A 72,089-nucleotide genomic window follows, 5' to 3' on the forward strand; every position below is an offset into this window, starting at 1 on the left:
ACAAGGAGTGGCCCTGAATGCACCACCTGGTACAGACTCAGGATCAGTTTGTTCGTGACTCGAGGTCAGGATGGAAGCCTCTGTCTGGAATGAAGGACCCAGTCTATGAAAGATGACTCAGATCTGCTGCCTTTATCATCTTTAACTGCATATGTGCCGTCCAAAAGCAGAACGGTTGTGGCTACATCCACACTAGAACGTTTTTATTTTAAAATTTTAACTTTTTAGAAATAATCAATCAGCTGAGGTCTAAGAAAAACAAAAACAATCACTGATATTTTTGATTTTGAAGTCACCTTTGGGGGCTTTTGAACTGAAAATCTCACAAAAACTATTTTTGTTTTTCAAATGCAGTTGCAAGATGACAAAAGATGTAATTTTAATTAAATATACATGTTTCGCATTCCGTTTTAAACATAAAATCTAGCATTTAGCATTAGCCAACGAAAGGAAAGGAAGCGTGCATATATTTTTTAATATACGATATTTATATTTGTGCCTTTCAGAGCTGCTACAAATAGAAATGAAACATTTAAAGTGTGACACAGTCTCTCTTCTTCCAGGTTATCAGCCGGTGTTGGGTTTTCTCTGCACAGTGGAGGAAGGAGAGGAGCGCTGGCTTCCTGCATGATACTGGACCCTCATACCTTCCTCCTGCCATGTCAGACCAGCACATCCTAGTGGACAGTTGATGAACTGCGCCCCCCAGCAAGGGCCACACACAGGGACCCCCGGGGGAAGGTGTCTGCAGTCATAACGGATGTCCTCCTGAACATTTGACTTTGGGGGGGTTTGTTACCCTTCTGTTCTTCCTTCCAGATACTTTCTACCACGTTGAACTCTCAACAGCGTTACGTCTTCAGATCCTGAATGTAGGTTTCAAGCGAGAACTAAACTTTTACAGCTTTCTTGTGGAACAACTCGATAGAGATTCCTGAATGACAAACCCTGTTTACACATCTCCTTGTTCCAGGAGTTCTCACGTATTGCTTTATTGTAAATAACGATATTTAAACGAATGTCAGGCCATCTGCTCTGCTATAGAGTAGCGCAATAACAAAAACTAGAGAAGAAATTGCAGATTGCTGGCAGCTGAAAATCTGAGTCAGTGAACCGCTTTGCTTCATGTAGCAGGAAGCTGAAAAGCATTGAAAAGGGCTAAATAGAGTGAGACAGGAACATTATCTGAGGTCTAAGCCCTGGAAATAGTTGAGTTGTGCATGTTTAAATAGAGGTCACTGAGATTTTTTTTTATTTTGAAAAGCTTTAGCGCTCAGGAGGCTTGTCACCTTTGGGGGCTTTTATATTGAAATTCTCACAGCCAACTCTTGCGTCCATCTGGGACTTTTATTTTGAAAAGTCCTGCATTCTTAAGAGTCCCTGAACCGACGTCCTCGTTCAGGTCTGTGACTTGTGCTTCAAATTTAGTTAAAAATCCACCAAGAGGTGAGAGATGCAGCCTAATTAAAAATGTCCATCAGCTGTGTGTGTCCCCACTGGCGATTAAAGGTTGCCATGGCGACAGCACCAGCTGAGCATTTTGGCATCACCTGTAGAAACAGGAAGAGTTCTCGCTTCCCTTTGTAGTCCATCGCTGAACATTTTGGAGGTTTGAATGAATTTGAAGAGATGTTGACGAAGAAGAAGAAGAAGAAGATGAAGAAGAAGAATCTCACTTTAAAAGCCACTTAGAGAAGTAGTCTAGAAAAGGCTGCGGCTTAAATGGGAAACGCTTTTCCATTTGATCTTAATTCATAACTGCAGTAATAAACATTATTTAATGTTCAGATATTTGACTTGACTACCTGTGTCTTTATTCAGCATTTTTAACAAGATTAGCTTGGTACATGGGAACGACCCTGCTGAGATGTCTGGTTATTTATATAGAGATATAATAAAAAAGAAGAGATAATAGAAGAAATCTATAGATACACAAAATGCTAATATTACTGTCCAAGAAGTTTCCTTTAAAAAAATACAATAATTCCAATTAATTCCTGTTATAGGGAGTATTTTAAGCACATAACCTCCTTAATAATTATCTAAAAAAAAAAATCCAGGTAAACAACTCAACAAAAATAGTGAATAAAGTGACCAACAATACATAGATAGTGAATATTTACTTTGATTTTAGGAGAAACCATTTCCCCCTATAATTAGTTCTTCCAGGAAACGTCTTGAAATTATAATTACATAAAACAATTTGATGGAAATGATTGACTTTAAATGAAAACCAGCATGTTACCAATAAAATGATTTGATGATTTCAGTGTCAAAATGTTTACTGCTTTCTGTTTAGTCACACAGCAGAATTATTTTAGACTTTTATATTCATACAGTATACATAATTTAATTTGACTATATTTCTGTGCACTATGTTGCTGAGACAAAAGAATATTACTGTTACAAATATTAAAATCAGCTTAAAGCAACCGAGTGAGGGTTTATGATTATTGAGCGTAAGCTCCTCCTCCAATGCTATAATTCCCAAATTCCCCAAAATGAACCTCGGTGTCCTCGTGAGCCGAGCCAGTAATTCTCTTTCCCGCCACCAGAGAGAGTCAGAGTGCTTAGCTTCACCTCAGCAGCAGCAGCAGCAGCAGCAGGACACTTCCACATAGATTTATTGTCAAACTCCATAATATCACAACAAAGTCACTACGTTGGCCAAATTGTAAATAAAGTAACACAAACTGAACATTTAAAAAAAGAGAATTGAGGGGATTCAGTGATGTTGAACGTCCTCGGACTCGACCAAGTCCTGGTCCTGGTCCGGGTATGAAATAAGCTGTGTTGCACATCTCTGCACTTTAATACCCAAACACATGTGTTTACACAACATCCATCGCTATCTGCTCGCTTTCAACATGCAAATAATCGGCGATTAGAGAGCCGGGGGGCCCAGCCTGGATTACTTCTGGGCGGCGGCCTTTCGCACACAAAAAACTCCATTTTGATTATTAAAAGCTGGGGGACAGAGGAGGCAAACTATGTTTTTGTGTTTCCTATTTCCTCCTCCTCTTTAAGAGGATTACCCCCGACACACGCGCAGGAGTTACGTAAGGCTGTCGGAGGGATAACATCTGACATTTCCTCATATCCGGCGTGTTCGCAGCTCGGTGTCGGTTGAACGGTAGCTAGAAAATACAAAAAGGGGACATGTGGACTCACTGGAACCTGATTGTATCTCGACAGTATCACAAATGATCAGCTGCATGTCGTCGGGTATTGAGATATCTTAAAGCACAAGTTGTATAATCTGTGAGCTAAATCTTTGTTCCTTCTGTGTTTTGTAGGTGATGATGATGAGATGTTGATGAAGCACTCCTCGCCGTTTCCCATCAGTGGGCAGTCATGTGAGACGGATGTGAATCTGGAAACAAACAAACTTGCCAGCTTCGACTTGCTGATGCTCTGTGATGAATAAACCAACGACGTATGACCTCATTTAATTTGAAGATTGAAATCTGAGAGCTGTGAGAGAGCCGATGTGTGAAGGTGGAATGGACGGAGTTATTACTCTCGACAGAAGACCGTCTCGACCTGCCGACCTCTCACTCCGATCGGCGGTCGCACATGGACGTTTTGTCCTCAGTGGATATTACTTTGCAAACAGCCGAGCCGCTCGAACAAACTTGATTTGATTCGTCCATCAACGTGGCCTCAGAGTGACCGGCCTTTATCGGCTGCCGCTGGAATCTCTTTAATGGACAAATGTATTTTCACCTGCACAAAGGAAACACTGTTGCACTTCGATTTACTTTTATTTGTCCTCAGTCGTACGTCGTACGTGGTTGTTTTGTAAAGTGAACCGTTTAGAGCCTTGAAATCAAACAAACACAAATACGATTCCGGTTCCCTCTTTAAATCTCCAATATTTGCAATCCACCGTTGGCGTAAACAAAACAGACAGAAAGCTAAAGCGTCCCTTTAAATATCAACGATCGGGCCGTCTGGCTGATTGTTTGCACTCGCAGTCATTAGAGAGCGAGGCCTCGGATCATCGCTGCACATGCCAGAAAAACAAAGAAAGAAAAAAAAAAGGCAATCAAACACTCCTGCCGTTTCCTGGCTGTGGTTGTCAAGGTGACGAGTCCATCTGTATTTCCTCTCTTCTTTCTTTGTTACAGTCGTACTGCGACAATGACAAGATCTGGAACATTTCTATCACCTCTCAACAGCTCTCATCTTGGCGACGGCTGAGCCGGCACCTTGCAGCTAACGGTGCAAACAACGGCAAAATGAATGGCAGCCCCTAACGGTGACTTTATTAAGGTACACATTACCCAACTATATCTTTACATAGCAAATAGTGTTTTTTGCTGCTATATTAAAGCTCTGAATTTCAAATTTAGCCCCTTGAATGCATGAGTGGTCATGTGATCCATTATTAATATACAGCTATTGATTAGAAATATTTTAGCAGCAGAGACCTAATTCAAGAAACCAATCTTTGTCTTTGATCCAAACTCTGATACTCTGAAATGCTCAGAAGCAGCAGGACATCTCATTTTCTTTACTATGGTGAGGTCACACACACACACACACACACACACACACCCTCCCTAACAACATGTTGAAGCACATCCTGCCCAGACTCTGACCCTCCATCGAGCGCTGAAATATTCGATCAGGCAATTTTTAAGGGCAGCGCTGTCGCCGCCTGCCTCTGAGACACAGGAAATGACTTTGAAGATAAGACGCTCCTTTCACCTTCTCTCCCGAGGAATCTGGGTCAGCGTTCGGCTGCCGTATCTGTGACCAGCACATTTCCGCCCCCCCCCCCCCCCCCCCCCCCTCGGTATTCAGGCTTCACATCTTTCACCGTCTCATCTCGGTGAAGGAGGAGGAGAGGGCCGGATGTTTGAAACGTCCTTCTAGCATTCATACATAAGAATATGTAGTGTGCACAGCGGCGAGTCACATGAATAGATTAAAACTAGCTTTGATTGCCACTTAAATCACCACAGTGCCTACCTTTCCCAGCATGCATTGGACATCATTATCATTCATGTGGAGTCGTGTTTTCTGGTTATATTCTCCCTCCTTTTTGCTCTGTTTTGGTTCTCCACCAAGAGGAATATTTGGCTCTTTAACTGCTAAACGCTCCGCTATGTTCACCAGCTTGTTGCTGCTGTTGGCTGATGGGTGCTGGCTGGACCTGGACCTGGACATGTGGTCTACAAAGGGTCCAACAGAGGTTTTTCCACTGGAAACAGCTGCCTCTTTGTGCCCCGATGAATATGTAAATGAGCGCATTGAGAGAGAAACAAAACAAGAAAGCTGGGCCCAGAAAAGAGCAAAGAATAAGCTGAAAAATGACCTCCTGATTCGTCCGTTCTGAAAAATGCCGCTTCAGTGTCAGAGCTTTTGGCCCCAGACGAGTGGGACGAGAGGAAAACAATACGAAGAATGTTTCTATTCAGCGTCTCACGCTCGAGGACAAAGACATGCAGGTATCAAACGTCTGCTCGCTCTGAAAGCTGCGTTGAAAAAGGTAGTAATGACCGAGAAAAACCGACATAAACAGACGCCCACGTCATTTGGAGCAGAAACAATGAATACACACATCACATTTTCCTTTCGCTTCTAAAGTTTCTGACGTCTCAGCTCGGCCTTGAACACACCGTGGCGCTTAAACAGTAATTCTATGCATGCATAACTTCCTGTGGTAAAGAAGAGGCAGGAAGGAGGATGAAATCTATGGAAGCCTGGAGGTGAAATGAAGCAGAAATAATTGCGTCCTTGCGAATTCTGAGCCGAGTTCCCTTTTACACTTCATTACGCTGCCGTCGTTAGCGCTTGATTGCAAATTATCTCGTTTTATGCGTGGCGGTCGTTAGCCCCGGTGCATGACCTTCTCTTTTTTTTTCGCTTATGGGCAATGTCCTGGTAATTTCACATTGCATTGATTATTGGGGGGGAAAAAGAACACTGATAGAATTGGGTTTAAAAGCCTCAAGTCATCAATGAAACGTCAGCTTTAACAATCAATTTGCAGTCCTTCTTTTTAAGTGAAAAAGCTGCTTTTAGATTGCATCATTTTCAGCTTGGAGGCTCAGGAACGTGGCGGTTAGCGGCACCGTTTCTGACCACTTAAGCTGCACTGATGGGTTTTTTTTCTCCCCCCTTCAAGTCAGAGAGATTTGGCAGGTTTGCTGTGCATCCTGAGAATCCACATCAAATCTCTCAAACGAAACCCCCCCGTCGTCTCTGCTGAGCTACGACTGTTCTGTTCCCAATCACTTCATCAGTCCACGCTTTGCAGAATGATGGTGAAGTGCTGTGATTGAGGCCGGAAAAACATCCCTTGGAGCAGTCGTTCCCAAAGAGCCGGGTCGGGACCCACAAGTGGGTCACGGGAGATTTGATTTGGGTCGATAAATGAGCGGAATTTAATCTTACATTTATATCTGCAGTACACAGTTGAGCCACATGAGGGAGCCTCAATGTTTAGCCTACTTCTTCTATGAAAAGCTAGCATAGAAGAATTAAACTTCTTGTTAATTACGCCTAAATGCATTTATTTGATCCATCTATATTAACGAATAAAAAATGATTATTAAAGTTAATCTTTTTTTGTTCTCATGAAAGTGTTGCATATGTTTGTGTTTCGTGTGAAAGCAGTCAGCAACTCTGATATTGATCGGTGTTTACAGGAGTCAATAGTGCTAAATTGGCGTAAAAAAAATTAATTAAAATGTATGTTTCCGAGCAACGGTGCTACACCTGATGTAAATCACTAATAGGATGAAAGCAGGACATTTAAAAAAAACATTTATGAATATGCGGAACCTAATATGCTGGAATTACTTTAACATTATGTATGAGAACAAAAGTGAGATATGTCAAAGAAAAAAACTTGAATTCATGACCGAACCCTGCAGGGTTGAATAAACCTCTCCCACGTAATGCTCACACCTTATTGATGCAACATATTGTCAAGCAGAAGCTTTTTCACAGTTATTACACAACTCACAGGAGGTGTGCTCGAGTTATTTCATCCTGCAGGTGATGGGATTTCTGTCCGTATCCATAACAAACGCAGTGTTTATTTGAACTCTGCAAACCTAGCTTCAATTATTTATACCTTACATTTTTTATAGAGTCAATTTATATTTCTTCACCGCAACTGTTTTCTTTTTTTTTCCGGAAAAATGAAACAATGCATTTAGATGGATGTATTTTTAGACATGTCAGCGGCTTTAGAGTGCATGTATGTGGCTGTGTAATACCACTATATATATATATATATATATATATATATATATATATATATATATATATACCATATATACACGCACACTTGACAGCACCATAATGTACTTCCAACAGATGATGTTTCTGTCAAATGGCATTCATTTCTTATGCATACATTAAGAAAAATTGACACATTTTCATTTTTAAAGTCTACTGCATGTTGTCTTTTTGTCTTTTCATATTACATTAGCTTTGGACCCGACTGTCAGTAACACGGTGGATGGTTCCTGCCGTTGTGAGGCCAACTATAATAAAACATTTGTGTTGGTGAAACTATTTTCCTAAATGGTCCCATCGTCTCGAGTATGTTCACATTAATGTTCCTATTTCAGCGGCAACCCACACATCCATTACTCCCCTCCAGCGTGTGAATTATGGATAGTGAGGAAATTACTCCATTAATATCGAGCACAGGCGAGATTAAAACGCCTTCTGTGGCGTCACGCCATATTTATCCATCAATTGTTTTGCAGGTTTAAAGAGATTTTTTTATTATATAAACTAAAAGTTCTGTAAACTGCTATTATAACACCTGCTAGTGCTACAGTATGCTGCCAAAAAATCGTTCTTTATGTCCTGCAATAATCCAAAATCGAACGGAAAAATCGTGTCTTTTGTCGCGGGACCCAGTGCGATGCTAGCCTCTGGGTTGGCCTACAAAATGACATCATCCCTGCAGCACTCCATTTGTAGTTTTGTCATGTTTTGTTGTGATGTCATTTGTTGGAGTATTTTCCATCTAATCTGCACAACCGACATCAGAACACCCACCTCATGCACTGATTGGTCCGATGATCACCATTATGTGTGTAATATCAGTGTAGTGTCCCTTTAAAACCAGTAAATAAATAAATTAAAACTAGTCGTGAAATGAGGGTCAGGGGTGAGAATGATGTGCCGTTTCTATGAGGAATGCTGTAAATTGTTGCGCTCATTATGAGCGTTATTATTCCTATTTTTCCCCATGCTGGACTGACAAGTCCTGCCCCATGTCGCTATCTTGACCTGTGAAAAGCATTGTGTCGAGGCGAGGGAGGCGAGGGGTGATTAAATGAGTCCCAGTGGGATCCGTCACCACCCGAAGCCTGTTCAACACCTGCCACTGGCCATTTCCTCGCGTCCTCAACCCCCGCCACGACACTCGGAAATGAACGTACGTACGGCAAGCACACAAGAGAAAGAAGGGTTTTTGCTGCTTTTTTTCTTCCCCCTCCACTAACCATCGAAAGGGATTTTTGAAAATGTGATTTGTTGACTCACTAAGAGGTCATTTGTCATCCTTAAATCCTTCTGATGTAACACTACTTTTCATTTTTCACCTAAAAACCCAGATCCAGAGACAGGGATGGAAAATAGAGAAATAGAGAAAACAACACACTCGTCCTCCAAATTAAACGTTTTTATTTCATACCTGCAGATATCATGTCGTAGTCGAAGCTTTATCTTCGCTGCTCTACTTAAACTCTGTCCTGCTGTTAAAAGAACACATACGAAGGTAACGCTCAGACACAAGAACGAGGCCAAGGGAACGTTAACGAGACTCTTGGCACCTTGGAAACAACTCCACATATAAAACAATCAAAACAGAAGGGCGGACGGAAAGGGATGTGGGTCACGTTGGGCTCGGGGGCAAGCTGGCAACCCTCCGTCTGATTTCTGTGATGCTAATCCGAGTGGACTTGGGGGACCTCATCGGCGACCCCTAAACTCCCCTTCCTGTCTGAAGCCATGAGGATCCATTCCTGGATCTGCTGTTTGTAAAGCAACAAGGTGGAAGGTGTGCAGGGAAGTCCATTTTCTGACGGGACAAAGGAGGATCGGGTTGACAGGTGTCAATCCAAAACCAGCTCCAGGTAGGGCCGGTTTTGGAGCACAACCTCAGACCCCCTTTTGGGGAACCGTGAGCAGGTTCTGCTTTTATGATAAAGTGCTCAAATGACAGCAGTTAAACCGATATAGTTGCAGCCAGGTGAAAACCCCACACCTTTGAATTTTGGGGGATTTCATGCAGCCCCATCAGCTTAAAGAGTTGAGTGGTATCTAGCCATGCAGATAGATTTGTTTGCCTCCGATCTAATGCAATGAAGCTTGAGGGATTTAATACGTGGTCTCACAGCAGATGGGATTAAAAAAATAATTAATTAATAAACAGCAACATGTGTCCACGTAGGGAGGGAGGGAGGGAGGGAGGTTCAATCCAACAGTTTTGACCCAAAAGAAGTCAACATTGACTTATTCTACCGTAGTTCTGCATCATTTCCAACTCTGTTTTGGTCTCCACCAACCTCTGAGAAAAGCTTTCACTGCAAATAGCTGTTTTTCGTGGCTGGAAACCAGGCTGAGAGTGGTGGGTGAACCAAAACAACAAACTGAAAGATGCTAAAATGCTCCAGAGAGTTGAGGAGAAAAACAAAGGTGGGTTATAATTCTTAGTTTGTTTGTCATTTCGAATTACCCCTTTAAAAAATTCCATTACCCTCCTTTAAATTGGAGATAGAAATCTCAGAAATCTCAAAACATACGCAAATAAAATGAAAACTCTGCATGGTTAGATACACGAGTACGGGAACAAAATATGAAATTTTGACTTTGAGTGAACGACCCCTTAAAGAGAATTTCAAATTTGAGCTCATTTACACATTTTTTGGTGTTTTCTGGACAAAAGTCTGTATTCTTTACGATAATGTTAACGTTTTTGTACGTTTCCTTCTGAAAGCAACAAAACGGGCTAATCCGCCGTATGTTTCTGTGTTGAATAAAGAAACTCTCACAGGGTTGGATTTGATTTAGACAGATCAGAGAGAGAATGTGGAAGAAACATAAAGCTCACATAATTTCACACATATTACCGACATGTTTTCAAAAAGCTCCTCCGGTGGGTGAAACAACGTGTCCCTGTGATGTATTCACAAAGCACGTACTGTATAATGACCATTGATGCCTCCAGCAGCTTATCACATCAGGTGGGAATATTCCAATTTAAAACACCGCCCACATTTATATGATCTTTGCACTGACAATTTCCCGCGGCAACAGTGAAATTTCCATATGTAAAAAAAACAACAGACGCCACTTAGACATAATTGAGATTCTGCCTACAAACAGGACTGCTTGTTCTGCTTCGGACCGAACAGCCAAACTACTTCACGAGAATCACAGTACTCTACTTCACATCGAATGGGTTTTCTCATCGTGTACTGAAACGAGACAAAACAAAACACTTTGGGTTTCAGATGCAGGAATGTGAAAAAAGGTGTTTTTTTCCTTGCTATGCCACATGAACGGGGTCTGTGAGCGTCTGTCCAACTGTCCTACTTCCGTTCTTGAGAATTCCCTCGGTGGCGATGTGACCCAAATTCATCGTTGGCGTTTTTGGTCCGCCCACGTCAGAGTCCTCTGCCTGAGGCTCTAAGAAAGCCACCCTCTTTCCGTTCGACCGCCGCTGTCCTGACTGCACCTCCCCGGGGTCCGAGCAGAGTGTGAAGGCTCGCCCGCCGCACCCCCTTGACCCGCCGGCCCGGTTCCCCCGGCATCGGCAGGGAGTGAGGTAGAGGTAGAGCAGCACCAGCACGATGCTGACCACGCAGGAAGCCAGCGTGGTGAACGCCGTGTTGAAATGCTCGGCGCCGCTGCCGTGCGCCAAGCCACTGGCGGCGCTCACGTTCCCGACCACCACGTTGACCCCCAGAGACTCGTTGGGGTCATACTGGCGTCCACGGGCCGCCACACACCCGTACATACCGGCATCCTCAACCAGGGCGCCTTGGATTTCAAGGGTGCCATTGGGGAAAACTGATAGGTGGGCACCCGGATCATTGATTGACGAATTGACCACAGTCTTAGGGGTAACCCAGAACACCTCCAGGCCCTCCTGGTCTGGATCAGCCAACCCTGGACATGGCACTCGTAGCCATTTACCAGGATCGACTTGGTAAGTCTGCGTCTCAAGTGGCGTATCCGACACTACCTGCTGGTTACATTCGGATGTCGGTCCTGAATCGCCCCTACACGGGTATTCACCTCTGAAGTCCACCAGGGGGCGATACTGTATCCACATCCAGTACTCCAGCAGGGCAAGTAGAGCACAGTCACACACCAAAGGGTTTTCCTGCAAGTAAATCCCGCCTTGTCGGGTGAGAGACAGCAAGCTCTGGACGGGCACCTCGCGGAGCCTGTTGTACGACAGATCGAGGAAGGTCAGATTATGAGGCCCTCCGGGTTCCCAATAGAGCCCCAGGGGGAACGCCTTCAGCCTGTTCCCAGAGAGGTAGAGCCTCTGCAGGCCGTGCAGATCCCTGAAGGCCCCTGGGTTTATCTGGACAATCTGGTTGCCAAACAGCAGCAGCTCTTTCAGCTCCTTCAAGCCCGCGAAGACGGACGAGTTCAGCACCGCCAGTCGGTTGGAGGAGAGGTCAAGGTGGAGGAGGTGCGGCGCCGTGGCGAAGGCGCCCTCCTCGATCTGGCCGATGCCGTTACGGCCGAGAACCAGCGTGGCGAGCCGGTCGAACGTTCGGGGGATCCAGTCGACAGGCAGGATGGCGAGGGCGTTGTGGCTCAGGTCCAACCGCGTGGCATAGGTCGGCATATCGGAGGGCAGCGCGGACAGATTGCACCCGCTGCAGGAAATGATGTCACTGGCACAAAGGCAGCAGGGCGGGCAAGTGGCCACGGAGGGAGGGAGGCCGAGACACAGGCAGAGCAGCAAGGCAGCAGCAAAGAGCTGCGAGGCAACGGGATGCATCCTGGAGTTCCCTCAGGACCGGGTCTCAGGTTACCGTCGCTCTGGGTGCAAACATGTCAGCGCTCTGAGTCGTACGTCAGCTCTGGTGGGAAACAAGGAAAGAGGGCGAAAGGGAAGTGAATCTCATTATTTTCTACGACTTCAGTTAGCGCCTCTGGCAACTAAACAAACCCAGAGTAAACACCGTTATAGCAAGCAAACACGACACGGGAGCAGCATGTCATACAGGTAAAGGTGTTACATGCATGTAGAACAATCTACAGTAATCTGCACACAATAACTGCTGGAATAAGTGTAACCATGCATAGTGATCCATACTCCATTATCTATCTATCTATCTATCTATCTATCTATCTATCTATCTATCTATCTATCTATCTATCTATCTTGTAGTATTTAATGTGATATTGCGCCACAAATATTAAAATGTTAAAACATTTATAACATAATTAAATTCACACAACTCTCCCCGTCAGTTCATAATAAAGTATTACAGAAAAAAACCTCCGCAGCGAACAAAAGTTTACAGTTTGATTTATTAAGCAATAAATCACCAAGTTTTTTTAAATAATGGATTCATCACTGGAATCATTAATGATACTAATTATAATACCAATCATTCTGTGGCTGCAGCGTGTTTAATGTGAGGTCTTTATGTTGGAGGCTGGAAGCCCAAATTATGTTTTAGAAGTGAGAATATTAAAGTAAATGAGAGAGAAGAATGCGGGAAAGTGGAAAGTATTTTATATGATTATTATTACTATAGAGAAGAATGGAATAATAAGCAGCTTTCATGACTTCTGGACCCAAACAAACAGACAGAAAGCAGCTCACCTTTCCGCCCAGTCAAACCATCATCTCGTCTGCCTCCATATGCACGCGCTCCCCGGACGCGTCGCGAGCACCGCGTCCCGTACGAGGATCCGGGGGAGAAAAAAAAAGGAAGACCACTACAGGCAACTCCCCCCTCCGCAGACGATCCGGTGTGAGGAGGAAGCCGGGAAGTGTTCACCTGCAGGTCGGGTTGCATGCGGCCGTGGGAGGGGTCGCCCTCAGAGTAAACACATCAGCAGGCAGCAGCGCGGTATGAGGGAGGGGGAGGAGGGAGGAGGAGGGAGGAGGAGGAGGGAGGGTGCAGCATCAGCACCATTAACTCACATGTTCCACTGCAATAGTTTCAATATGACTCTCTGATTCTCCTGGGAAACATCTTTACTGAACAGTGTTGTCTTTAAATGTCACTATAATAATAATTATTATGTATACCCATAATGCACCGTGGAGCACACATGACGCAGGCCTATATCACACCTGCTGCTCTTATATGCAGTAATATTGCTTTGGCATCAGAAGCGACTTGCATTGACCAATCAGGTTGCAGAAGGCTTTTGGTTGAGCAAGAAACCACAATGACAACTGGCAATGGTTTCGCTTTTTATTGGATTAAAATATGCACGTTAAATGGCTGCTTTTCAAACAATAGTCATAAACCTTAACTGTCATCAGGCTGATAGCTGAAGGTTCCCAAATGCATCAAATAGAAGAAAAAAATATATATATTAAGCTTACATAGACCGCTAATCTAAATGAAGGCTACATGTATTAAAAATAGGTACAGACTCTGGAAGGTAAGTTTGCAAATTATCAGTCAAAGTGATAAAATGTATAAATATAGGCATATAAACAAAAAGGTACATTAAAATCACATAATATGAAAATATATAAAGGGCACTATCTATAAGAGGGGTCTGCCTATTTATCTATTATTATAGTTATTATATTATCATCATCATTATCATCATTACGCTATTATTATTATTATTATTATTATTATTATTATTATTATTATTATTATTATTATCATTATTATTATTATCATTATTATTATTGTTATTATAATTCTTATCATTATTATTATTATCAATCAAACCACATGAGTACAGCATAAAAATAATAAATATAAAGAACACGACATACAAAAAGAGACATGAAAGAAAAGGTGATTCTTTGATTCTCTGGCCTTTGAAACCATAAAGTATAAAGAATAAAGGACTGTGAGTCTGGGTTGGTATAAATCAGCGAGGCCTTCAGACTGTTCCAGGATGGAAACACGCCACGAGGCACTTTTTTTTAAATCCAAGTCTTTCTAGATCCTCTTTGTCTTGAGCCCTTACATCTTGGTGTTGAAGTCCTCAATTAGAGCCTGGAGGGGTTTTCTTATTTCAGACATTGGATGATATAATCCAGCATCCCTAAAGTCACCTTAACCAAATCCAGATTTAAATCCTACACACGTCACGTTATATTTAAACAATTTCAACAAGGCTTGAAACGACTGCAGCGAAAACCTGCACAAACTCTCCGGCGCTCCGCGGTGATTTTGTTTAATTAGAGATATAATCATCGTAATGAAACATCTGTGACCTTAAACGTGTCTTTTTTTGTCTAACAGAGCCTTGAACGCCGTTAAAGGTCAGTTCAACATCCATTTTAGACCGATGACGTTTTTATGTGTAAAAAAAGAGAAAAAAGGATTTGATTTGTGGAAATAAATAAACAAAAACTCCCTTTGCATGTGAAAGAAGAGCAGCGTTTTTGGATTTGCTTGCTGAGGCAGAATATTTCAGACGGCGTTAAGCTGTGCAAAGGGTTTACATAATCCCCCTCAGTTCTCTACACAGTGTTTATCCGTGTAGTGTTGGAGGGCAAAAATGTAATCTGCCGCCTTATTTATTCCCTTAATGAGGCCACATTTTTGGTCTTAAGTGTTCCCCATTACTTTATTTTCTGAATAAGTGCTCCTGGAGCTCGTTTGTTGGTGTGTTTGTGTGTTTCGGGCTCCTTCATCAGTTCGTCAAGGTTGTTAGCGCTCCGGCGGCGCCTCCTCCATCTCCTCACATTCGCCGCCAATTCAAAAGAGAGAAAAAAACCAGGAAGATGAGTCAATTCCATTAGCCGACAGAGACGGAGAGGACGAGGCCGGTTGTCTTACAACCTTTAGACGTTTAATCACAAAAGCACTTTGTACGAGCTTCCCACCGGGGACACGGGCAAATCCCCCAATGTTTCCATGGCGCCCGCCATCAAAGCGGACGTCCTTCTGGCGTGTCCGTCGTGCTCCGGGATCAGATTCTGATCTCCATGCCAGGAATGTGACGAGTATAATGAACACGGAAAGAATATGAAGCTCGATAAATCCATTTCATCTCGCCTCCGTTGGCTCGGAGATTTATCTCGGCCTCGCTGGCCTCACCTGGCAATCTGGTGCAAAGTAATTGCATCTATTTTCAATTTCCAGGTGTAAAAAAAAGGGAAAAAAAGCCCCTGATTACACGGTTTAGGAGGAAGGCCAGCAGGGGGTTCTGAGTGCTGGCTGAGGACCAGGGTTGGTGGAGCGCTGGAGGTCTGGAGGGGTTTTTAGTGGAGTTCAGAAACCAACCCTCTATCTGTCCACCCGCCGGCTCCAACCACTTATTACTTACAGGGAGACGAGGCAGCCGTCCCATCATCCCAGCATGCAACTGAGCTAAAAGGCATGGAAACATCCGAGCTTTGGTTTCCCATTTCAGAGGTTTATGGAGTCACAGGCGACGAAATATAAACTGTGAAAGTCGTTTTTTACATAAAATACGCAAGTATTTTTCAATTTAAGAGGCCAAATGTTAACTGACATGGCTGTTAAATTTGAAGCTAAAAGTACAATAAGCTTAGCTTAGCTTAGCACAAAGAATGGAAGCGTTGGGAAACAGCTAGCTTGACTCCGTCCAAACGTAATAATAAAGATCTTATTCAGGTTTTGTTGGAATTGAGCAAACTAGTAAGTTAGATGAGAATGAATGAGCTTCAAAGTAGCTGATAACCAGCTAGCTGTTTGTTTCTGGGCTTTAATGCTAATGCGAGCTAACGTAAGCTAGCGTAAGCTAACAGGTTGCTGTGTGTCATTTTTATCGAACTTACAGACATGAAAGTGATACAGATCTTCTCATCTAACTGTTAGCAGAAAGAGGATAAACATATTTCCCAGATTTGTACAATATTATGTAATGTTTTATGACGTTTCAAGATACTTTATAGCTCAAGCGAGCTAGCAAGGTTTTTATTATTTCCTACAACACATGATTTGGCACCAAATAGGATGAGAATTGGATCCACGTTTGACCTTCAGGCTGAAAAGCAGCAGTTTTATCTTTTTTCTCAATGTCCTCGGAACGAGACATTCTCAGCTTTTGTCGCTTTTCCGCACAGATGATGCAGCGTTCTCTGCAGAGCTCAGGTCAGCGGAGGCCGGAACATTCACGCTACAACTTTGTGCTGAAATACAATTTTCCATATTTGAGAACATTCGTAATGGTTGCATTTAGAGTTGCTGTAAAAAAAATGTCATTAATATGCACGGCGGCCATCGAGTGTGCGTGTCCGTGCATTAACCGCCTCCACTTCAACGCGAAAGGATCGGCTTTCCAAAAGTGAACTGCAGGTTTTTTAAAACGCCAGGTGAGAAGGAATAAAAACCCACTGATGCATCCGCCCGCCGTCTGAGTGCAAACCATTAAGCAGATCACTCGTGTCCTTCCACAACATGCTTTGAAAGCATGACATTATGTAAAACTGCACAGGTGTTGCTGAATCTGAGGGACTTCAATCACTTATTAAATGATCAGAATGATAAAAACAATGATCTCAGTTCCCGATTGGGAAATTGCAAAATGCCGCACAAGCCAATAAAACGTTGCCAGCAAATGCTTTAAGTGCACACACATCATCTTTAACACTTCTCCATCCGGCGGCGGCGGCGGTTCATGAAGCCACTTGAAACTGTGGGAGCTGCGACGCGGCCAATGAGCCGCCAGAGTGGCTCCTAATGGACGACATTTAACCCCGCACTTCCTGCTATGTGGAAGAAACGCCGTGTTTCCATAAGCAGCTGCTTTCCTGGTTAAGTGCCCGCGTCGTAAGTCTGTGATGTAAGCTCTGTTATGCGGTTCTTGAAGTCCGAGACACCATTTGAGTCCTTAGATTTGAGTCTTGTTTTTACAGAATCGACCAATGGGCAAGGGGAGCTGGAATATATTGAAAGATGTTGGATTTGAGTCTTTTTGTGGTATTTGTTGAAAATGGTCTTTTCCTTTAAACAGGCCTGGAAAAGTACTCATTAATTGTATTAATATTTAACAAAATGCAGAATATTCCACACACTTTTTCCTTAACTCATATATTATCTACAAAGCCAACTGACCAAAGTGCAATGATTTGTTGATTTTGATTTTGATTTATTTAGCCCAATAAAAGGACAAACAGAAACAGAAGAGACAAATCAGTGAAAGGCATTATAAAAGCCTCACCTATTATAAAATCAATGATAAAACTAAGATATTTCACGTTAGCCGCCGCTAACGTATAGCTCCAATGCTTCTCATATTTTAATTTTTTTAAGATGACACAGTGAGATACGAGGTCGCGTCAGGCAGCCGCTCGTGTCGGATTTAGCGTTGGGCTTATAAAGGTAAGTTAGGTCATGTTTGGCGAGCGGTGTCACCTGTCACGGGGCTCGGGAGATTTAGGACGGGCTCCCACGGGAACGCTCAGCCAACCTTTGTCACGTTTTCACTTAAAGTAAGCAAATATAGAAAGTACAGCAATGAGAAGCATCGGCCCCAAAAATCACTCTCATCAACATTATATATCTATATTTATTGCATGTTAGCCAGCTGGATGATGCAACAGCTCTTGGATCCTCTTTATTCACTTTAGCTGCCTGTAGAGACTCTGTGTTATGTCTGTGTTCGTCTACCAAACACTCCTGTTTTGCACTAGAAACGCTGGCGTTGTGACCTCCACACATCTCTCTCTCTGCCTACCACCTCCTCTGAGTGTGTGTGTGTGTGTGTGTGTGTGTGTGTATAAGACGCTGCGTGGGTGTAAATAATGTAGCATGCACCTTGCAGGACCGGCGTGACATTAAAGCCTACTTTGTAGTATATTCAAGTGTCCAAACCCACATTTGCGTGACTTAGTCATCTTATCATGCAGCATAAAACATAAAAACACCATATTGTAGGTTTTAAACCCTGACAATCATTGATCCACGGACACAGCAGCGGCATGGCAACCACCAGCGAACTGGGTTTTTTTTCGTCTGACCTTCGGCCCCGTTTAGGTTCAGGGGGGTTCTTCGTCCGAGCGTAACCTAAAACCACGTGTTAAATATTCAACCCCACCGTGTTGACAGCAAACAGATAAATGGATTGTCATGAAGCACCGTCGTCTTTGTCTTTCATGCACTAGATGTTAAATAATGGCAGGTGAGCTTCAAGCAGCTGACTTAATTAACAATCATCACCTTGAGTGCTAATACTTCTGTCTCATATTAATAAGGTAGTTAGTAATAGCAAATATGTTGGCAGGTCAGTTACCATCACTCAAGCTGGTGTTTCAAATTGTAAAGTGTCCCAAATAGCAAGTAAAATCATTTTTATTTTACAATCATTTAATGGTTTAATTAGTTTATAGCGATTATGTTATAAGGCAGTCAATTTTCTTCTCACATTTCTGAAGAGTTGCGTTGTTCAACAGTATCTCATTAAGACTGCTTTGAAATTAAGAGTCAAAAGGCGATTTTTATATTTCCCACTTCAACAAGACAGTGTCAGGAAAACAGTTGAAGCATATCATCAAATTAAAAACCCAAATGTCTTTAAAACGCATGAACACACAAACAGAAAACATGCACAGATAAAGTCCTCTGGTGATTCTCAAGAAACTAAATGAAACAAACAGAATCGCCTCTAGTTTGGGTCAAGTTTAAAAGAAAAACACTGGATCCTACATATCCCATAATGCACCAGCCGTTTTAGCCATTACTTTGGTCCAAATTAAACTTCATAGTATTTGAATGTTCTGGTTCACGACCAAATTTGCAGAACTAAAGGCATTCTAGACAGGAAGTGTTAGTGTGTTAGCGTGTTAGCATGTTAGCTAACGTTTTCTGTTGCAGGGTTGTCGTCCACATTTTTAACGTTAGCTAGCAGCAGAAAAATATCTTTGCTTTACCTGATGACATGTCCCTGATATTCAAACGTAACCGGTCACTTTGCTTGAATTTCTATTATTTATATGAATTCTTAAGCACATTTAAAAGTAACTAGCTTTGCATATTAACCCCAAAAAAGCATTTAGCGGTATCTACGCCACCCACAGACGTTAGCATTTAGCTCACAGAGCTGCTAGCCTGGCTGCAGCACCAAGAATGCTTCCTTTTGGATCCGATATCACTTCAATTGCAACAAAAACCTGCAATGTTACTTTGTGCAGGTCCTTCTTGTATGCAAATATGCATTTATTTCATCAGGGTTCTGGTCTGTTTGTGCCGAATTTGAAGAAATCGGCCTAAGGCGTTCCAGAGATGTCGACCTTCACCTTTGACCTCAACATTCTAACCAGCTCACGCTTAAATCCAGGTGGACGTTTTGTACAATTTGAAAAAAAAAAGCCTTTACATTCTTGCTATTCAGCTTCACATTCTCACCCAGTAGAAGAGAGATTTACTGGGTGAGAGAAATATGCTCATATGACCGGAATACTGCAGCGAAAATGACAAAAGGAATCCTCTGATTAACGAGGCTAATGAAGTGTGAGAGAAGTAATTGGAAGAACACGATGAGCAGATCTAAAATGTAAAAAAATGACTCGTCTTTCATTAGCGCTGCTCATTTCTTTGGATAAAAGTATCTCCACGCTGCTGCTGTCTGACAGATTCAGGTCTTTGTGATTGCAGCGAACAATTGCAGGCTTTCTATTTAATGTGGACGTGATTTCCCAGAGAGTCGGGTGCAGCTCTGATCTTCCAGTCGGCCACAATTTAGAAGAAAGAAGAAAAAATTAATCTTGAGCCATTCGTCTAATTTAAAAAGGAACTATTTTTATTCAGCGGCTAAAAAAAGGAGCTGACACCAGCTTTGGTTTCTGCTGATTGGAAACAATTTGAAAACCTTTCTCATTCACCTGATACATCTTTATTTCTCAATATACAGAAGAGAAATTACAAAAAAAAGCCCTAAAAACATGGAAAAGCATACAAATCTTCAAAAGGTGCAGATTTATAAAATATTGATAGAATTTCTTGTGGGTTTTTTATGTTCAAACCTCGATGGAGACAAAAAACCTGGTGAAAAATAAATGCTGGTTTACAGAATCTCCATCAACTCTGCAACTGCTGTTAATATTAAAGATAAACAGCGCTCTCTGGTGGACACACAAGGAATTTCTACCCACTCATTGCTCATTTCAGCATGTGTACTAACCAAGTACTAACTCAAGTACTACTTTACAAGCCTTATTTATACTTCTACAGTCAGCGGCACAAAAAGTGGGTTTGCATTATATACGATGCATAGTGGTGTCACACCAGGGGGGGGGCGCCAGAACGATGATCAATATACATATTTTCTTTTTAATATTTTCTATATTAAAATGCTGTTGTACTTTTCTAAATCATTTCTGCACAGCATTAATGTTACATAGAGTTGGAATTGGCCAATATTGTTGCTGCATACCCCTCTGACCCTAACCCTAACCCTAACCCTAACCCTAACCCTAACCCTAACCCAAGTACAGAACAGAAAAAGTACAATGTGGAGCAGCTTTCCAGACGAGATGTTTATCTAAACATAACTGGTCAGACGAGACACGGAGATGCAAGTCACGACGCATCGTTGGCATGTTTCTCGTCTTCAGAGACGCAACAGAGCGTTACAGCAATGAGCCATAACGCACAGAAACGTTCTTTTATTTCATTTGACACAGAAAGAAACAATACAATTTACAATCCATTGTTCATAAAAGGGCTCAGCAGGATTGGAAAACAAATAGATTCATCATCAGTATCTCACTGGTCGACATAAACCACCGAGTCGTCCACAAACAGCAAAATAACTAAAACCAAAGGCGACCCTTACCCTCAACCCATTCAGTCTGTCAGAATAATAATACAAGCACTTTAAAGGTTACTGATTTCCTTATCAGTGATTCCTTCCTAATACTTTGAATAAAATCTGGGTTTATAACTCTTATAAAGTTCGTTTTTTGTCTCCTTTCCCCCATTGTGTTTGTGTAGCTGTATGCTCTGTATTGTTAGGTGTGTGTTTTGAGCCTGTTTATCAAGTGTGTGTGCGTGTGTATGTGTGTATGTGTGTGTGTGTGTTTGTGTGTGTGTGGCCCTTATTCGCCGCCATGTTGACACACGTGTGCTCGCAGTGACAACTGTGGGAGGTGAAAGGGGCCGCGCACGTCATGCATCATGCTATCATCACCGTGTGAAGGCAAAGACAACCCCCCTCGACACACACACACACACACACACACACACACACACACACACACACACACACTCACACACACACACACACTTCAACATTTACCCAGCAGCCACTGGGAAAAAGGTGTAGCTTAGTGGAGGTTGGAGAGTTCACATTCCAGGTGGAAAACAAGAGGCCTGTCCTTGAGTGAAACTGTTTCACCAGCTTTCTTCTAACATGCATGACTTTTTCTTCTTCTAGGCCCTCGTTTTGTCCCCCCCCCCCCAAACGATTTCCCGCTAAGTGACCCCCACTTGTGGGCGGCATATAAAGGTCAGGGGGTCAAATCCAAAAATATATTATGTTGACAGGAAGGTGGCGGGGCCCACGCAGGTGGCAGGCGCTCAGACAAAGCGTCGGCCTCTCGCTCAGCGGATCCTCCCTCGGCCGCTAAGAAGTGTGTCAGCTCCGGAAACAATAACATTCTCTTGTTGGGACTCCTTTTGGTCCAACGACCCCCCCTTCAACCGTCCACACAAAGCCAAGGAGGTGGAGGAGGAGGAGGGAAAAAAAGACTCCTCTTGATAAGGCAGCGCCCGCTTAGAAACTTCCAGAGGCCCTTTTAGACTCGTTCAGCTGTCTGATGGAAAAGTACAGAGTCGTTGCCACGCCAACCAGCCGCCCGCCTGCCTGCATGGTGGCGTCTCATCCTCCTGAGCTGCAGCTCTGTGTGCAGAATTAGCGGCAACTCAATTTGTGAAAACAACTGGCGCATGACGGTCCGTCGGACAAATCCCTGTTTGTGCAAACATTCTCACGAGGGGACGACCTCTTATCATGACTGGTGACACAGCAAAAAAAAAAAACACGAGACGGGGAAGGATGATGAAATATCACAGCAAAAAATAAATAAATGCAGGTGCTCTGAGATGTTTTTCTCGGTCGCTGGATTTCTGTATTTGGGTTTTGGCTGCATCGTCTTCTCATTAGTATAAAAATGGGTTCAGGGGGAAAAAACAGGATTTAGGATTTTTTTTGCTCGTGTTGCCATCTTCATCAGTAAAACAACACCAACCGTTTTCTCCCTTGACTTTTATTGTTGCTAATTTAATCGTAAATTAAACAAACAAACAAATGTTCAGGGGCTTTAAAGGGACTACAAGAAACTAAATCCACAAAATGAACACTTTTTTGCAGCTGCTTCCACAAAATAGACAAAAATAAAAAATGTAATTCTCAAAGTGCACCCCTAACTACCGAGTACTCCTGTGCAATTATCGAAATTAATATTAATTGCAAAAACAATAAAATTCACAAAGATCAGCACTAATAGTCACACATAGTCCCAGTGAAATTATTAGTTGGTGTTTGTGTAGCCAAGCGAAGGCTTCATCAGGCGTCTTAATTTGTTTTTCCAGGGAGAATAAATACATTTCATATAAAAAATATGAATAAATCAAAATTACTTTGGCATATATTGTTAAATAGGTGCATAATATGATGAGGGATGTGACCTAAAAAGGGTTAAATTATCAGATTATATGGCGTGTTCATTTAACTGCTAAGGAGACACATTTTCCCCTCGGCAGTTGGTGGAGACCAAAACAAAGCAGAAAAATAAAAATAAAATGGAAGCTTTTGAAGTGTCTTTGAGCAAGGCATTGATCCCCCTCTGGCTGCAGGAGACACTAACGGGACAAAAACGATGAGCTCATGTGACCAGTGAAGGAACTTTCGTCTCACGGGGACAAAAGATAGCCAACGGATATTTTTAGGGACGGAAAGAGAGAGACGTTCTGCTATCATTAGTTGTGATACAGATGGTGAAGTGTAATAGTTATGTTATTGCAGATTGCTATTTTTAGGCTAAAAGATAGAAGAGTTATGTGTCAGTATTTTAAGACTGGAAGTATCAGGTTAGATATACAGTTTAAAGACAGCAGGAACGACGGCGGCATAAAGAGACAACGATGGAGGCTCAATGAAAGTTGTTTAGTGGATGAAGGAAATATGACTCTATAGCATAAAATGACCCGGATCTTCTGGATCCATGATCTCAAAGAGCAAGCGAACTAGCGTTTCCGATAACTCTGCCTCCCGGCCCTCGTTCCACGTGAAAATATCTCTGGATTCAGCTGTTATTGCATTTTACAACTTTAAGGATCCAATGATTTAAGTGTTCTTACTGGAAAGTTGATTAATCTGTTAGTCTTTGGGGAAAAGTCTAATTAATTGGGCCCAATAGCATCATCCTGTGATGCTATTTTAATTACACCGTCTGGCCACTACATATATCTGCTTCACGCTCTTCCCGGTTGTTTGTTCGATGCTCACTGAGGTTGCAACTCAACCTGTATGCTACATGCGCCGCAGCAAACAGCTAGCTTACAGACGGATGTTAAGCTAGTGAAGAAGCTTACACCCAGCTAGCGTTAGCTAAAGACGAATGCTAGCTGAAGAAGATGTAGCCTATTGCAGATATTTTCCCAGGTGTTGGAGACCAGGTGGCTAGAAACACTGCTAATGTTGCCTGTTAGTTTGAAAAAGTTTGTTGTGTTTAGCTTGTTAGCTAGCTGCTCCCCCAAGTAGCCAAAAGAAAATACATGAATACGTTTTTATGTTCTGTAAATCCAGAAATATTGTGTTTCTTCAGGAACTTAAAGACCTTGAAGATTGCCAACAACTAATGAATTAAAGCATGAAGATATTTATTAGTTGGAACAATAACCTTCATTTTATTTTTTAACAGCAGGCCAAACCCGTTGAGACCAGATGGCCTGTTATTCTTTTCTCTGCTGTGTTTTAAGAAATACAAAAGCAGATTATATTGACGGATGTGGTGACCCCCAAACAGTCCAGTAATTGACCAAGTCCACGTGTGTCCCTGTTGTCTCCAAAAACCTTGTGGGACACGTGCGTCATGGCGGTGGTCACTCCGGTCCCCGGCCCGACCGTTGACCAGTTCGGGGTTTTTGCCGTGGCGGGACTCCAGCAGCGGGGGAGGAGTGGGGGAGCTCCTTTAATGAATGTGCATGTGAATGTCAACAGCAGCCACCAAAAAAAACCTGCCCCCTCCCCCACCCACCCAGACCCCATTAGCGGGCAGGGGGCAGAAAAATAAACGTCGGGGGGGAAAAACAGATTGCATAAGAGCTTATGTAACACGCCTCGGAAATTAATAGCTGAAGCGGAGAAGCGGAAGAATCGGGATATTATGCCGAGGCCATTGTGTTGTGGTCCTGGCATGAAGGTGGTGGGGGGGGGGGGCTCAGAGGATTCACCAACAGGAACGCTACCCGCCTGTCATGACATTTCAAAAAACCTGACAACCTTTTTGTTTTTGCACAATTATAATACACTTTGGACATCCTCTAAACCGTCAACACATTAATTCCAACATTTGATTCAGTGACATTCTGCACATCGGGGATGATTCAGGAAACTCCACCTATCTAAGGTGTAGCCATAAACACACACGTCATAAATCTGTGTATAGTATTATAGCAGAGCAATCTTTAACCCGAGATGAGATAAGAAAGAGAACCTGCCCGTCGGGGCCGATGACATTTCTGCACACCGAGAGAAGCGAGGGGAATATTCCTGAAAACGTGTGAGCGTGCACGTGCTGCCCCACGTGCACGCTCACATGCAACTAATTTGATGTTTTTGTGACTCTTGGAAGTGTGACCGCTGCCGTAGCAACCAAACAGGAATAGTCAATGATTTTTATTTATTTATTATCAAAAAATCAAAGAGATTGGACGAGAAAGTGAAAGTAAAAGGAAAGTTTGGAACTTAAAGTATCTTATCTGAGACTTCAGCTTTGAAATGCGATGCAAGAACAGTTTTGCATCTTTATAAAGTGGGGTTTCTCCTTTATGAAACATTTCAAAGCGTGAGATCGACACAGGAAGCAAATCATTAACGTCGTCACGGCTCGCCGTAAAGAAGGTCACGCTCTCAGCCGACCTGCTGACACACATGACGGGATGTTTCTGTCAAATTACTTTCTTGTGTTTTACTAAATTGCTGTTGCTGCCTGGATTTTGTTCAGTTGTGGTTCAGTTTACACAATAAACCTGCTTTGGTTTAAAAGGTAAGGGTTGACCTCTTCAATATTTAACCCTGACCATAAAGGTAAACAAATTAAGTATGCTGTCAGTGAACATTTTTGAATAAAAGTTCCGTACAAACATTTTCCATTTCTGCAGATACGTATAGATTTATCTTAAAATGCAAATTACTACTGTATATGCACTTTATTTTCATTCGATTTTAAAAAACTTCAAAACTACTATACGACTGACGAAGTTCAGATAGTTTTCTGTTTGGTGGTGGATGAAATGTGAATGAAGGCCACGTCATTTTCAAGAAATAGAGAAAAGTTCTTGAGTATAACGAGCTGAATCATGAAAGTATTAAAAAAATGTCGGTACCAGTACAGATACCAGTATACTTAAAGTGATATAGTACTATTAGAGTATTAAACCCATCTTGTGAATGGAAGCTGTGTGTTCTAGCTCTGTCAGCACTGTTGTCGTCATTAGCACTGTTAGCTGCAAGCAGCCGTCTCCATGTTTGGTTCTTTTTCCGCCCCTAAATCTGGGCACAAGGAAGGTTTGATTGCAGGTGTTGCTTGACTGGAGAAGTTTAGATATCACCGATACGCAGCCCCCGAGCTCTCTTGGTCAAAATACCCCTGCATCTGGATAAACATCCGCTTGCGAGAGGTGAAGGGTCATCTTCAGGGTCTCTGCTCTCCGCTTTCTACTTGAATCCAGCAGACAGATGTCGACTTCAACAACAACACTCAGGTCCGAGGATTCACCCTCCCGTGCTGCTCGACCGCAGCAACAAACACAGATGTGGTTATTGTCCAGGAAGCAGCGGGGCCACGTGCGTTTCCCGCCTCGGACCGTGAGCAAGGCGCCAGTGGTCGGGCAAGAGGGTTCGATTCCCGTCAAATCCCATTCCGATCAGAGGCGCTCTGTGAATTTGTATCATTTCGGAGGCGGTTACATAACGAGTGCTTTTGCTCGACAGGTTTCCTCGATGTTTGTACGTTCCAGTCCAGTTACGTAAGTTTGTCATCATTAGGCTCAAGTTGACGCCATCAGGTGTCAACGGTGTTTGAACAGAGCGGGCGAGGTGGGCGAGGCGGGCGAGGCCATATGTTGACCAAGTTTAACTATCTGTGGACACGTCAGTCGGTACGAAGGAGGAGGAGCGAGGCAGCAGAGACTCGGTGTCACTTCACTGATTCTACTATCTTCATTGAGGTCAAAGGGTCAAGTGTAGTGAAGAAGATCAGGGTCACGCACGTGAGGACATCTCAGGTTACCTCGCCACCTTCGGGTCACAATAAAAAGCAAACTACACTGAAATTTGAGGATGTGGATTATACCATGAGGGCTGCACGGTGGTGTAGTGGGTAGCACTCTCGCCTCACAGCAAGAGGGTCCTGGGTTCGATTCCCGGGTCGGCCCGGGTTCCTTCTGTGTGGAGTTTGCATGTTCTCCCCGTGTAAGCGTGGGTTCTCTCCGGGTTCTCCGGCTTCCTCCCACAGTCCAAAGACATGCAGGATGGGGATAGGTTAATTGGTGACTCTAAATTGCCCGTAGGTGTGAATGTGAGCGTGAATGGTTGTCTGTCTCTACATGTCGGCCCTGTGATAGACTGGCGACCTGTCCAGGGTGTACCCTGCCTTCACCCAATGACAGCTGGGATCGGCTCCAGCCCCCCCGTGACCCTTAATACAGGATAAGTGGTAGAAAATGGATGGATGGATGGATGGATTATACCATGTGATCAACGTTATTAGTGACACCTGTGGTCTTAATTAACACCTGGAAACATCTGGCTGTGTCTGAAATCACTATACTGTGAATGTTTAGCCACATTTATACGAAGAAGATTCAAAGCAGGAAAAGTCGCGCACAACCCACGGTCACTAAGCGAGCGTCATAGACCATCATGCATTGCACTTGACGTAAAAATCACAGATGGACAAGAGCAAAAGAAAAAGCAGTGTGAGTTGTGGAATGAAAATAATATATTTGACGTCATAAAACAAAAAAGGAAAGGCATATGCTGCTTCTTTCATTTCTACCTTTCACAATAAAAGCCTTAGATATAAATAAATTAGCTTGTCATCTCTTTTCACAAAATAATGTGTGTGTATTTATTATGGAGGGTCACCAGCTGCTGTTCGTCTTGCATGTTTTAATTAGATGACATAATTAATGGTGCAAAATCTTTTCATTTTGCCTTAGAGCTCATTATGTAACCCTCGACATCGAGCTCCCTGGATCGTGAGCCGTGAAGTCGACATGCAACAGGCTTTTTTTCCCACACAAGACATTTTGACATGTCAGCAAAGAATCTTGGTCATGCTGGTTCTGTCACCCTCACTAGACCAGAACAGCGCCGTCGTTAGCGTTACGAGCCACACCTGCTGTGAAAAGGCCCGTTAGCTCTACAAAGCAACAAAGAAAACAGACAAACTGTGTGGGTTTTTTTTTTTGCTCTCGGTGAAAAGTCTCTCTGCAACAAACTGAAAGGCATTTTCCATTTCAGCTGAACTGGGTCGCCTGTTTTTTTTTCTGTTATTTTGTGCGAGCCAGGATCCAACAGAGTCCAGATAATGAGTTCAGTATCTGGGCCTGCAGATCCTCAGCGTCAGGTGGACGACATCAGCCATTTCAAAACTCTCTTCTTCTTCTTCTTCTTGCCAGAAACTAAAAGCTGATGCCTCGGAGAGTCTGAGGATTTAATCACGATCAGCTGAAGGAGGCCTGCTCTCACGTGAGACGCTTTACTGAGTGATTCAGGACACGAGGCGATTCATGACGCCGTGATACGTGGAGACTCGTGAAGAAGGGGTGATAATGTGGCAGCATGTTGCTTTAATAGCTTCAGACACATTCGTGTTGTGTTTTCAATCAGAGTAATGAACCCTCTGCTCAAGGGAAGCAACACGAAGACGGAGAAATGATCGGTTCTGGTGAATAAAAGAGAGGAAAGAGCAAACAGTGCAGAGTCTGCAGGCTGAGAGGCAGTGAGGGAGGAGGCCTTTTATAGTGGACCAGGTGCTACTGATTGGACAGGTGTTGGTCGTTAATTAAGCCTTCCCTCACCTTTCCTGGCATCTAAGCCCCTCCCACTAAGGATGCATGGATGGAATTAACCAATACAACTTAAAAAGGCTCACAGTTGTGTTTTCTCCCTGTAGACCTTAAAAAAAACACCTGCTTACGAATAACAACCTGCATTCTGTGTTTCTGACATTATTTATTCCAAATTTGCATCTGAATGAATTTGTATTCTAATCGTGAATTCAATATTAATAACCCAGAATACAATCACAGTGTCTTTGAACACTGGAAATGATTTATTAGTATGAAATGTTTCAAATTGAAAGGCGTATATCAAAGGTTGGAACAGAAATTAAACGTTCTATTTTTAGCTCTTACTTTATCGGCAATGATACGTTGTGGTTTCTTTGTTTCCTTCTTTTGACAAATGTACTTATTGTAAGTCGCTTTGGACAAAAGCGTCTGCTAAATGACCTAAATGTAAATGTAAATTATGATAAATTATGTAAAACCGGACTCTCTCTGATTTAATTAAATCCATAATAGAAGTAAATGGGGGAAACAACAGATCATGACAAGAGACATTTACGTTCAATTCAAATAAAATAAACATTTACTGACAGCGATCCACTTGCTTTGATGGAATATCGTCACCTGATATCAAGCTACAACATCACATCACGTGTCGTTTTAATATCTGGAATATGGTTGGGTTTTGCTCAGCGATGAAATAATTTACACAAATCAAAGTTCTCTCACATCGTTTGTTCCGATTTGGAGTAGATAAAGACCGGTCTGTCTGCTGCCTGTCTATCTGCAACGTGCCGACCACGCGCCTCAGCGTCATGTTGATCCGACGTGACAGTCAGACATCTGATCGCACACACATGATCTCATGTTTATTTTTAGGCTTTTTGTTGGAGAGAAGCAGGGACTTGTGGGTTCTGCTTTTTTTATTTTATTTGAAGAGCAGTTACCATGGGGACCACACACACAACAACAAAGTAGGTGTGGATGGTTGGATTGGACATGGAGTCCTGCAGGGATGATGGACTTTTGCAGGTAAATCTGGAAGTTAGCATCTTCAATTCCTTCAACGAAGCAACCTCTCGATTTCAGATCATTGCAGAAAATAAAATGTGCATTTCACATCGAACCTGAAACCCAGTGACATCGAAACTATGACATTTAAGGACTCCTTCCTGTAGCACCATGTTGTGACAGACCTCTCCAGGCCCAGTGCATGCTGGGATATGCATCACAGGATAAATAAATAATGTGATGGATGTAAATGAGGGTCAGTACACTGAGAGCCCAGAGAGCTGTGTGTTCATATATGCAGGTAGGAAGGAGAGAGAGCTGCCAATCACCTCCTTGTTCACACCGTAACAGGAAGTGATGCAACGATGACACACGCCCGTTGGCGGCGAGATATTTACCAACTGTGAGCAGAAGTTATCAAGCAAGACATCAGCTTCCTCTTTGATTGTGTGAACCCGGGCAGAAGCATCCGACAGCATTCATTTAGCACGTAGAAAAACCTAGAAGACAAGACGGGTTTACGTCCTTTTACTGTTGTCATGACAACCGTGGAGGACTTTAGTTTAGTTACATGAAAGAAAGGAAAAACTAATGCATGGATTATCTTAAACCACCGATATAAAACATGGTGTTCTGCATGCATTCTGAGTACTTTTACTGTTAGATACTTTACCTACGTTTTAATGAGGTCCATAAATGAGGACCATTTTAATCTGTGTACTTTTACTATGCCTTGTAGGAGTATTTCTACACGGGGAAACTGCAATACTTCTTCCACCACTGGACTGCAAAAACAAATTTAAAAAAATGACCAATCAAAATATCTCAACACAAAATGCTATCTTGAATATCTTGAAACTTCTGAGCATGACACACTTATTATTAATTTATTATTAAATGATATTCTTGCTAATAAAAAGAGACTTTTTTACCTTGAAAATGTTTTTTTTTTATGTTATTATTTTCAGCAAAAACAAAAAATCCCATTTGTTTACATTGTTCTGTTAGTTGTTTTTTCCCAGGTTACTTCCTATAAAGTAGGATGTGCATTTCTTCACTACTTCCCCTTTAAAAACACACAAGAGAGGGAGGAGGGGGGGTGTGAGGGGGGGGGGGGGGGGGCAGCAACGTGGCCACGCGGAATGTAAACAAAGGATCCCAGTCAGTAAACGGACAATCATTAAATAAAGCATTTTCCTTCCATCCGACACGTTTGCACCAACAGTTTATTATCACACACTAATAAGATGACGCGTTTCCAGATGAGGATGACGCAACGTGGACAATTAACTCGGATGCATCCACTCAAAACGGTCTTTTCAAGTCAATAAGAGTGGAAGTGTGTTGGCCAATAAAGGGGGAGGGGGGAGGGGGAGGGGGAGAGTGAGGAGCCCCCCAGCAGTGTAACACGACGCTTCAGGAGTTGCCATCATCAGATGGCAGATGGAAATTTCCACTCGGTTTCGTCGCTAGTTAAATGGGAAGGGTCTCCAAGTCTGGTCTCCACTAGTCCTCCTCCTCCTCCTCCTCCGCCTGCTGCAGCTGTCCGCCGCACTCAACCAGGAGGTAAGAGCCTCCAGCCTTTTCACCATCTAATCACACTTTTATCCACCACTTTATTCTTCTTTAATTGACGCGCGTCCACGTGTGCTGCTTAGTTCGGAGCCGCGTCTTCGATGGAGGTTTTATTCTGAGGGTTTATTCTAGTGGGCTCGAGACATAGAAAACGAACAGAAGTGGTGAGTTGTGTCTTAAAGACTCCTTTGGGGTGTTTTTCTTTGTCTTTTCCTTGTGTTTTTACATGAGATGCACGATGTTCTTTACAGCCAGCAGCGGTGCGTAACGCGCTTCCTGCAGGGTGTTTCCTGGACTCAATGTAAAGAAAAAAACAGCGTACAACACGTTTATTACGTAGGAATAAAACAGAAACATTGTGTTTCCCACTGGACTCACCAGTTGATCGCGTGTGGAGTTAAAAAGTACCAGTTTGCGCGACGTTGCGCGGCAGCGGCGTCGCTTTCCGCCTTTACTGAGAAAAAAACAACACAAAGGAGACCTGTTGTTGTCTCCGGGGGGGGTTGCATGGTTTCTAGCCGCTCTGTGTGTTTGCAACACATATGGAGTTAAAAGTTTGTTGTTTAGGGAGGGAGGGGGGGTCCACAGAGGAGACATGTGAATAACGGGGTAGCCTGTAATATATATGTCATGGGTTTATGTAACAGCAGCGTGCTGGATGTGGCCTGCAGGGCTCACATACATGCGTTATGGCTGCAGCACAGTGGAACACAGAAATGTTCACCTCCAAACTGTGGAGAGAGAAGCAGCCTCCACTGGTCCACTAACAACATAACAAGCTGTACTTTGGGTCCAATTAGACCAAATCTAGAAGTAATGTGTTCTTTATTAGGCTGGAAAACAAATCACGCGTAGTTAGACGGCGTACTGCTAAAGTAAGTAATCAGAAACAAGCATAAAAAGAGAGTTATTAGACCCATTAATGCCATACTAGAGTTTATTAATTATTCACTTTCTTAGAGGGGCGTTTGGAAGAGGAAACCTGCATCTGGTCCTTCACCTGTCCTCTTTAATGACATCTCATATAATATAATGGACGTCTTTATTTCCCAGAAACCCTTAGGGGTTAATTATCTACACCATGCAACAGAACTATGCCATAAGCTCAAAATGAAATCCGTCTTTATTTCCCACAGTTATTATTAGACTTTCTTCAAAAGGTCATTAGCGACATACATAAAGTTACAAGACTGGAACCTGAAGGCAACACGCTACGACAAGTGAAAACCCGTCTGTACACACAAGAAACGGCGAATGTCCGGAGGTTTGATATGTCTTTTTGTTCAGTGTACTTTTAGTCCTTTACTGTTGGTCCTTTATTGAAACACAGTAGTACAAGTTCCTTTTATTCGTATAAGAAATGTGCTTAAATAGGTGTTAAATGTTAAATGTCAGTTAGTGACAAAACCTTATAGTCGACTGCAGCTCTGCAACAACCCATTTTAAAGGCAGTATAGAATAATTAAGGTGTAATTAAGGTGATTAAACATTGAATGATAATCTGTATAGTTGTATAATAAACTACTGTAATTTAAAAGTGTCACCAAACACTTAATATTACACTTTTACAAAGACGTGCAAGAGACAAATAACAAAAAAGGAAAAGTCAAGATTGAAGAAGCAAAAGCTGAGATATACGTACTTTTAGTGGAGCCTACATTTCCCATAATGCCCCTACCATAGCGTCTTTCCTCTAGACCCTCCCTGAAGGGTAAATGCCTTCATCTTTCTCAACTCCACAGTTGCGTGTTTGTGACACCGTCTTCCCGTTAAGACCAAGCTGAGGTAACCCTGATGACATCACTACGACATCATCAGGGTTATTTTCTCAGACTTTAAAGAAGCGTATTACAGCAGAAATGGTTGGAGTGTCCCTTTAATGTTGCAGCTGTAAACACCCTCAGTGACGTTAAAGGCTGCAGGTGAGGGTGAGAGGTGTGAACACCTGTGAAGTAGGAGGTCACTTTGTGGTTTGGATTCTTGCCCCTGATTGGCTGTTCTGTAATGACACATGTAGGTCAGACGCTGGGCAGCTGGACCGGCGGGGGGGGGGTGTACTGTTGCCGGCTTATGTAACCTGGAGATGTCGAGATATCACTCGCACGAAGACGCACTTGGCGGTTCTCCAAGTCACTGTCGCCGCGTTGAAAGGAATCTGAATCTATTTTTTTACGTTGCATAACATGGAATGTGCGTTCACAAAGCAAGCGCATTGTTTTAAACACGTTAATCCTCGCGGTGACGTTCCTGGATCCTGGAAACCTTGGGGTTGCCCATAGCAACGGGGTTTACAACTATTGTGTTGTATGAAACTATTCTACCTAAGTACATGAGTCACTGTCTTCCAACGTGGTGGAATGTCAAAGCTAATGTGAAGAAGCCCCGCCCCCACGCTACTAGCCCCGCCCCCACTGTCACTAACATTTGGAAAGAGGACGAAGCAGAGAAGATAAGACAGACCGGTCTACAATGTGTCTGAAGATTACATCCAGATCCACATCACTTGGTATAAGCCGGAGCCGGGTCATGCTACACTGTCACTGCATCGGAGGGGCGGGGCTTATCAGAATTTACCTGAATTATGTAATGGTAACTTGACCTGCTAGTAGAGAAAGGGTTCTGGAAACGGAATTTTCTGACTGAAACAATGTCAATAACTGTCTTTTTAATTATTTTAAAAAAGGCAGTTAATATGCTAATATGATATGTATGCTAGATATAGAAATATTAACTTGGGTGGGGACGGACATCTGGTGTCTTTAAATAAGCCGTCCCATCGGTTCTGTGTATTTCCCCATCTGTGCTCGACTAATCATTTTGGAAATGTCTGATGTTCTGGACTGAGTGTTTGTTTAAGTTGGCCGGTCTCCATCGTGGTGCAAATAAGAAAATGACGCTTTGAAATGCTGTTCTGGACATCGTGGTACAGGTGACTCTGATATCTAGACAGAAAGCAGCAGCAGCACCTTTTTTTTTTTCCTAGCGGACGCATCTTGGAAGGATTTCGTTTAGTCAAACAGAAACTGAAGTCAAACTGTGTTTTAAAAATAACAAGTGTCCGTGAAATTGCAAAATGGCAAATTGTTGGAGGTGCAATAATTGTTTCATTTAAATGAGACGTCATAGTCTACAGATTTGAAAAAACATCTTCGTTTTGTAAAGATCCCTGAAAAAAATACACATTTTTATGTTTTTAACGACTGGAAAAATGGAAAAATCATAATTGTCCTCGAATATCACGTATCATATCTCATCGTCCGGTCAAGGTAAAAGTAAAAACCCTTAAAAAGAGAAATAACAACATTGTGTTGCAAGAGGAAGAAGCTGCCGTCATGGTGAGCGGGCAGATCAACAATCACTGATAAGGCGAAGGCACAAACAAGGTCGCTCACGTCCAAAAGGCCAGGACGCTGTTTACTAAGTGTTTGTCTTTGGGCTTTATTTGAGCAGTTCGTTTTTTCTTTTTCACAAGAAATATTATTGCATTTCAGTGAAACAGCTTCCGTGGATTTATGGCTCTTCGTTACAGAAACGCCGAGTCGGTGAATCATTAATGCTGAAAACGGTTAGATGTCCAGTTTTTGATCCTGGCCTGATCCAACACGCAGGTCCCGAGGTAAAAATACAGCGTTTGTTCCTTGTAGCCCGACGTGAAGACGGAAAAATGATCTAATTATATCCGCTCATGTGTCGAGCCTCCATAAATGAGTGAGCCGAAAGACTTTTCCTTCACCGTCATGCTCCGTTGTGTGTAACACTTATTAATGACTCACATGATCCGACTTCTGGCAACTCTGGACTGCAATATCTCAGCAACTGTTTGATTTCATTCAATTTGAATGTGGCGCCGTAATTCATTGTCGCCTGATGATGAATCCTCCCTTATGATATATCAGATTGCTGTTATATTATTAATCTCTGAATGGGAGGATTTTTAGCTTAAACTTAAACACTTATAAAGCAGCTGTGATTGGTCGATTCGAGATTCACGTCATTCATAAAGCGGCCCGGGGCGGACGATGAAATTTTGCTCCCTCATTAAACATCGTGAACAAAGACAGATACGGTGGGAAAGTGTCGAACATGACCTCGGAGGTTTTTATCGGCTCATTGCTGACCTATAATCTGCCTCTCTTTTTCTCGTGATGCTTTCATCAGCAGCTCGAGCCAATTTGGGGGGGAAATTGAGTTAAAGTAATTTCTGGTCACTTTCATTTAATAATTTTTAATATAAATCTAGCGGTTAGAAAAAAGCAGCCTGTTTATGTTAAGAATTAATCACCAGACCATCATTTATTTTCCCGACACTTCCAAACTAATTAGGTTAAAAGATGTGATGCGTTTAATGAGTTTTTTTAAATGGCTTCTCTCTTTAATGGAGAAAAGTGTTCAACACATCTACAAATAACAATGACTAAGTGTCATGCATGTTTCATCATAAAGCAGCAGCCTAGTCGCCAAAAAGGGCATCGCACCGATAGATTTTACACGCCGGGGACGGAAATATCTGTTGCCTTGGACCTGTGAAATTCTCAAAGAGGCCACATTTCATCATAAGATTTAGGATTTATTCAAATAAATATCACGTCTGACCCTTTTCAGATCGCCAAAGCTACGTTTTATTTAATATTTGAGCCGAAGTCTGAAGTCATCTTGGACGATGAGTCACCGTCCCGCTGTGTGTGTGGTATGTCACATGAGGAAGAGGCTTAAATTACAGGCCTTTTCAGATTCCAGCTTGTAATGATCACTGAGTTGATGGCACAGAAAAAGATGTGGTTTTTGGGACGCAAGCAGATTCACAGGGAGATCCAGTTAAATGTGGATTAAGAGGACGATTCCTTGTGTTGTCAGATTAAAAAGCAGGCACTTAAAGAGACCTGCAGCTATGCAACTGGTGAAATAAGCAGAGTGTTTCATCAGATTTATTGAAGTGTCACAACGAAACCTGAGAGGAGGAACTTCAAACTGTGGAAAATGAAGCATCAATGGTCAAAATGTGCTGGCAAGGTCCAGCAGAGGACGGGCACTGTCGGTAAATTTGACCAAAAATACACTTTTGGCTGAACATCGATGAGCATTTACCGAAAAAAGTGTCAAAAGAAAAGTGAAAGTTGGACCAGCATGTACGGTAAATAAGCTGTTAAAGACACTCTTCACATTTACCTGGATTATACAGCTGCATTAATAACCTAATTAAACCTGCACACATTTTGCTGCTTAATAAGAGTCAAAAAAACAACCATACAGATGATTCCACATCAACTCTTCTAAGGCTTCAAAGATATAACGATTACTGATCGAATCCAAAATATGATTCATATAAATATAAAATCAATATTGATTCAAAACCCAAAGATATTCATCTCACTGTCACAAGAGTCAAGAGGAAAAAAGCAGATAAATATTTTGCATTTTTTACGTGACATGAACAGATTATCAAATAGTTGCCGGTTTATTCTGTCCATCCTCTAATTAATTGATTAATTGACAGATTATTTCAGATCTACAACATTTGCTATGAACTGAATCAGTGTTGAAGCTGATGTCGAGTGTTTTAAATGTTTTCTGAGAGAATTCATGGAGAATTGTCACGTCATCTAATGTTTGATTTTTGCCCAAACATACTCTGGATTACAACGATCAAAGGAAACACACTAATGCAAAATGGAATAAGTAATTAGTACCAAAACAGGCAGTCCAGGTGTAATCAGACTTTATGTTCATAAGAATGAAGTCTCAAGCCTACATGACCCTGATGACATCATCGGGGTTGCTTTGCTCAGCTTGGTTTTGTTAACGGGGGCTGAAAAGTACTTCTTTGGATTGTTTTCACGCGTGTGATATTTGATATATTTGACCTCAAGAGACTGAGCCCCCCCGAGCTAAACCCGTCCCTGTTTGGTATGTCCTGGGATTGGCTCAGCGACAGCTTTGTAGTCACAGGTGATTGGCTGAGTGTGTGTGTGTGTGTGTGTGAAGTCCTAATACACACCAGAAGAAGTGTGATGCCATGTAAGGAATGTCCCAGCAGCCCCCAGGGGGGGAGGGGGGGGGTCAAGCTCGCTCGTTTGTGGGAATTTGACTTTCCCTGCGTCGGTGTCATCGTCGTAGTGATTACTGTTTACTCAAAGTGTCGCTTTCTTGTGGTTTTTTTCTCCCTTAAATTACCAAATTACCAAGGCCAAGAAAAGTTCTTTGTTGTCGTTTTTTTTTTTCTTCTTTTTTTTGGGGGGGGGGGGAAGTCAGTCAGTTGGAAACCAGCAATTTAAAGAGACTCCTTGTTAATTTGGTTGGACACAGCTGTGTATTCTAGCAAAGAAGGATTCCATTGTTTTGATGGTTTCTGGACTAAAAAGCAACGTTTACTTCCTCGAGCAACAAAAAGGTGCTGTTAACATCTGGATTTAGTTTCTTTTTGTGACAAAGGTTACGCTCAGCGTTCGTTCCTGAGGTTTTTATTGGCTCCACCTCCCATCGGCAGTGAGGGAAATGTGGATTTTTTTACCAGTGTGATTTTAGTGATTATATAATTAATGGGATTTGGACACATTTTGTTTTATAATGTATTGACATGCAATTTATATTCTCCTTAAAACCACCAGTCGCAGTACGTCGCTGATCGACACTCGACATCTTTGTTCATCTTTCCAGAGTTTGAAAGAGAGATATCAAACATATGATTTGATTTTAACTTTATTTCCCTTGAGTACAAAGTACAATATTTACATGACATACAAGAATAAGGCATACAAATAGAAAGACAGAAAATCATCCTCCAAGTTTGACGAAGCTAAGCTAATCATGCCCCTTCTTTACATTATCACGTTTAATTTACATAAAGCTCACATATCTGTGTGAAATGATCCAAATCTGAATATGAGATATATATAACAAACAAATATAAATATTTATAAACATAAAAACAGATTTAAAACGGTTATTAACACCAGTTTTTTTTAATGTGGTATGACCATTAGCTTATGGTGGCTGACTCAGGGTGAATTTCTTCTTCTTCTTCTTCTTCTACTAGAGTCGCAGTAGCTTTAAGCACTTGTTGGCAGACGGGCTGCCATCCAGGGAAAGTTACATAATCTTCTGAAGTGATACAAAAGTCTGATTCCACAGCTGAACGCCTCCCTGCTCCCTTGTTTCCTCGCTACTGATGCGTGAAAATAAGCTTTTTCTACAATAATCACGCCTCGATGTCTCGTAACAAACGCCTCGGCGCGGTTGTTTATGTCTTGATTCAAAGTTGTCTGTTGGCCGTCGAAGGATTTCTGTCTGTATTTGTAACGCTTTGATGGATTTAGACGATCGTTGCTGGTTTGTTCCCTCACGTGTGTGTGTGTGTGTGTGTGTGTGTGTGTGTGCACGTTCCTCCCCTTTGGACGTTCGAGATAAAACATCATCCCTGACACGGACATGACCTTGAGCATGGCGACATCCCCCAACCCTCTCCTCTGATTGGTCGAGCGGCGGCACAGCCTACCCTCCAAAAATCACTGGCAGTTGTCTGTTTGTGTGTGTGTGTGTGTGTGTGTGTGTGTGTGTGTGTGTGTGTGTGTGTGGTCAGCCAGCAGCTCGCTGTGACCTCGGCCTCTCTTCAAGTCCACGGGTCTGCAGGTTTGTCACCGGTTTGAAACCGGACGGTCACGTGGCGCGTCACATGACCACGTCTTGAAAAACGAGCACGCGGGTATTTAACAGCGTTGGTGCACGCCGGCGTCTTCAGTCCGATGGTGGCGAACGTCCCGGCGATGTTATGATGTCATTAACTCTTCTATAGATCTGCTCATGTGTGTTTGTGCATACTTGTCCAGCTATCGTTGTGGGGACCTAATTAAGTTTTCAGGAATGTGGGGACCTTCAAGTCCTGTTTGAGAGTTCAGACCTGGTTTTAAGGTTAGAATGAAGTTAGTTCTGGAGGTCAGGCATTTAAGAGGCTGTAACATGTTATACGTGTGTCCTCACAAAGATAGAAGCACAAGGTTGTGCATGTGTTTGTGTATTGGGGGGAGTTATGAGGGTTCTCAAAGAAGGAGGAGCCTGAGTGAACTATGCCCGTCCTTATTGGTGGACAAAGGCCCTCCTTCCTCCCTTTTAAAAAGCCTGTTTTCTCACCTGAGATACAAAAGACAAGCAGCAGCTCCTCGCCCCATTCACTGGAGTTTGCATTGTCTCGACTATAAACACATTTAAAATAAGAGAATCAAAAAGGAACCATCCGGGAAACATTTGAAGGAGCGTTTGATCTCAGTGAGTATGTCTGCTTTGCTTTGGGATTAAATCTGCATGAAATGAATGTTACCAACCAACTCTGCTTTATTAAAAAAACAGCATGCTTGTTGGAAATACTTCTCCAAGATGCTTTTTTGTTTGAGCAGAGAAGCTTTTTTGTTTGTTTGAGTGTATTTGAGGAACAGGCTGGCTGTTAGATTTGTTGTATTTGTTGGTGCAGGGCTGGAAGGATTTTTTTTCTCTCTCAGGTTGTGGCTGATGCAAGAGTTTGTTTGGATGATGGATGGATGTTTTTCAGAGGGAAGACTTGAGGTTTTTTATATTTTTGTTGGAAGAAGTGATGTCATGTTTCTTCTACATGTTCTTTTTATTTATCTATAACTGAGCAAAAGTTTGCAGATTGAGTGAAAATCAGAGTTTTGTTGCAGCTTTTAAACCACAAGTTTGTCTGTAAAGCAAATAAGACACTAATTTAATGTGTTGTTGACTTCTGGCCCTAAATGTCTGTTTTCAAAGCTGCTGTGTGATCACTAATGTGTGTGTTTTCCTGTTTGGCCACCGTGCATGTGCTTTCATGTTTGTTCTCTGCTTTAAAAATCAGTGACTGAAAAAACAAAGATATTACTCATCATATTCAGGACACGTTTACTGTGAAGTGAGACGAAGAAATGTGGCGAGTAATCGTGAAAAAGGGTGTAGAATCTTAGTTATGTGTGCTCCCCCCTCAACACACACACACACACACACCCGGTATTAAAGTTAACAGCTGTAAACACACGTCTGAAGGCATCCTGGGACACCCTGAGGACACGGTGGGATCAGAAGTGGTCAGCAAACCAAATGCTAATTGTGCATTTTATCTCCCGTCAGCGTTGTTTGTCTCCGTCGCCGTTTCATTAGCATTTTGTGGGTCTTCTATCTAGTATGTAATTCTTCTTCTCCAGCCAAACAGCCTTTCAGTGTTTTTCGTTTCCTTTCAGAAACAACAACAAAAATGAAAAAAACTTCAATACAAGGCGTTTTTCTGTTCATGGTCAAAAAGAAAATTTTTAATGGTTAAAAATACGATCACTAGAAAGCAGAAATGAAAAAAAAAGAAAAGCTTTTTTTACATTTTCTGTGACCAGATGTGGTCAGAAAGGGAAGAGCTCTGGTGAAGACGGTGCCAAAGGGACTAAATAGTAGACATGTAATATGTGTATGAATACGTACTACAGAGCCTGGGAGATATATATATATATATATATATATATATATATATATATGTCAATTTGTGGTTAATTTGTGCAGAAAGCCACCGTGCTGCAAAGAAAAACAAGCCTTTTTCTGGTCATCAAATTTTTTTATTCGACAAAATATACAATAAAATTCGATTTTTGACCATGAAAAGAAAAACACAATTGTTTTATATTTTGAAACAAATCAAGTTGCTTCTTTTTGTCGTTTTTTTAAATACACGTTTCTGGAATGTCCAAAACACAATGTGCATTTCACACACATTACGCTGACCTGTGGTCAGTTTTGGCTCCCCCAGACGTGATTGGTCGGGGGCCGAGCCTCCCGCGGCACGCTGCCAAAACGTGTGCTTCTGTAATGTTATGGTAGGATTTAAACCTCGGGAACGCGTGAGGCTAACCGAGTCGGACAGGTTAATCCTCCCGGCCGACGGGAAGTTGAAGAAGTGGAAAAAGCAAAGAGAGAGAGAGATTAGGTGTGCTGGCCTGTGTGATTCGGCTGTTAACGGTAATGTAGACGCTTAATCTCCGCCGGCTCAGCGGTGAGGAGGCCGATTTCCGAAAAAGAGCCAAACTTAAAGGAGCCGACCGTAAACAAGTCGGTATATTTAAAGATCTGCTGGGAACCACTTCCTTCAATTGTTATTCACAGGGTCACCCATAAAGATGGAATGTATACTTTTACTTTTGTTCTTTGCAGTCCGACTTCTTTTTTTTACAACCAGAGGAGTCACCCCCTGCTGGCTGTTAAAAGGAATGCAAGTTTAAGGCACCCCAGCATTGGTTTCACTTCTCAGACCAGCAGGTTGCTGCCTGGTTTAACCACTAAAGAACCAGATATTTGTACTTCACCGAAACTGCTGCCATAAATACTTTTTAAAGTGGATCATTTCACGACACTTTTCTTGTGTGACGCCTCCTTTCGGAGTGGATTCCATGTTTTTTTTACGAGGTTGTGTTCCCTCCAACCCAATCAAAGAACTCTCTGTGTCTGACGAACAGCACTGTAAATAATCACACAGCGTTTGTTCACCGCCTTACGTAACTCAATGAATGCTACAGATGGAAAATGTGTGCAGTTTTCTTCTTCGTCTTCTTAAATGGAGGTGGGAGAGGCTGAACAAGCAGCCTGTTGATGGCGGCCTCTTGAAGTCGTTGCATCCTGGACCTGGTTTTCTAGAATATGTTCACTGAACTCCTACATCAACACTAACGTGTTCCCAGAGAGATTCTTTTTATTATCCATCATTATAAAAGAGCCACAAATGAAAATAGGGAAACAGCAATAAAGGGCCGAATGCATCAAGGCTCTTCGAGGTAACGTGACCCTCAGCTCTGGGGAAATGAGATGGAGGGGTTTCACACTGAAGTGTTCCTAGTTCAAGGCCAGAAAGGCCAGACAACACTTGCATCTATGTTATCAGCTGAGTGGGCATTCCAGACTCTTTTCCTCTAACGGTTCCTGTTTTTCTTTCTAGGTTTATTATTTCTTCTCCCTAACGACGACTAGCAGAGGCCGAGGAAAAAAACCCTAAGGAATCTTTTTAAAACAATAAAACACCACCATGCCGGGAGCTGTGGACCGCATGGAGCTGAAGAAAGTGTCGACCGAGGGGGACGACGACAGCACCGACAGCCTGGACGACCGCTTCACGGAGCCCATCGACTCGGAGAAGGCCACCATCGACAGGTCGGCCGCTTCCTTCCATCATAATAACTTTATTTATACAGCACCTTTAAAAACAAGTGCTTTTGACAGCAGAGTATTAACATGGTCAGGTACACAAATACAACAAACACATTACGCAAGTCTGTAAAAGTGTGATGTTTAGTTGGTGTGAACCAGAAACACCGACATTGGGACTAATTTCATCACCGATAACATCGTTACTGCATCACATGCGACCGCAATCTCCCAGATTCCTGCTTTAACCAGATCTCCCAGTAACCTGCTTCATTATGTGCATTAAACACCATATATATCGCCAAATATAATAATAATAATATATAATAATATAATATAATATATAATAATAATAGATCAAATGAAATGAAACAAAACATAAATAAAAAACAACATATCTGTGTGTTTGATAAAGAAAGTAGGCATCTCTGTGATTAGAGTTTGTTTTCTTTGCACCTTTTTCCTGTCACATGACCAATAAACCTCCAATCATATCATTCAGCCCAGATTGGCTACAATGAGGTTTTAATTAAAAAGCCAATTAAACAACTAGATAATAAACGATTGGCACAAAGAAGACAGCTGATGATCTTTAATGTGCATTATTGTGTTTTTTATTTTTTAGTCAGTTCATGGACGACATTGACGACGGAGAAAGCCAGAAGTTCCTGTCAAACGGGTTGATGAAGAAGAAGAAGTATGAGGAATACCACGAAGAATATGTAAGTACTTCAACTCCGCTCCGCCACGCGGTGGAGCTCGTTAGTCGCCGTGGGAACAGAAGGTCGTTAAACGCCCGTTCAAACATAAGTGCTCTGCAGATAATCACATTACGTCAGAGCAGGAACCTTTCCGGCAATTATACCGGACAAAAAAAAGGCATTCTGGGAAATGTCCGCATTTTACGAGTTGAAGAGGGAAGTTGGAGAACTTTCTCGTCCAATCAATAAAAGTTGATAATGACAGGAAACGCAGTAAACAGCTGAGAACACGAGGGCGTTTTCCTTTCTTCAAAGTATTTATATTAAAGTCTACCTCTCTCTCTCTCTCTCTCTCTCTCTCTCAGCATCCCGGCCACACCTCCTTCGGCATGTCCGTCTTCAACCTGAGCAACGCCATCATGGGCAGCGGCATCCTGGGTCTGTCCTACGCCATGGCCAACACCGGCATCGTGCTCTTCACGTGAGGAAACATTCTTCAGATGTTTTAAAACTTTCCATATTCCCCATCGCTTTTTAATGAGCTCTTAAATTACACTTTGGGAAATTGTGGACACTTAAGAGAAATAATCTGCAGGCGTGGCCGACCAATCACACGCCGGTCCTCAAACTAGGTTTAATGACAGTAATTATCTCTCTACCTGTCACATGGAGGAGACGTCAGCGTGAGTACACGGCGTTCTGCCGAGCCGTGATCTGGTCGTAGTTCAACCGAACGCCGTGAGAACTCGACCGACCACGTGTTGATGATCCCAAACCGCCGTTTTACGTTTTGTTGTGATGACTCATTAGAGTCACGACGCCCTCGTGTTCGGGGAAAAAGTGTCTTTGTGTATTTGTACTTTACTTGAGTATTACTTTATTGTTCTGACAACTTTTTCATGTTAAAACAAGTATCTGTACTTTTCTACTCCTCACATTTTCAAAACAGGCTCGTTACTTTAGTTTTATTGCATATTTTTATTATAAATATGACTCAGATTCAGGTATTCTATCACAAAAACGGTGGAAATGTCCTTCATAGCCATACTTTCTACTTTCTACTTGACGTAGATTTCAGAGCCTGCACTGTTTCAATTTCCCTTGAGTCAGGAAGGTGAAGGTGAGTCTAAAACACAACTCCGCTCGCACCGCATCTTTCCCAGAATGAGGGAATAAATTATTTCCATAAAATGCTTCTTTATAAAAGAAAAACAGATATTTAACTGTACACTTAATCTATACAGCATAAAGACAGGGAGCACAGGAAGAAGGGAAATCATCTCCAGAAATTAGATAGATTCTGGCTCTAGCACCCAGATCCCTCCAACACATGCGTGGCTTTTTTCATACTCCCCCCTCTTATAAAATCACACCACCACCTGGAATATCGAGCAGCGCTGCCAAACATTTGAACTCCTCGGCTCCTCCGTCCGCTCGCTGCAGATGCATCATCAGCATTCACGGGTGTCTTCCAACATCCGACACCCCGCTGTCACCTTACACCCCCTGATGGCGCCCATGCACCCCCCTCTGTCCGTGAGCCATGCCCCTGCGTCGTGGTCACCTTCTCCTCCTCCTCCTTTTCCTCAATCTCAACATTTAAAGGGATCAAATGACCAAAGTCCACACAGGTTTCGTTTTGCACCGAACGCTGACATCTGCTTTTTCCGTCTCTGTGCAGAATCCTGCTCGTCGCCGTGGCGATCCTCTCCTTATACTCCGTACATCTGCTCCTCATGACGGCTAAAGAAGGAGGTTGGTATTTTCAAGTGGGCTTCAGATTCCCTTCCTGGGATCCAAACCGGGACTCACGAGATAAATCTTAACGAGCAGAAAACTAATTCTGCATTTCAGTGTTTTCTCCAAACTTTGCATACAGTTATGGATGGAAAGCTCTGCTTGAAAAACAATATTGGAAAAAACTGTATTTCTGTACTGATTCGCCCCCTTGTGGTCGTTAAAGTGCATTAGATTCAGAGGTCTCCGTGACTAAATCCACGTGTCTGTTGGATCTGCAGGATCCCTCATCTACGAGAAGCTGGGAGAGAGAGCGTTCGGTTGGCCGGGGAAAATGGCAGCATTCGGATCCATCATCATGCAGAATATCGGAGGTAGGCAGCCGACTAAATACTTCAATTTAATACTTTCTAAAAACCTGTGTAGATATCAAATATAAACGTGTTCTCCTGCAGCCATGTCCAGCTACCTCTTCATCGTGAAGTACGAGCTGCCCGAGGTGATCCGGGCCTTCCTGGGCTTGGATGAAATCACTGGGTGAGTGTGTGTGACATACATGCCATGTGTGTGTGTGTGTGTGTGTCTAACTCGGTGTCCTGTTTGCAGAGAGTGGTACCTGAACGGGAACTACCTGGTGGTGTTCGTCTCCATCGGGATCATCCTGCCTTTGTCCCTCCTGAAGAATCTGGGTGAAGACTTTTACCATTTAATTATTACTAAAAACATAATTAGAGAGGAAGGGAGTTAGAAAGTTCTCTGGTCTCACTCGTGTTGTCTCCTCTCTAGGCTACCTGGGCTACACCAGCGGCTTCTCCCTCTCCTGCATGGTCTTCTTCCTCGGCGTGGTGAGTTCACTTTTAATCAAATATGGAGGAACAGTAAAGTAGAGCTTTGATTTTTTTTGGACCTGAACCTGATTGGGTGTCGGCTCAAATTCCTCACCATGCCCTGAGGTCAGAAGAGGATTTGTGCCAATTTCCCATTTTCTTTTCATGCCCTTATAATGTGTGATATTTATATAATATTCAAAAGTTTAATTTTTGAAATCATGTCACGGAAATAACTCAAGTTGTCTTTAAGCTTTATTTATTTTTTACAGTGGAGATCCAGGTGTTTTAAAATCAGGCTCAGTGGTTCAGGCTTAGACTCTTTAGAGAGAAGGTCACATGACTTCCTGTCCCCCCCAGGTGATCTACAAGAAGACCCTGCTGCCGTGCCCCCTCCCGTTCTTCTACCACCACTCGTCCAACCTCAGCGCCAACGCCTCCGACATGTCGGGCTTGTACTCGCCGCAGAACATGTCGGCGCACATGGACTTCTCCCGTGCCGACGTGTCGCCTGCGGTGCTCGGCAGCCATGACGCCCACTCCTCCACCGGCGGCGTCCACGTGGAGCCTCACCCCGACGACGAGGAGATGTGCACGCCCAAATACTTTGTCTTCAACTCGCAGGTGAGGAGCTGCTGCTGCTGGCGGGTTGTGATCGTTGCATGTTTAAACAGGGTGTGGCTGTTTGGAGAAGGTGTGTCGCCCCCCCCCCCCACAGGTGAAGTGGTTCAGTCTGAATCAGGAACAGGACTTCTGTAAAGTTTCCACATTTCTATGGTTTAACTGTCAAATAAAGAGACACAATGTTTGTCCACGTGAACAATAACAGGAATGCAAGTTACGACACAAACCAGCAGCAGCCTGAATGCTGGACGGGATCCGCCCGACGTGTTTGGTCATGGCTGGGCTTTCTGGGCGTGTGTGTGTGTGTGTGTGTGTGTGTGTGTGTGTGTGTGGGTGTGTGTGTGTGTGGGCCAATGAATCATGAATCATAAATCATGAATATGCCATGTGGCTCACATGGGGTTTAGTTTTCTTTTTGTGTCGTTTGGAAGCTTTTAATCACAAGGTTGTCGGGGTTTGAGGAAGTGAGGTGCGTCGCCATGGCAACGCAGCCCCGTCCCATCTTCAGACATTTCCTTCATACTAAGTCATATTTCATTTTGTGACAGTCACGTAAAAAACATGCTGTCTGATCATTTATTCACTTAGTTATCATTAAATACTATTTTACTGATTAGTAGGTACGCAGATGTGTGTACTTATCTGTGTATTTGTGCATGTTTTATGTATTTATTAATGAGTATATATTTGGATGTCTAAAAGGAGGGAAAACAAAAGAGGAGTATTGGAGTAATGTTGTTTTTTTCCCTGCAATCAACAACAAGGAATAAAAACTAACTGTCAATGTATGTAATACTGTGAAAATAAATACATAAAACATGTTTGTCCCCAGACGGCGTACACGGTGCCCATCCTGGCCTTCGCCTTCGTCTGCCACCCCGAGGTGCTGCCCATCTACAGTGAGCTCAAAGAGTGAGTGAAAAAAAAGCACTTTAAAGGGTCCAGATCACCAAAATCAAACCTATTTTATCACCATACTATTAAAGTGATGTCTAACATTATGTGCTTCGTTTCCACAGTCGAACCCGTAAAAGGATGCAGAACGTCTCCAACCTGTCCATCCTGACGATGCTCATCATGTACATGCTGTCGGCGCTGTTCGGCTACCTCACGTTTTATGGTGAGAACAAACAAACTAACAGATATCTGGATGCTTCCGGTCTGAATAAGAGGGGAAATCCTTATACTGATACACTATTATAGATACTACATGCCAACAAACAGGCTTCTGTTCATGCAGGAGGAGAATTAATATAATATTCAGCTTCTTTATCTCACTCATCAGACAAAGATACAGAGAAGATACATGAATAGTTTGAGGAAGAGTGAGATCTGCTGGTTTGTTGGTGGATTAACTTCATTACAAAACATTTGGAGGTGCTATTTATAGAGTATTATGGAGTATTATGCAATGGTTTTACAAATTAGGCATGAGGTAAAATGAGTTTGACGCCTCTGATGTGGACACAAAGAAGAGAAACAATTCGGCTGGTTTTAATTGGAAGGGAACAAAGAAATCTCAAACTGAGGATCCTTTTATAACATTTCTGTTTGAACTTGAGTTTTGATGTTGCATTGATTTATTTATTTTTCTCAGACAACGTGGAGGCCGAGCTGCTCCACACCTTCACCAAGGTCTACAAGTTCGACACCATGCTGCTGCTGGTGCGTCTGGCCGTTCTCACCGCCGTCACGCTCACCGTCCCCATCGTGCTTTTCCCCGTGAGTACCAAACACCAAAACATGTTTCCTCGTTGTAAAAAAGATCTTTTCATCTCTCATTCAGTTCAGTGTTTTCTTTTTTCTTTTTAAGTTTTTCGGTTCACACTCCGAGGCCCCGAGGTCGTAAACGGCCACGCCCCTTTAAGTCACACCACACAGCAAAAAGCTTCTCGCTTTCCGTGTCCGGATTCCTCGAGTTCTCTCAAGCTGGGGGGGTCAAAGGTCGCTTATCGTCTCGGCCACATTCATTTACACATACGTGAGCGTGCTCCACTTCCCCTTTCAGCCCCATATATGGTCATGAGCTACTTTTAGCTTGGCCCTTGTCTGATATGGAGGAGGGGAGGAGGAGGGGGGGGGTGGTCATGCCCTGTTTTAGCTTCCATTCACACACGTATGTACACACAGAACCACACACAAACTGTTTTTATGTGAAGACAAACAGCTGCTAATCTGTGAATCACTCCTGTGAAGTGGCTGCAGGTGCAGACGTCGGCCAGCAGGGGGCAGAAACGCTGTTGATATCCAGTCACGGTGAAGCCAGACAGAGAATGATGCAGCACGTTGTGCCTCAGTTACTATGCAGAATATAACATTTACACACACACACACACACACACACACGTGTTCACACTTATCTACTGTACACACACACACACACACACACACACACACACACACACACACACACACACACACACTCACACACACACACACACACACACACTCACACACACACACACACACACACACACATTCAGGCTTCGTCACATTTTGTTCCTTTTTAGCTATTTAGTTGATGCTGCATTCTCACACTGGATATTCCCCTTCTCCCACACACACACACACAGACACACACACACACACACACACACACACACACACACACACACACACACCTCCCCCGCAGCAGACGCTGAGGTTTTTTTTCGGATGGGGGAAAGTGAAAGAGAGGATCCCCCTCTCGCTGCAGTGGAAGTTTACAGCCTCAGAGTGGACAGTGGAAAAACCCCTCGCCCTGCCCGCTACCTTGTGGGAGATAAGGAGGCGGAGCCAGTGAGCTGAGGGGGTGGGGGGGGGGGGGGGGGCAGAAACACAAACCACAGCAGAGCGTTGTTGTTGATGAGAGAAACCTGCAGCTGGATCCTCATCACAGTCAGAACAGTGCAGCGACTGTCTGACGGCCGTGGAAGAAAACCAGATTGTTAGGAGGAGGAATGGTGCAAAATGTGTCGCTATAACGCTGCAGCGCCATCTACGCATGGGAAAAGATATAATTGTACAAGATTTCATGCGTCGCATTTATCATTTTCATTAGTTAGAACACCTCTGAAGATACAACACTCATCAAAACTAATATTTGAGCCGTCCTGATCTAAGGAAAGCAATTTTCTTTACGATTACTGGAGAAAAGTTTGATTCCCATGAATGCATTTCAGAGAGCGATGCAGAGGGAGGGAGCATTTGATAAGGAGGGAGAAACACAAGGCTGGATGAGATGCTGCAGAGCAGCTGTGGTGAATTCTATCTCAGTGAAAAGAGAAAGTGAGATCTGCAGCCGAGGGTTCAGGGTTCACATCCCGCTGCAGAGCTGCGTGCTTTAAATCAGCTATGAAGCTTTTCATGGTTAAACTGGTTTAACACCTTTTTTTTTTGTTGCAAAGCAGGAAAAAAGTTGCATAAAATGAAACCGTCACTCGTTCTTGCAGATTTCGTTCAAAAAGAGACGAACCGAACTCGGATTGCGTTCGAGTTGTCGGATCAAAAGAAAGTTTCCGTTTGACATTTGAGAAGCTTGGCCGTTCGTCCTCCTGACCTTCATTTTAGGGAGGCGACCTTCAGGCGAGAGAGAGATTAACGTTTGTCTGACCGTCCTCGGCTCCGGTGGGGAAGGAGGAGTGAATGTAAGTCTGTGTGTGTGTGTGTGTGTGTGTGTGTGTGTGCAGGCACGTGAGGGATGGATGCTAACACAGGCCAGATCACACAGGGCTTTGCCATGATCCAGTACATAATGAAAGGGCTTTATGTGGAGTCAAACATGCCCCAGTTCTCAGGCTCCCAGCTGGAGACACAAACCACGGGAGACGGCTGCTGATTAACGCCGCCGCCTTCACGACTGACCGTCACGTAGTAAAACCGTCTCTTAATGAAGAGCCTTTTTGGGTTTTTGGAGTATCTCGTCTGTGAAGCCTCATGTGTTAACAGTTAGGTGCTCTTTACTTACAAAGTGCTAGATTTGATTTCAATAATGCAGAAATGACATCAGCATTTCAAACACTGGTTAATTAGAGAGGAATATATAACTTGCTTGCACTGAAATCTGTCTCTTCGATACTGTTAAGATTTAATTTGTGAAATCAGACGTCATCGTAAGAACTTTAACTGTGTTAAACTCTTTAACTTCATAAAGGGTTTATTCATGTTTATTAAACATTAACTTGTGTTTTACATATTAATAAGGGCTCTTAAAAATGTCAGTATTTTAGCTCTGAACATATTTGGCGTTGCCAGTTTTGGGAATCCTATTTTTACTGTTGTTTACTTGAGTTTCTCAACTTCTGCAGTTATAAATGGTGATAAATAGTTATATTGATTCATTTTGGTCCTCTTCTCCTTTTCAATGCAGTGGTTAAAGACCTGGCAACCCAAACGCTGTTTATTAATGTGCAGAGGTTAGTTTTTGAGAAAAGTGGCTCAGTCTGTGTTTGCGTTCCACCGTCCTGGTCCTGGTCCTGGTCCTGGTCCTGGTTTTAGGCCGTGAGTGGAAGTGAAACGCTGCAGAGTCGCCACTAGAGAGCTCACGTCTGTATTCTCTCCGTCACGCTTGGAGGTCGGATTGTGTTTTGGTTGCAGCTTGTTTTTTTTATGTTGACCTGTTCGTCTCTTCGGCGTAACATCTGGCTCCTCATATTGATCGTGTTACTTCTGCTGCTGCACGTAGTTTCACTTTCAGTTCCTCCCCAACATCTGTTGTGTGCCGGCTGAATGTACGTTCACTTTATTTGCACAAATATTGACTTAAAAAAGGAGAAATCACTATGCATTGTTTGAGTAAAGAGGCTGAAGTGGTTTGTTTTTATCTTCTTCTGCAGAACTTTCAGATCTAAGTCCCGGGTTTGCTGCAAACTGGCTGAACCCGGTTGTGGCCGGGTGAATCTGGCTGCCCACAACTGTGTGTGTGTGTGTGTGTGTGTGTGTGTGTGTGTGTGTGTGTGTGTGTGTGTGTGTGTGTAGGTAAAGAGTAAGTTAAAAAAAAAGTGCAAATATCACAGGGTGAACTCCAAAGGCTTTGCGCCAGGTAACAGTCGGGTGCTGAATAGTTTGGAGCCTCGGAGAGAAATGCCGCGTTGAGGCTCTAGTTTTCCGAGCTCGGCTTCATTATATAACAGCTGGTGGAGGGGGGGGGGGATATTATCAATATCTCCCACAAGAAATGAGTTTTGGTTTTCTGAGTGTGGACAGCGAAGGACGAGGGTCGCTCGGTTCAACCCGACAGTGTAGAAAATCCAGTTGATGTGACCCCCCCCCCCCCTCTGCCATGCTAACTGCATATAAATCCTGTGCTTAAGTCAGACTTGAAAGGATACAAAGGAGGCATGTGGTGTGGGGGGGGGGGGGAATGCACATGCTCCGTGCTTTTCAGGTAAACTAACTACAGAAGTTCCCTGAAGCTCCCATTTGAGTCTCGTATTTCATTCTCCTCTGCCAGAGCTTTAATTAAACCTGTTGTCATGGCAACTCGTGGCTGTCTTCTGCCTTAAATGTAGGGCTCGTGAGTAAACGAGAGGAAGGGAGACAGACTGGCAGGCGGAGAGAGAAAGAAAAAAGTCAACTGCAAGTGACAAAAGAAGTGTGAAGACACGCCCCCCCTCCGTAGCCCCGCCCCCTGCAAGCACTCCTGGCTGATGCAATCCCACGCCGCCATTACACTGCAGGAGATAATCCCCCCTCGCCTTTTGGAATGGGAGCCGTAAGCCCCGCCCCCACAGGAACCTCCCCCCCCCCCCTCCTCCCCACGAAGCTGCCTCAGGTTTCACCTGATACCCTCGACCTTTCACCCACTGGAGGCTTGAGGAGGCCTCCTGCAGCTCAGCAGCACCGGGGCGTCTTAGCTGGGATCTCACACACACACACACACACACACACACACACACACACACACACACACACACACACACTGCCCTCGTAGCACTTGACACACTTCAGTCAGCGGCCAAGTTCGGGGATCGGCCTGGGGCCTCGGCCAGCAGACGTGCAGACCGCTGTTGTTTTGTTGGATGAACCCGATTTGTGAGACTTTAATAAATTCGTGTACTTTGTGTTTGTTTTTTCCAGATCCGCTCCTCCATCAACACGCTGCTGTTCAGTGGGCGAGAGTTCAGCTGGCTTCGTCACATGCTGATCGCCGCTGCCATCCTGGCCTTCAACAACATGCTGGTCATCTTCGTGCCCACCATCAGGGACATCTTCGGCTTCATCGGTGAGGAAGTCATCGTGTGGTTTTACTTTAAATGAAGATTTAAACATAGGATCCCCCCGGTCGGCACCTCGGGGTCAGGGGTCGTTTTATTAAGTAAAGACGTTGGAAGTACAGAAGCTTAAGAGTGTCGCGTGAGCCGTCTGTGACCGCCGACTCTGAACACTCAGGTTCTTGTTGCCGACACAAAGAAGCATGTTTCTGACATTAAGCTGTAGCGTTCTTGGAAAAACTCTATTTTAAAGCTAAAAAATGGCATTCTTCAAATTCCCGTAAATCAAAGATGTCTGTTCCTCTTCCTACAAACACTAAAGAGAAACCATTGGTGAAAATGAAAGTCAAAACATGAAATGTTTCCCCAATTTCTTTTGTTTATGAAGCCTTATAAAAGGAGTAAATGTCTTTGGAATTGCAAAATGTAGCTTTACAAAAGGAACGATTTGGAAAACTTTCAGATAAACCAAATAAAAATCAAACTTTTATTTGTAAAGCATTTCGTGCAAAATATTGCAATACAAGGTGGAGGAAATAAAAGATGGGATATGATACTAAATAACCAAAACATAACATGCATAATACACATGTAAGTACATTCCATACATACATGCATATAATAAAATATAAATAAATGCATCAAAACATATATATATATATATATATATATATATATATATATATATATATATATATATATATATAAAGTAAGTATTGAGGTTTCTTTTAATAAAATCCTGTAATTTCCACAAGAGGTTGATTATTTATTTATAATTTATGATTTTCCATTTCAAATAAAGCCTGCATATAAAAATATCTAATATTTGGAATAGCAACTGAAAGTCCAAATGTCGTTCTTGCAGGTTCCTCTGCAGCCACGATGCTCATCTTCATCCTTCCCGCTGCCTTTTACATCCGCCTGGTGAAGTCGGTGCCGTTTCGCTCCCCGCAGAAGATCGGAGTAAGTAACACGCCGTCTTTCTCACCGTATGATTCCCCCAGATATCATATCATATCATCACACCCCTCCTCTTGTCTTCCTCTCTTCAGGCGACCGTCTTCCTAGTGGTGGGAATCATCTTCATGATCGTCAGCTTGTCACTCATCGTCCTCGACTGGGTCCACAACCCCCCCGGCTCCAGCGGGGGTCACTAAGTTCCCCCTGCCTTCCTCCTCAGATTCACGTTTTAACCCCCCCACCTCGCCTGGTCCAACATCTGGGATTCATCAGCAGTTCCCTTCATCCAATCAGAAATCATAATGACATAACGCCCCCCCCCCCCCCCACCCTTTAGAGAATATCACTGGAGGGAGACTTCTTTTTTTTTTTTTTTTGCTGTAAAGTTCTGGATGTTTTAACTCACCATAAAACGAGAGAATCAAATCCTGGGAGAGAGAGACGGAAACAGACTCTGGTTTCACCAAGACATCACCGTCGTCTTCATTTCCACCCAAAACGAAGAGACGGGAACCAACAGACACTGTACAGCCCCTCACCTGGAGCAGATCTGGGATCTGTGGATCTGCAGGGCTGGAAGAAAGGGACCCTCAGTCCTCTGTGCACTTGAAGGAGACATTTGGAGGTGGATGGTGTTGTCCTCCATGAAACATGGAGCACTTCTTTAGCATGACATTTCACTTTGTGTTTAGTAGCTAACACACGCTAACACACACACACAGAAGTCAATCAACGATTTAATTCAGCTTTTATTCTGGAAAGGTTTGCTTTGTTTCGCTACCGCATTCTTTCGCCAAAGTCTACGTGCACGTGCACATCAAGTCGTGCACGCTCAGTATTACTGTCGCAGAAAGATCTGATCATGCAAAGCTATCAATGGGCATAATTAAGAAGAAGAGTTGCTTCATACGGCTCTCATTCAAGTAATTGGCAAAAAAAATTAAACGTGAGAAAAATGTTTTTAAAAATGCAGTTTAAATAAAAAAAATGCATTTGGACAATTCAGAGGTGAATTAAATTCCACCAAAAAGAGCCAAATGTGAACTATTTTAAACTCGTGCCATAAAACCCACGTCGCTGTTGGAAAGTAAAAACACTCTCCAAAATGTAACGTCGTTTTTTTTTTAAGTGATTGCGTGGTTTTTTTTTCAGCTTAAAAGTATAGCCGCTTTTTCACGTTCTTGAGCTAGATGAAGAGATTGATTAAGTGATGATCAATACCGCAAATATCACGAGCTAGCATACATTTTTATACATGCAGAGGATGTGACCCATTTTTAAAAAACATCTGTAAACCAACCAAGACCGTAAACAAAGCTAACGAAAATGTTTTCACTTTCTGCCTTTAAAGTTAACACCATAACGTTCGGATGTCACATGATCAATAATCAGATCAAATTCAGGATTATTCTTCTTAAATCGTGCCTTTTGGATCTTTCTGAAATTGGCTTCTTATCGCGGTGCCTTTTGGTAGAATCGTTCACAACAACACCGAAACCTCATTTCACTTCGTCTCCGAAGCAGTTTTTTTTTTTTTTTTTCACCGACACATCCAGCCAAAGTGGACAACACATATTATAGATCCTTTTGCGGATCTAAGTACAAGAAACAAAATTGATATTTCAAATGAAATAGTGTATTATTTGCATGTTTTTGGATTACAAACATGGTCTTTTTGGACAATTGTATATGCTCTGTAAATAGTCTTTATTTTATGGTACACTGACACTCATTGTCTATGAGTAGGGTTTGTTGGGGGATTCTGCCACACAAGTCTTCTGCAATACAGTGTTTGTTTTAGTATATAAATATATATAACGTGCATTAGATATTTTTTCTCTTGCTGTATGACAGTAGTTTTTTTTTTTTGAAGCTTGTATATTTGTAGAAAATCTGGTCTCTATATATCCATTTTCTTGTTTTTAATGTTAACATGTCAGTTTGGGTTGATCGCCTACGTCATACCGCGGTTTCCCCGGAAGTCTCAGAAACACGACGATATATTTGTGTTCGGCTCCAAACACTGGGTTGAGATTACAGCCGCGCGTGAGCAGTATTCTGTTAAATGTTTCGAAAACCCGTAAACAGCCACAAATTATTCACATTATTTTTTTCGCGAACACACTAGTGGAAGGTTCTTACAAGAGCTTGTAGCTCTTCTGCTATTTATCGTATGGCATAGCATGTATGCTGACATGTAGCCACATACCTATGCTAATGTATCGCTGTATACTTATAGCAACATGTAGTTGTATACCTATGCTAACGTGTAGTTGTATACCTATGCTAACGTATAGCTGTATACCTATACCAACATGTAGTTGACTACCTATGCTAACGTGTAGTTATATACCTATGCTAACGCATAGCTGTATACCTATACCAACATGTAGTTGTATACCTATGCTAACGTGTAGTTGTATACCTATGCTAACGTATAGCTGTATACCTATACCAACGTGTAGCTGTATAACTATACCATCATGTAGTTGTATACCTATACCAACGTGTAGCTGTATAACTATACCAACATGTAGTTGTATACCTATACCAACGTATAGCTGTATACCTATACCAACATGTAGTTGTATACCTATGCTAATGTATAGCTGTATACCTACACCAATGTGTAGCTGTATAACTATACCAACATGTAGTTGTATACCTATACCAACGTGTAGCTGTATAACTATACCAACATGTAGTTGTATACCTATGCTAACGTTTAGCTGTATACCTATACCAACGTGTAGCTGTATAACTATACCAACATGTAGTTGTATACCTATGCTAACGTTTAGCTGTATACCTATACCAACGTGTAGCTGTATACCTATACCAACATGTAGTTGTATACCTATGCTAACGTTTAGCTGTATACCTATACCAACATGTAGTTGTATACCTATGCTAATGTATAGCTGTATACCTATACCAACGTGTAGCTGTATAACTATACCAACATGTAGTTGTATACCTATGCTAACGTGTAGTTATATACCTATTCTTACGTATGCTGTATACCTTTGTCAACATGTAGTTGTATACCTATGCTAACGTTTAGCTGTATACCTATACCAACGTGTAGCTGTATACCTATACCAACGTGTAGTTGTATACCTATGCTAACGTGTAGTTATATACCTATTCTAACGTATGCTGTATACCTTTGTCAACATGTAGTTGTATACCTATGCTAACGTGTAGTTATATACCTATGCTAACGTATGCTGTATACCTTTGTCAACATGTAGCTGTGCACCTATGCTGTCGTTTAGTTGTACACTTATGCTAACGTGTAGCTGTACACCAATGCTAACCCATAGCTAGCTACCTCTTCCGCAGGATAACTAAATGCACAAGAACCTTCCGTGTTGCCGTTCTGAAGCTGTACCTGGACAATCACACAGTATTTCGTACCTTATTGTGGACTGATGATGTTTGAAAAAACACGTACTCAGAATTTCCCACTTTTTGGCGAGGTTTTTATATCCATGACGTTACTTGAACTGAACCTTTTCCACGGCCTGAAGGCAGTGAGCGTTCGTGATACAAGGGTCCACGCTATGAATGTTCACTAATGGATTGTTCCCGGTTTGAAAATCTGGCTCACCTGCTCTTTTTTTGTAATTTCTTCATGAATGTGTAGCTGTAACTTCATTTAGCCTCACTGCCGTCAGTGTCTTTACTCTACTCGTTGGTAGTCGGCTCTTCCTCAGGTTGGGTTTCGTCTTTTTTATTATAAAAAAGGATGAGAGGCGGCAGGTTTTTAACTGAATGCTCCCAACACCACACCTCCCACCCACCTTTTAGTATCTCAGGTATTCGGTCTGGATGAATATTTCTTCTCACTTTTGGACAAATCTTTTCACGTCTTTTGCATGATATTGAGCCAAGCTGTACAATAGCGTCGTATATTGTGCCGGCCCTAGATGAGAAGTCGTGATTCGGTCAGACTAGGTCCCCGGCTCCCTTTTGACAGCGTTGAGATAAAAAGGCGCTGTACAGAAACCACCTTGAAGCTAGTTTTCTCTACGGACCTGTGGATCCGCCAAGAAGGACCGGCTGTTCAGCGTCTGCTTCCTGTGGATCAGGCCGAACATTCAGAATATGTAATTTTAACCCAAACAAAAGGGTGTTTTTTGTATCAGTGATGCTGTATCATTATGATGAACAATAAAAATGTGAAATGTGTTTTTGTATTATTCATATTTTTTTGGGACAGGTTGCACCGTCAATGCACTGATGGTATTTCTGTCCTATTATATAACTCTTATTTTCAATGCAGGTATGATTTGAATATTCCAACACTTTTTGAGGACTTACATAATATGCCTCCGTCCAAACTGGCCTCTCGGGATGTAACATCCGAAAGACATATTTCTGGCATAATGATCAGATGATATTTCGGTCTCTAGAAATATAATAGATTACCGTGTTCCTGTCTAGGTAGCGTCTGCTGCCGACTTGTGACACCAGCATGTAATGTTCCCAGACTATCAAAATAAGAGGAGGGGGGAATGAGTGAGTGTTTCTTTCTTGACACATAATACAAACTCAAGCTGCTCGACATATATGGAGGCCCAAGAGAGACATGAAATAATTCATAAATCAATTGAAAAACAGGTTCTAGCTATTGGCACTTAAACTACTACAAAATAACCTTTTATTTCGTACACATTTCAGGCAATAATTAACACAATTGATATTGGAATATTTTGACCAATATTTTTATTTTTACTACAACTCTTCTTTCTTTGGATTTGGCTTCCAGAGTTGTTGTTTCCATTGTTAAGCACATTAGTACGTCATTTCTTCATGTATCTGTGAAGACAAACTTCTCTTCCTCTTGAAGAGTTGTGTAAATGACGAGCAAAGGTTCACCTTCCATTGTTGTTTTGGTGCGTATGTACAATGCTTATTTAGTACTTCACACTAAGCACTTTGAATTGCCCTGTTGTTGAAAGGCCTTGCCTTGCCTCGCCTTGCGTTGCCTACCATCGATGCCGATGTAGGCCTCTCTGGTTCCACAAAGCTGGGTTGTCTCTGCAAAGTTCTTTATAAAGGGTGTGATGGCGGCCCATCGAGGGCTCTCCTTTCCGTGATCACAGAGGAATCTCTGTGTAAAAATGCCTTTGAAAAGCTTTATCGTAGGCAACCAGACTCACTTTAGGTTTCTGAAGACGGATCTTGTCTCTTCATCCGAGAGGCTTCTTCAGTTTCAGCTGACTATTGGGGGGAGTTCAGGTCTGGTGACCCGTCCAACACCCGTTCACACCCATGTGAACAGTTCACTTGATGACCCAGGACCCACTCCCCCCCTAAAGTACTAATGACTCAAGTTTCACGTGAGGGCCGGGTAGGTCCAGTCACATGTCTCTCAGAGTATTAATGACCCTACGAGAGGTTAAATACCTGTTAGACCTGAACAAGACTCTCAGATGAGAGAGGAAACATAAACTAAGTCCAGTTGAAGATAAAGCTTTCAAAGATTTCTTTATGTAGACTTTGTGTTTTTAAAACACAAAGTCTACATTCATAGATAACGTTTTTGAATGACTGCAAATGACTGGGTTTGTTGTTTTTTTGCAGTTGAAAGAAAATGTGACGGTTGAGCACCTCACATATACAAACTTTTTTTTTTAAATTCCTGTTTATGAATGAAAGTCACGTTTGCAAACGGCCGCGGTCATCGAGGTCAACGACCTTTAAGCCGAGACCTTCGGAGGGCCTCATCCGGGTCTCGTGTTCTGGACGACCAGCAACCCGAGTTTTCATTAAGACAGAGAAAGCATGTTGCGTAACACCAAGGTTACGTAGCCGGCCTGCAGGTGGGAGTGTTATTGATGTGAGCGAGAGAGAGGGAGGATGCGGCGTCACCAGATTAGGATTCAGGTCACTTTCAACCACACAGCTTTTGTTGTGACGTTACACAACAGCTCCGACCTCTGGATGATAACCTGCCGTATCCTCTCTTCACCTCTGTGTGTCGGCAGCAGCCCGGACATCCGACGTTAAATTAAATGCTTCCCAGGAAATCTCCATCCGTGTGTCATGGGACGCTGCATTAATAGCACCACAATTCTGCATATCATTTTGCATTTAAAGGTAATTTAATGCCACATTGTTACGATAAAGCTATAAATCCAGTTGCCACATCAAAGCATTGAAAGATTGAAGGATCCTGTCTCAACCCAACAGTCACATGACATGACGTCACATGCAAAAGTCAGTCAAGACTACACGGCGTATACAAATTTTGTTTTTGCAAGCTAAATGACTTCCACATTGTTGTGTCACTCATACGCCAGCTAGTGAGATCGGACTGGAAGTCCACTGTGTTCTTAGTGTCTGATTTCCCCTTTTTGCAGCCGCAGATGGGAATGTTTTGATGCCTGATTGTTTGATTAACTCTCAAAACTTTAATCTGCCCACATGAACGCGTGAAAGCAAACAGAGCGTCCAACCCACATGGTACACAAACCAGACGCCTAATCTGCATGGTTGTGAACGCAGCTACTTCAAAGTAATTCAATCATTTGATGAATAAAGACTCATCCCTTGAAAACGACCCACCTGCACTCCTGCACTCTTCTTCTTCTTGTGTTGTGTCTTGTTCTTGTTTTTAATATTTCATGAGTCCTATTTTCTTCCTCTCTACCTCTGCACCACTCTCCCACCTTTCTCCCCAACCTCCCCCTTCCCTCCCCCCTCTCTATCTTCCTTTAATGAGGATTAGTTGTACCGTTCTGTGCAGTGGGGTAAATTCCAGGAATACAGTCACCGTTAATAACTTACTATCTGTGTGGGAAAAAAGCCTCAGCAGCAGCAGAGATTTGGAGCTAAAACCAGCCATCCGGCGGTCACATAGTATGAAATATTGTTCTTCCTCGAGAGGCTCACCAAATGGGCAAAAGAACCACACAGCCTTGGTAGGAATCTGGTAATTACGGGAGAAATAATTGAGATACAGCCAAGCCACCAACGTCTAAATATTGGACAAACTACCATCCAAAAATAAATATTTGCACCCGGAACAACGATGAAAGCAAAGTGCCAAACTCAATCATAACAATAAAAGGTGATGAAGGATGTCTTAGGTGCATGCCAGCATCCGCCATTGTTAAATAACAAGAGGTGAAGCCCTGATATGCTGGTTATATAACAAAGATTCAATTTCCATATCAGCTGAGTGGAGATCGGACTGGTCTTTGATTCAACATGAATCTGCTGCATCCATCACAGGGTCACATGTAACACACACACACACACACACACACACACACACACACACACACACACACACACACACACACACACACACACACACTGAGGCACACCAAAACACGACCACACACACACACCCATTCAATGAACACACACTGTCATTACACTAAACACTGGTTACAACGTGCCAATAAGCACAGGGTGTGTGTGGTGTTCTGATCATGTGACTTACAAGATCCTGTCAGCCTTCAGTGCAAACACACACACACACACACACACACACACACACACACACACACACACACACAGGGCAGTTCTCCACAGGCCCAGAGGAGGGAGAATGTAAACAATGGAGAGGAAAAAACCCACAAACGTGACAGTAATGACCAATAACTGACATAAACCATTCAAAATGTTTTAAATGGATATTACATCGTTGTAAACCTTCCGATCTGTGGAAACATTTTGTTTATTATTCCTATAAGCTGCAGAAAGTTTATAGTTTATCTATTTAGGTTTGTTTTTAGTCTGTCATCTCTTTTTTAGGTTGTAAATCTCATGGGATTCCCCTCGATAAATAAGGGTTAAATTCATAATTAGATAAATATAACGGTGCATTTTTGGTCATTGGCTGTTGAAGTATTTTTGATTTAATTTATTTATGTCATTGATTACAATTTTAGTTCCTGTCAGAATAAACTGCTGCACTTTTTTCATGTATTTTTTGCATGATTCTTATTGTATGTGGTGTCTTTTTTAATCTAATGAATACCATGTGATTTGCACAAAAGCTCCAGAAGAAAGGGTGTAAGTAGAATGAATGTGTCTGTGAGTTAGAGAATCAACTCAAGCTCAGATTTTTAAATATTCTTTATTAATGTGTATAAAGTCTATGTTGCTGTCTGTGACATTTCTGCTTGGTTATGCAACACACTGATTCCCGGGTGGGATCCGGGTCCTCCTCCTCTCAGGTACACGGCAGCTCCTCGGGCTCTCCGGGTGTCAGAGATCAGAGCCGGCCATGTTGATTCGCCGCGTCTATAACTGGAAGGTGCTGCCTGGCAAAAGGTGGCGAAGATGGCGACATGGTGAGAGAAACCACGTTCTGGTGTGAGAGGGAGGTGAACAAATGTTATGAGGTGTGTCAAAATGGCGAGAAAAAAAAAAAATAAAAAATACACATCTCCAACATTCCTCAAAGGTAGCACATCTATCTGACTTTAGAGAATTCAAAAGCAAACTTTGACCTGCATTATATGATGTTTTTAATTATTATTGTGCAGAGATGAGCATTAAAATCTCTCGACCTGTAGAAGCTCTGCTGCAGACAAGCCGTCCTTCCTGCTTTCATCAGCTCCTCTCCTGCTGTGCTGGAAAACAAATCTATTTCAAAGACAGTAATACCCGAGAAAGAACTATTGTGAACGGCGTGTACCATTTTGCCGTGTGTATTTTAGTAGGCATCAAGGTGAACGGTCCATTTATTTTCTCACCAGCGGGCAAAGTTGTGACACTGCCTCTCGGCTCGCTGCTCCGGTTGTTTTGTTTCCCCTTCTGAGCATATCACGCCCTTTCCAAGAATATGCAGTAACGTTTTGTGCTATGTTTGCAAACACCGAGCTCCGACCCTGCAGTCTCGTGTGTCCGTGTGAAACATACTGAACCTATAACGCGCCGTGGTCCCGACCCCGGGTCACATGAACGAGTGGCATTCAGCATTTTCCCTTCATTGTCTTGAAGATAGGAATTATTTAAATTGACAAAGAGAGAAACACTTTTTTTTAAATTGTGCCATGAATGACAGGTTTGTCAATTCAAAAGATGATTTTCCACATCAAGAAAGTTGCATTTTGATTTAAAACTGTTCAAGTATAACGCTCTGAAATATGCCATTCGCGTGATTTTCTCAAAAGTTAAAGTTGAAGAAAACTGAGTGGATCAAAACCTCTCTGACAGGAAGTTGTAGAAAAGAGTAACGTGTACCACAAGGCTCAATTCTGGGACCTCGTGTTTTCTCCATATAATTTGTAGACATAGTAGGCTATATTTTAATTTCTAAGCAAATGATACATGATTATTCCTTCCTGTTCACCCGACTTATATGATATGAACTTTTCGGATGTAAAGATCTTGGTTGACGTGAACTTGACTGAGTGATGACAAACAAGTCACATGACTAAAGACACAAACAACAAAAATGTCAACTCTACTTCTAGTGCACTGCACAGGACGTGAACAACTGTCTCCTTAATTAAAGTCCTCCATTTGTGACTATGTTAAGTGTTATACAATTAAAGTTATTGTTATATTACAGTACTAAGTCTTTAGTCAGTGCTTGTTATAAGGATATCGTACAGTATAAATAGGCCATTACTTCAATATAAGCCCTTTATGACTGAACACGCCTCCTGCCACCACTATTTTATCTTTATTGACTTGTTCTTATTCTTTATAACTCCAAACTTGGCTTCAAGGATTGCACAACACTAACCGTTATCCAAATACGAGTGATAACATGTCTCCGATCACTTCCTGTAGATAAGATTGCAGAGTGTCGTTGTGACTCATCACTCAAACATTTCCATTCAGGTAAAAAGCCAAACAATGATAGGACATCTTGTGAGATCGGTTTAAAGTTCCCTGCTGGAGGATTTAAAGAATGCTATGATTAATATACACCATAAATAATAATAATAATAATGGTTTTAAAGTATTCTATGTTGTAAGTTTTTGTTGGACTTTTGTTTCATGTTGAATCTCTGTACACAAAAACTGTCAAATATGCAGATGCATCCAAGATAAGATTTTACTACTGAATTTTAGCCAAAGCTGCAGATCAGATGATGAATTTAGACTGATGTCGCCTAATTTCACACCATATCTGAACTTCTCACAGTTGTCCAAATAAAGCCAACATTTTTGGTCATTTCTATTTTCTCGTGGGTCGTATTTAGAAATGCCTGTCAAATATCAATCTTCAAATAGTGGCAGTCTGTTTAAACATTTTTTCACGTCATTCAGGACCTTCATCACCAGAAGTCTCTATTACAGCTGTCAATGTAGTTTCCTTCATTTAAAAAAGGAAAATCTATACTTAAGTACTCTACTTAAAAGGTGCTATGTATACACACATTTTGGAGCATTTCTATTGTCTCTTTACAGCTCTCAACATGGCGACGGCTGGCTAACAGCTAACGTTGCTAACTAGTGCAAACTACAATAGTAGCAGCTATAACTGCTGTGCAGCGAGGCGGCCATGAGCTAGCCTGTGGGGTACGCTCACATGCTACGTCACCAGAACAAGGAGAAGCTCGGATAACAACACACACAGAGGGCCTACCTTACCTTTAAGTAAAATTTGTATTTGATCGGCCTATTCCATACTTAAGTAAAATGTTTAGTAAATGTTATCATCCTCCCTGTTAACAAAACACAATGAGGTACATTTTAGGTTTCTGAGATTTGTGTTTTTATTTTATGTATCCCTTTAGAAAATTAGATTTTAATTTGCTTTTATGTTTATATAGTAATCTAAATTACACGTGTGCTTTTTCTGTCAGTTCCTCTGATGAAACATCTGCAGATGTTGCTGGATAATGTAAAAATGTGTGGCATCGAAAAGAACAGAGACGAGGTTATATTCCTTTCAGGCGAAAAACAATATCTTTTAAAATTCCAAAAAGTCAGTCGTCATTTAAAAAGGCTTAGTCTTGATATTTTCATGAAGGAGAGACGGTTGCAGCCAGAAGGAAATATGTAAGTTATTGTAAAAGCTGGGTCAAGAGACTCAGACGAGCTCAATATGGAATTCACAATGTAAATCCACGAAGCAGGCCTCTGTTGGTATATTCAAATTCATTTTTTTTTTAAAGAAATCACCCCTGGCAGCACCATAAACACCATAATGCCTGGTTTTATTTGTGTGTTTGTTTTGGTGAGAGTTGCCGTTTGCCCTGCTGCCTTTTATTTCCTCCAGGTGACTCAGGTATCTAATAACCAGGCATGACTCGACAAAATCCGATGAGCTCATGTGTTTGACTGTGTGAGAAAAAGATGATGATTAAGGGTGGAGACCGGAGTACAATGAGGCTGTGTGGGTTTTAATTTCTGGATAACAAAAACAAAAAAAAAAGCTTTTATTTTGCCGACACATTTGGTACCAATCGCTCTTTTTCTTCCTGTCCAACGTTGCAGCCTCAGGAAGAGAAGTTAAACCTGAATATAGAAACTAGGTTAGGAGGAACTGAACGGACAAACCTTTTTTTTGATTATACACTTTGATATAATGGAGGATAATGACTATTGTTTAGATTTCTTTGGTCTCACTTTGTTGGGTGTGGTTGCACTTTAAAGCACGCAAGATATCCTGAAACTTCAAATATGTATATGCTATTTAAAAATAAATATATATACATATTACTTGTATTTTTTAAATTGTTGAAAAAACATTTTTTCAAACTGCTTAACCTAATTATGATAACTGGTTGTAAATCAGATTAAAACATGTTTGTTCTTTGTGAGTTTCTGGATTTAATGTATTTTAGTGCTAGAAATTGTCCTTTTTTTTTACAAAAAGATGAACTTGTTTCTTGAATGTGACAGTTTATTAGCGTTCCAGCATAGCCACACTTTAAAACATGGGGGTTCAAAAAGTTAATCTTTTATTAAAATACCGGTCTCGAGTCTGACTTATTCTGGAAATGCTGTTACGTATACGAAGAGGAATGCTTGAACAAAATGAGCCGCTGAGCGTTTGCAGCATTTTAACCTTTAGGTCAGTACAGGTGCAAACAGAGGCGTCCCATTTTCACTTTTGTCACTTTTATGAGCTCATCAAGGGAGAATGTTTCTAATTTAATTCCAGCTCTGATTGAAATATATGTACTGTCACTTTAAGACAAGGAAAGTAAAGAGTCTTTTGTCTCTATCAATGAATACAGCTGTTTGTAAATTCGTCTTGTATTGCATCAGACTGCATGACTGAAGTTTCATTTAAAAAGAAAATCAACCAGATGGCTTTGTCTTGACCCTGATGTGCCATGATAATATATCATCATGTAGAACGTTGCATTTTTGGAATAACCTATCCCCCTAAAGTTGATTCCCCAAACATTTTGGTCAACCGCAGCACAACAAACTGACATCTCAATGCCTGTAAACCTTCAGCAGGTCACTATATAGCTTTAGCTCCGCCCCCTTGCACGGCTGAAATCAATGACGGCTTGATGGGAGTCACAGCCTGAAGGCACTGATTGCATTGACAAGCATTGAGATTCAAGATCTGAGTGAAACTAAAATAAAAACAGGATGAAATAAACACACGTTCAATGAAGAAATAAATTCACTCATATGAAAATTATTTATTTATTTATTTAAAAGGAGTTTAAAAAAAAACATTCTGGATATCAATATAGCAGCAAATAACTACTTGCTATTAAATAAATCATTAGTGGAGCATGATGATTGCCAACAATTATTTGTTGAATTGTGAAGAAGTGGTATGATTAAATAAAATTAAACTTAATACTCCTTTTGTTAATAATTTTTATGGGAATATGTTTTGTATGCTTTAAATGTTGCTTTGCTTTATGATTTAATTTACTTCTGCTTTGTTTTGTTTGTTTTCATGTCTGAAATAAATTGTCATTCATTCATGAATGAAGCAGCTTTCCCTCTGTGTGTGTTGTTATTCAAGCTTCTTCTTCTTGCTTTGTTGAGCGGGCTGACCGTTAGCGCTGTTTGCACCGTTAGCGCTGTTAGCACCGGCTCGCCTTTGCAATGTTAAGAGCCAAGCTGTTAAAATAAATCCCATTTAAAAAACGGAAATCAATCACCAACATCTCTATGAAAGAACAGCAATACTAAGTTTACAATTACAATTAGGATACTTTATTAAAACTAATGGAAGGACAAATATTCTGGTTTTAAAAACATATTAAATTCTATATCTTTAATACTTTAACAGTCTACAAATAATCATCCAATGGGAGGTCGAGATGTTTCTCAGCCACAGGTTGACATGTGTGGGGGCGTGAAGAGGGTCGGTCTGAGGTTTTTGATGACTTTGTGTCAGATTCCCGTTTGTTAGATAACCGAAGCTCCTTGCCACCTGGTGACCCACCTCCACTTTCTCACTCTCCCACAGATTAGAAAGCAGCGCTTTTTGGCTCGCTGCTAAAAATAAAAAAATCCAGTAAACGCTTAAAAGACAAGGTGGAACTGTGGAAAATTATAATTTCTGTAGAAAAGTCATCCTAACATAACCTCACGATGCAAAAAAAGACACGTCATGACGGAAACAATGGAAAGTCAAGGAGGTTGTGGAGGAGTCACGAGAAAATACAAACCCTCAGAGCTGTTGACGTAGTATAAACAGTGAGGACGACTACTTGGGTGTGGGAGGGGGTGATCGGTTTTCTAAACCTAAACCTAGTGGCTACCTGGTTAACTGAAGAGGTCACGTTGCAGATACATCAGCTGACCCTGCATGCAGGTCCTGTGAAATTTTGCAGCAGGTGTTGATGTTTTTCTGTACACCTTTTCTTCTTTTTTTTTTCCATTGCAACATGTAAAAGCTGTCACAGTCACGGATGAATTGTTGTCACACAGGAACGGGACGTTAGCCAGCACTTGTCTAAGACAAGATAGATTTCGTTGGTAAAATAAGAAAAAAATAAAACAACAGACCGGAGGTGAAGCTCCCAAACCGGTCCTGCGAGTCGGCAGGATTAAATTACAATGTGCTTTGTCACTGTGCATTGCAAAATAAAAAAGCGGAACAAAGCGTGACTTTTTTTTTTTAACAATGAACAATGAGAAAGGATTATTTGACGTTCGGCAATATTACAAAATAGCTAACGCTGCTCATGCTAACGTTAAAAGCTTGTTTGTTTGGGGCTGTGTGATGTGGGAAGTCAAACGTCAAATGCTTTACCGCTACCAAAACATGAACGGTAACAAGTCTTTATTGAAACTGCACATCACCAAAGCTTGTAATTGAAGGTTTGAACTGCTAGCATGACTTTGTTATCCGTATGCTAACAGATTTTAAAAAGGCGGATTAGGACGTGTTTTAAGATGTGATCCGATGAAAGTTAAGTTTGATATCAGAGTGGCCGTGTTCATGAATGAACTTTGGAAAAACACTTTTTTTTCCCGTGGGGAATTCCGACTACGGAAACTGCACTTGCTCCGTTCCTGACCCTCAAATACATAACAGCTCCTTTGTACGTTTGTGCGGAAGACATTGCATAACATGATATCAGTGTTCCTTTAAAATATCGCGTCTCCAGTCGGTCAACATAACAGTGCAGGTTATAGCAAATACACTAGAAATGAATTAGTCATATGTCCTGTGTCACACTGCTCTGCCAAATACCGGCTTCCTCATAGGAACACACAATAAACGTTGTCGACTCGCCGCTGTACGAAAGTTATCTCCAAGAAAAGCTCTGCTGCACTAAAATTATATTTATTCAAAAATCTAGGTTTAAACCGAACAAGTGGAGTTATCTCTTAAAAAACGGTGTTTCCGAAAAAACGGGTTCCACAGTAAAATATTTTTGAATACTCAACTCCAGGAAATATGCGGAACATATAAGTAATGCAAAAGGAAAAAAATTCCATTTCAAGTGAGACCATTGTTGTGTTAACGTAGCCTAAATATATAAAAGGAACTAAGTTAGCTTCACGTTAGTGTAAGACCGGAACCAGGGGGAGGAGCTCGCTGGGCTCGTCTAAGAAATGTAGAAGTTACAGCATGCAACTCCTCGAATATCACAAATTGTTGTTTATGCACTTTTTTTTGTACAGTCCGATGGACGAAACATGTTTGGTGACATGTGCTATGGTGGTAAATACAATAATTGTCTAATTTCTACGTAGTTATTCTAGCAATGGATTTCGCTACTTGTAAAAAGTCGGATTTCAAGCTCAGATCATGTAATTCAAGATTTTGTTGCACTAAGATATATTCTCGTTGCCGGATGGCATTGGGAAAAACGTCAAAAAGTTAGGATATTTTATCCATTGTCGACGTTGGTATTTCTCTGCTAGCCTCACCTAATTTTGAATGTAGCATGAGGTGAATTTGTTAGCTTAAGAAAGAGTGGGGCTAGCTAGTCTCCTGTTAGCCGTCCTAATGCTAATTAATGCTAAAGGCCTTCTGGTTCCAGCTTCATACTTACAGTAGAAACTCAGTAAATCATCTTTCCTTTCTTAATAACTCCCGCTAGCTGAGGGAGTGGAACTTGAAGTCTTATCTTGGTCATGTTTAATGACATACATTTCTGTGATTGCTTTGTTGTGTCCAAAAATAGACAGAAACAGGTCCAGAATCAGTACTGTCCTTCCTAAAGCCATAAATAATTAGTTTTGTATCATCCGGCCAAACATTTCCCAGTAAAACCAGAGGTTTTTTATGGGGTGATCTATAATTTAAATTAAATTATGTATTAAGTATTGGGTGAAACACTTGAAAACTATGTCTGTCTGACTTTGCTGTAACTGCATTTTGTTGTTATTGTAACAATGACAAAATTATCTGAATCTGAATCTAAAAAAATACATTTCAGTCGTTGAAAAGTGAGAGTGCTTGCTCTGGGTTCGGTGGTTGCCATTTAAAATCCCACTTTTGGTGAATTATGTCACCGAATACATTGAATTGTGCTTCTGGACGTCACTAACACTTTGACTCACTGCAGACGAGACGTGGCTTCGTGGCACCGGCGCTTCCCGGCATCGGGGTCGGCCGTTTACGTCCACCTCACCTCCAGCGGCAAACAGGAAAGTGTCACGATGAAGGCATTTCATCACATTTCCTGTGTTGGAGGAACAATACCACACCGAGACCAGAGACGCAGCGACCGGACAGGAACTCGGAGTTCATCAAGAAGTGACCCGACATTGTTTCCCCAGTCAGCAGCTATTTAAAAAATGTAGCCATATTAACAAAAACATGATATTTGACAGGAAGAGTTCAACCCTGAAGTCGTTTTGTAAAAGCAGGTGCCCTTTTAAATCTATTTACATTTTTTATCTCAAACAAACATTAGTGAAAAGGCCTTTTTCAAAGAAAAAAAAAGTTGCCAGTCAAAATCTAGGCCATGATTAATATGACGACATTATCACAAGCTCATCTCATGACTCCAGCTTAACATTTGTGTTTTAGTGACCCTAACCCTAAAATGTATATTTCAAACTGACAAAAAACATGTCTAAATTCATGGTACAATTCAAATGCTGCTGAAGACCAAACATATATATTTTTTTCTAATGGGAAAACACTGACTTAGCCTATCTATAGTGCAATTAACATTTTCTTTGAATCATCCTAAAATCATAGAACTCTACTGACTTTGCACATTTACATTTATTTATAACTATTGGATGTATTGTCTTTAAATTTGGTACATTTGCGTCGCTCTCGGGAAGAATTGTATTTTTCTTTTCTTTTTTTCTTTTTTGGTGATGACTTATTTTTTTAATCTTTTACCATAATCAGGTCAAAACTTAAATTTGTCCGATATTTTGATATTTTGATTCATGAAAACTATGACATTCCCGTCAGATTAGTGTTAAACTAACTATTAAATATTTGCAAGCTAACACACTAAACTAAAGCCTAATATTGTAGACTCTCAGTAAAAATACATACACCCTTTTCTTTTTAACCTTCCTTATAACCTCAGTGAAAAGACAACATTACTCTGAGTGATCATGTCGGTCGTTATTTTGGAAACAAAGCATTGTATGAGACCAAAACACTACAATAAGAGTTATAATCTGACAGCTGACATTTTGCATACTGTGAAGGAAAAACAGGATTGTTGGGTTTTGTTACTCTTCATGTGCGTCTAGTCAACATGACAGAAAACACTCTGATTTCCTCATAAGTATGAGTAGTAGAAGTATTCTCACAATCTGATTTTGTTACGAGAAAACCACCCTTTTCGAATGTCTCGACTTACAGGCTAACAATGTACAACTATGACACTGAATACTTTCAACACTTATTTGTTACATTTCATGGATGCAGGTACAAGTACTACAGCATTTTTGTAGGACAAAAGGTCTTTCCCTTTAAAGGAAACATGACGTCCTCATAATCCTCTCAGTCCCACTAATTCCTGTGCCACTTCGGTGCCCTGACTTTACCCTTCACCCTGAACCGAATTACCTCCTTTTTCACTTTTTTTTCTCCCCGCTGGAAGTGTGAGACACTCGGACTCGACACGCACAAATACACAAACACACATGTACCGCCCAACAAAGCAGAACAGCTGGAACCGTGAGGAGTAAAACCGAGATGTCTTTGCTGTCTTTTTTTTTTTTTTTTTTTTTTTAATTACAAAGCTGAAATAAATCAGTTTTTCTGTCTTGGTGCCTTAAAGTCACAGTTTTATGATTTTTTTTTTTAATTTGACAATCAAACACCCAAAACACGAAACCACATGCTTACGGCCAAGGGTGGTGTTATAATATAGTCAAGGTTAGCTAGTCACCCCAAATCACATTTGATTGTATGAACTTATAAATATGAAAAATGTTTGACGTTTTACTGGAAGAAACTACTGAAATCACATTTAAATCCCCCAACATAGTAATTGTTTTGTGTTTTTTAAGTAAAATTAGTGTAGTTTTTTAATTACCATTTATGATACATTTTTTGTTTGCCGTGCAAATTGTCCAAATTGAATTTTTTTTTTTTTTTTTTTACAGATACGGCCACAGGTTTGATGATATTCATTGCTGTGCTGTGACCTCTCACACATTTCTCTTCCCTCTATCTGTCTGACTTTGATTCTCTGGTTCTCATTGTAAAAAAACACACATCCCACAGCAGTCCAGCAGGGAGACGGACGGGGAAGTCAGCGGGTTCACAGGCCCGACGGAGGTCCATCCTCGATGGAAAGTTTTTGGAGAGCACCCCCCCTCCGGGCCCCTAAGGCTAACGTGATCCCCCCATTTGTGCTCCTGTCATAAAGAATGCGCCCGCTAAACCACTTTCCCACCACTAAGAGGATTACTAAGGTAAAGCTCCCGAATCAAGAGATGCTCCGGCCCATCTAGACATTGGGAAGCTTGAATAAAATAACTTTTTTTTTAATCCTGTGGGGTTAAACTGGGCATTTTACCTGGTTTGGATTAATCGCTGCTAGCTAGCTAGTCATGCAATAATGTTCATAAATGTTATGTGCTGCTACTCGATTGTCTCTTTTCACCTGGCTGTAGATTTGTTGTTACCTCCTAAGCAACCAGCAAGACTCACAAGTGCAGTAACAAGGATATGATCCCTCACTGGCATCCCACCAATGAACACCGCCAATTGTGTTCATTGGAATGCACAACGTACCTGCAATCATTGCTGCCGAGAAGTGTCCTCAGGGTTTTTCCTCCTTTGGCAAGTTCTTTTTTTTTTTGTTGCTCTTTTTTGTTTTGTTTTTTGTTAACAACCATTTGTCGGCAATTTTATCTCATTAAATGGGACCAAAACTGAATGGACCCACCAAAAGTTGGTGTGGAAGTTAAAAAAAGCATAAAACAGACTTTCAGTTCCTGATTGTATCCTGTATCCTAGAATATAAATGGCTAGCACCCATTTGGCTATGTTAACTTTCTGAAAGGAAATGTATTTTTGCATCATGCACAATGAAGAAA

At 42.0% G+C, this 72,089-nt stretch overlaps 3 protein-coding genes and 1 long non-coding RNA gene across 6 annotated transcripts in view; 2 read left to right on the forward strand and 2 right to left on the reverse strand.

The window, feature by feature from the left end:
• Window positions 1–2,354, forward strand: part of LOC311032533 (anoctamin-4-like) — a 28,210-nt gene extending 25,856 nt beyond the window's left edge. The window contains exons 28-29 of one of the 2 annotated variants that reach the window (XM_084039404.1): window positions 1–29; window positions 564–2,354. The exon at window positions 1–29 is cut by the window's left edge and continues 178 nt beyond it. In XM_084039404.1, coding sequence (XP_083895530.1) covers window positions 1–17 — 17 coding nt within the window. In that variant the 3' untranslated portion in view covers window positions 18–29; window positions 564–2,354. The remainder of the gene's footprint in view (window positions 30–563) is intronic. The other variant, XM_084039405.1, reaches the window with a different exon arrangement.
• Window positions 2,355–8,677: 6,323 nt separating this feature from the next.
• On the reverse strand, window positions 8,678–13,036 carry LOC311031860 (amphoterin-induced protein 2-like). Its single transcript, XM_084038393.1, has 2 exons — window positions 12,836–13,036; window positions 8,678–12,083 (listed from the first exon to the last, which is right to left on the reverse strand). The coding sequence occupies exon 2, from the start codon at window positions 11,999–12,001 to the stop codon at window positions 10,529–10,531; it is 1,473 nt and encodes a 490-aa protein (XP_083894519.1). The 5' UTR covers window positions 12,002–12,083; window positions 12,836–13,036; the 3' UTR covers window positions 8,678–10,528.
• A 26,093-nt stretch (window positions 13,037–39,129) lies between these two features.
• slc38a4 (solute carrier family 38 member 4) lies at window positions 39,130–55,734 on the forward strand. Its single transcript, XM_084039414.1, has 16 exons — window positions 39,130–39,263; window positions 41,959–42,170; window positions 42,790–42,886; window positions 43,231–43,346; window positions 44,547–44,620; window positions 44,884–44,976; window positions 45,058–45,139; window positions 45,209–45,291; window positions 45,389–45,447; window positions 45,790–46,053; window positions 46,886–46,965; window positions 47,073–47,173; window positions 47,651–47,775; window positions 52,111–52,255; window positions 53,110–53,207; window positions 53,297–55,734. The coding sequence occupies exons 2-16, from the start codon at window positions 42,046–42,048 to the stop codon at window positions 53,399–53,401; spliced, it is 1,647 nt and encodes a 548-aa protein (XP_083895540.1). The 5' UTR covers window positions 39,130–39,263; window positions 41,959–42,045; the 3' UTR covers window positions 53,402–55,734.
• LOC311032544 lies at window positions 55,539–57,392 on the reverse strand. Of its 2 annotated transcripts, none has more exons than XR_014599187.1 (3): window positions 56,182–57,392; window positions 56,062–56,109; window positions 55,539–55,653 (listed from the first exon to the last, which is right to left on the reverse strand). It is a non-coding gene; the product is annotated as an uncharacterized lncRNA (long non-coding RNA). The 2 variants fall into 2 exon arrangements; XR_014599188.1 differs by lacking the exon at window positions 55,539–55,653 and adding an exon at window positions 55,781–55,821.
• Window positions 57,393–72,089: the final 14,697 nt, after the last annotated feature.

This window comes from Eutrigla gurnardus, assembly GCF_963514095.1.
Source record: "Eutrigla gurnardus genome assembly, chromosome: 21".
Taxonomy (NCBI): domain Eukaryota; kingdom Metazoa; phylum Chordata; class Actinopteri; order Perciformes; family Triglidae; genus Eutrigla; species Eutrigla gurnardus.

Bases quoted from the DNA above. Each gene is read 5' to 3' on its own strand.
- LOC311031860 (XM_084038393.1), bottom strand. From the start codon at position 12,001: ATGCATCCCGTTGCCTCGCAGCTCTTTGCTGCTGCCTTGCTGCTCTGC.
- slc38a4 (XM_084039414.1), top strand. From the start codon at position 42,046: ATGCCGGGAGCTGTGGACCGCATGGAGCTGAAGAAAGTGTCGACCGAG. The intron at 42,887-43,230 runs GTAAGTACTTCA...TCTCTCTCTCAG, and splicing joins AGGAATACCACGAAGAATAT to CATCCCGGCCACACCTCCTT. The intron at 45,448-45,789 runs GTGAGTTCACTT...TGTCCCCCCCAG, and splicing joins TGGTCTTCTTCCTCGGCGTG to GTGATCTACAAGAAGACCCT.